This window comes from Ammospiza nelsoni, chromosome 3 (assembly GCF_027579445.1).
Source record: "Ammospiza nelsoni isolate bAmmNel1 chromosome 3, bAmmNel1.pri, whole genome shotgun sequence".
Classification (NCBI taxonomy): domain Eukaryota; kingdom Metazoa; phylum Chordata; class Aves; order Passeriformes; family Passerellidae; genus Ammospiza; species Ammospiza nelsoni.
The window spans coordinates 91,476,283-91,548,371 of NC_080635.1; the positions used below are offsets into that span (position 1 = coordinate 91,476,283).

General features: G+C 42.5%; 1 protein-coding gene across 1 annotated transcript; it reads left to right on the top strand.

Moving 5' to 3' along the window:
• The first annotated feature begins 20,514 nt into the window (after positions 1-20,514).
• On the top strand, positions 20,515-42,493 carry TBX18 (T-box transcription factor 18). The gene is made up of 8 exons (XM_059468472.1): positions 20,515-21,159; positions 21,906-22,089; positions 23,604-23,705; positions 26,714-26,885; positions 33,203-33,370; positions 34,554-34,618; positions 38,222-38,316; positions 40,817-42,493. Exons 1-8 carry the CDS (start codon positions 20,889-20,891, stop codon positions 41,539-41,541), a joined length of 1,782 nt encoding a protein of 593 aa, XP_059324455.1. The 5' UTR covers positions 20,515-20,888; the 3' UTR covers positions 41,542-42,493.
• The last annotated feature ends 29,596 nt before the right edge of the window (positions 42,494-72,089 follow it).

The following is a 72,089-nucleotide window of genomic DNA, read 5'->3' on the forward strand; positions in this document are numbered from 1 at the left end:
CCTTCCTTGGGGACAGCTCAAAATTCATATTTAATATCCACAGAAGGCACCCTCTTGCAGGTGCATCCAGGTTCTTTTAAAGAGGGGAAGTGAAATGCTCTTAATAGTTTTGTCCCAATGAAGTTTTTTGAGTGGGGAGAGAGAAGTGAGAGGAAAAAAATGACAAGGGGTTACTCATCTGCCTGAGAATAAACCAGAAATTAGTTTGACCCGACAGCTTCTATTTTGGATGCCACTAAATGCAGCCTTCTCCAGCTGCTCTGCACAGTGCAGCCCATTTCCCCCTTAATGTCCTCACATGTACCAAAACACACTTTTTTTCCCAGCACACATCTGAAAGCAGAGTTGTAAATGCTAATCCTGTGATGGATTTTGGAGCACAGCTATGTTCTTGCTTGATAAAGATTCCATTTCAACGGTAGCTGTTTCGTAAGAAATACGTGTAATGCACTGCTGTCTGAATCTGATCTATCACGTTTCTGCAAATACAAAACTTTCTAGAAGCCAGACACAAAAGACTTATTAAGCATCAGTAGCTTTTCCAGAGACTCGCCACTGCTGCTAATTAAGTGCATGTTAATGAGGACAGCATGCTTTCTAAATCCAAATCTAGCAATTTGGACAGAACTCGGCAATAAACCCACCATCCTGATAGGACTGGACAAACTACTAAAATGCCTGTTTGTGGTCATCGTTGGATAATATAATGAATAAAGCTACCTGGTGGTATTTCCACATCTCCCAGAGTCCTGTGTTGTGCGATGCATTGAGAGCAATGAGTGCAGTGTCTGTGGAGTGACAGTGGAGATGGATCCAACCGTGCCTTGTCGGTGGAAGTCGCCGAGGCACAGAGCAAGAGCTCATGTAGCACGGACAGCTAAGCTTTGGGAATAGGTGCAGGGCTGAATATGTTCCTAGTTTTGGTTCCATGGGAGACAAATAACTGAAAAACTCACATTTCCTCATAAATGTCACAACTTGAGCTATTTCTCCAAGATCTTCATATTGCAGAGAATGCTTTTGGGCTGACAGTCTTGCACAATGTTTAATACTTGACTCTCAGGAGAGTATTTAATTACATTTTGTCTTCTCCAAGCTTGACCCAAGCTTCTGCTAAGTCATCCTGTGACTGAGAAAGACCTTTGGGGTGCAGCAGTGGATGTCCTACTACCCTCAGCTGAGCATTCTTCTCCTTGCAGAGATCATGGGAATACTTTTGGAGCACCTACCATGCTCTGCTATGTGCAAGCACATTTTGATGACAGCATCTGAGCCAGATTCCCAGCCTTCCTGGGGAGTTTCTAGGAGTCGGATGTGCACTTTGAGATTGCTCCCATCTTGGTGCACATGAGGCATACAGCCATTCACGTACAACAGGCCATTGCAGTAAACAAGCACACTGGGGTCTTGTGACCATGGATAAAAAGCAATTCTTACTGGGGGAAAAGGGTTTTTACCTCACTTGCCCTTTTTCACTCTCATAGGACAATAGCTTGAGTAAATCTGCACAACAATAGAATCAGATTTCTAATCACAAACTAATGTTTCCATTCACAGCACATTATTGGCCTCTGACCAAGTTCCATGTGGGTCCAATACTGCAATATTCATTCAAATAAGAAGAGATTTATCAAAGTGAGGATCGGGACTTTTGTCTATAAAATCAGCTGGTTCCTGTTAGAAAATTCATTCAATCATGATGACGTTTGTAATATCTCCACCAAAATCAGTTAAACTCATTCCTTTTGCTTTGCAAGATTTGTCTCATAGTACATTATCAAAGTCTTTTTGTTACTCAGACCAGTGACTGTAAAGAATTATCAGGAAAAAAATCTGAAACTGCTTAGAAATACTGATTTCATGAGGTGGGTGCGATGACTGTACAGAAATCCCCTTCCAAATTAATAGCATTTGAATCCTGAAGCAAATGTAACGCGATAAAATTTTCTTCAATATCACAATGATTTTAATGAGTCTTAGAACATTTCAGTCACAACAATAAAACACAGAATTACAATTAACAATAATAGTAACAGACAAATCTGAAAAATAAGTATTGCATCTATCTGGTAATAACAATGGTAAGAAAATGAGAAATTAAATCAAACCAGAAAATGAACTTTCAGTTGAAAGCTTGCTGTCCAGGCATTTTATAACTTAAAGTATGTCTAAACCAAAAGTAATAAGAAAATGTTAAATATACCACCATAATATTAATATTCCAAATTTTTTCCAGTTTCATAACTTCCATCTTTGTTTTTCAGTATTTAGGGTAAGATTCCTAGGAATGCTTTTCATAGTTAGCTTCCCATTTATAGTGTCTCTTCTGTTATTTGTTCCTTGGAGGTAAGAAATTACAGTAAAGGAAAAATAATGGGTCAGTGAAAGAAAATTAAAGAGAAATTATCTTGCTTTATTCTCATTTTCTATGACATTATAGGTAGTCTTCTTTTGTTAAAAATGAGAAATGACACATTATAATTTCTAGATATTGTTAAATGCTGAATCTACCTGTCCACCAGACTTATAGTTCACAGACTATTTGTGAATCCAGCGTTGGACTGTAGCTCGTGTTATTCATGAATCCAACTGGCTCTTTTGCAGTGACCCAACCTGTAGTTTATAAACCATTTGTGCATCCAGTGTTGGACCTGTAGTTATAGTTTTGCAACACCAGCAACATTTTTGAGAGGGCTGCTGCCAAAGAACAAATAATATCTACACTACAAGAAACAGAATTCATGTCCTAACGCTTCCTCCAAGAAAAAGGAGAACATTACTTCCCGTCTTTATGTGTTTCTGAAGAAACATTTAATCCATGAGCTAATTGGTTTATTTTGGCAGGACAGTTGCCCTTTCCTCTTTCTCTTTTTTCATATTTTCTCTATTTTTCCATTTTCTTTTCTCTTCCCCCACCCTGGTGAAAAAAGGATGCTATCAGGACAGCTTTTTAAAATGTGAAGATCTGCTTAATAAACTTCTTTGAGACTATTTGGGACAGAGATAGTTCTTACAATTATTAGTTATAGCTAAAGATAAAATTATAAAGGCAAATTAGAAGGCTGAGTATTTTACTGTGCTACTAAATCTCTATTAATGACTTTATCTAGCTGTATGCAACAAACATTACTGTAAAGCATGCATTTAATATACAGTGCACATGTATCCAGATAGTTGAAGGACATTACAAATAATGCAAATATTTGCATTCTTTTTCCATGGGGATGCATTTATTGCTGTAACATAAAGCAGTCCATGTTCATCTAATACAAGAATCGGTGTTTTTTTCATGGCAAATACATAAATCTTTCCCCCTGGATGTTTTCCTGTAAAACTTATGTGGCTCAGCCGTCTCATGCAGAACTAGGATAGCACTCGCTGTTGATCAGGTCAATGTGGCCATGTTAGACCTGGACTTAGAAAACAGGTATTCAGTATTAGCTGTCCTGCTGATGCTTAGAGGTCTTTGTTAGTGATCGGGACCTGCCTCTTCTAGGAACCTCACATACATGTAAGAGCAAAATTTTTGCTTCCCTGAAGAGGTCAGAGGCTTGAGAAAGTAATTTGCTCCTCAGCCAGGCAGCTGTGGCTGCTACAAGCTCCTCACCAAAGGCAAGTGGGCATTTGCCAGCTGAGAGCAAGGGTACAAAGACTTTGGTGCCCCTCCAGGCTATGTTCTGAACTGCTGACTGCAAAAAATCCTGTTTTCTCCATTTTTGACATGTCATAGCTGTGCTTGCTTTCTCCTTGTTTGTGGGGCTTTTTTGTTGGTTTTTTTTTTTTTTTTTTTTGTCATTGGGGAGCATTTTCCTTTTTCCCTCTCTCTCATCCCCTTTCAAATCCATCACTGTGTTGCCACAGAACTCATTTAAGCCATCAAGGATTTAAATTTAGCTCTGGCAGAAGTCAGAGGGTAGGCTTATGCACCCACCTCCGGTGATGTAAGGCTAACCTCAAGGTCCACACTTCCAGCTGAGCCCAGTGCTCAGCCCAGGAAAGCCAAACACACTGATTTTCCCATGCCCTCAGAGAGGCCTGAAAGCCTCTCTGGGCTGCCTGGCGGCAACCACTGGGGTAAACAAAATGAAAATTCAGCACAGTCCGTTCTTGTTTAATCCTCATGCACCAGGACTGACCTGATCAACCCATCAAGGCTGTGCCAGGTTCTGTCACCTGAGGGACCTGGCCCCGGTCTGAGGAGCCTGCCTTGAAGTACACTGGGCAACTTTCAGCCAAAAATCTTTGTGCTCCCTTTCCAACACTGACTGCTTTTTCCCACCCTCTGGAAATTCTCGTAAAACATGTACTCCTGTTATTATTGTGGGACAGTAATTCTAATATTATAGTGGCGCCCAGGGGCCTGGAATGAGGTGCACACCAGCCATGCCTGTCTTCAAATACCCAATCTTCTGTGCTCAGGGCAGGTTTTCACCCTCCTTTCCACACCCTCAAGAAGCCTGGTGGAAAGAAAAGTTACAGTATGTAACATAAAGCAGAGGGTAAGATAGAGAGGTCATAGTGCCCCTCTCAGAAGAAGTAAGAGAATATCTGCTCTGTGCATCAGCATCAGTCTGTTTTTCAACAGGAATAAGAGAGTCATAATTTTTCTGAAAGAGAGACTTTTAATGGCTTAGGGTAACCAACAACTGGCTTGTGTTCCCTTCCAGGATTCCAAGATTACCCTTTCACATCCAAAAGGAAGAGAAGATGTACATGCTTCCAACTTCTGGCTCTCAGACACACCTTTAAAAATTGTACAGTGCCCTGAAAAAGTATTACAGAGGAGATGTCACCAAAGAGAGCCTGTCTGAAAGAAGTTTTCCATGGTTCAGACAAGTGATCTGCTGGAGAGACATGGGAGCCCACAGCTCATTTGTTCATCAACTTATATCAAGAATGAAAAAAAAAAAGTGTTCAATTAGCATTCATGGACTTGGTTAAATATTTAACTATTTTAGCATGAGAAAACTCTAGTCATTGTGCCAGGTTTTTAATGGACAAGCAATTATTGATTGACACATGCTATTTATTGGTACTCTTTGAAGAGATTTAATATTCCTCAGTCCTAGTGCTGCCATTTATTCTCTGTCCTAGGGCACCTAGAGACTGACCCCACGCTTTGTCATTCTGCAAGGTGCTCTGTGGCCACGTAATGTTTTGGAAACTGTTTTGAAGACTTTTAAAATCACGTTCATGGTTTTTTGGACTGGTTTCTCTGTTAGTTTAAATTGGCAGCCCTGCACTGACTTCACTGAAAAGTCTGGCAATTTACACCAACTGTGAATTTTGATCTTTCTTTCTTCTTCTTTTAATTTCTGAGGACAGATTGGTTTATTTTAAAACCTGGCTGCTGATTCAAAATGTGTGAAATAGCTTTTTCTTTGCTGCATAAATATTTTCAAACAGTATTTTCAAGGATTTTGCAATGAGCTACATGAAGCTGGCAAAGCTCTGGTACCCCCTTCATCTTGTGCAAACAGAATTATGTAAAGAATAGGCCTCTGGGACGTTAACATGTTCAAGCAAAAAGGACATTAAAAAGCAACTTTTTTCTCAGAGACCCTTAACCTTTCCCCATCCTGGCCCTGGAGTGACATTCCATCATCTAGATATTTTACCTGATTTATCCTGACTAGATTTTCTTTACACCCCTGATAGAACCAGCTGGCCAGTTCACTGCTTGCATTTGCCATCACTGCAGTGAACAATTTATCTCATGCTGTGAGTCCCTCAGTCTATAAAGCTTATTCCAGATTCAATTAAATTTCTAAGTGTAGGCACAAGGCCATTTGAAAGTTGTTTTTCTCTTGAATTTAATGGGGTTTGGCCTAGAAAGTTGATCCTCTGGCCTGGTAGTCTTTCCCACATAAGGGACGCCTTTCTTCCTTACTCAGAATTACCTCAAGATCTTCTTAGCAGTGAGTATTTGCTTAGCTATACACCTTCCTAAAATGCTTTAATGTGATGAAGCTGTTGAACATTTCCAAACATAGATGCAAATTTGAGACTGTACTGTAAATGGTTTCTGCATCCCTTTGAGCATTGTCTGAGGCCAAAACTCATAGCCAAGGAAGCAAGTCTAAAACCTTGCCATGAAAATCAAGGCTCAGTGTCTGGCTGTCGAAGGAGGGCTACACCTCCTCTGAGGCTGCAGGGATGTTCTTCCTCCCCCAGCGCTGGCGTTTGCCCAGCTCCCTGCACGTGCCTCAGCATCCTCTCCCTCATCTGAGGTTTTCTTTCCCTTCTCAGCAGTGTTTTGGGGAAGAAATATCAACTTCATGCAACATCCGCTCTCTTCCTGATGAAGAAGAAATTTTCCTCTCAGCTCTAACCACTCTTATTCCAGGCTTACAGTCAGTTGTACACTGGCGTTGCCAGAGGAAAAAGTTAACAAATTGGATAACAGCAAGACACAGACACTGCCAGATACCTATATGCATGTGGGGTGACTTTGATCCCTCCTTTGAGCCTGAATTCCTTTCACTTTCTCATCTCCAAAGGCTGTGGTGTGCATGGTGGTGCAAGGCCGTGTACAGGTGAGTGAAAGCTGCACAACCAGTGCAGCTTTCCAATCCCAATCCCAATCCCAATCCCGATCCCGACATGAATATTTGTCACAGGTCTTTGGGTCATTAGATGTTGATGGATTCTCCTGGCTTTTGCTTCATTTGACAACCTGCATGCCTTGCACCGGAGCACTTCTCCATCTAACAAGAGATGCTGCTTCCTGCCCCTTTCCACCTGCCCCAGGTGTGCCCCCTGCCTGCCCCTGCTGCCCAGCTCTGTCTCTCTTTGCATTTCCAGCCCCGAGGAGCTGCTTGCCTAGCTGCACTGTGCTTCCTCACTCTCGTACTCCCATCACACATACACAAATGCACTACTGGTTCATCTGCTCCTGCAGGGATTTCCACTGCTCTGTGCCCATCCTCCTGCTCCCAGTTTTCCCATTCACAGCATGGCAGCAGGGGCTGCCCAGGAAGAAAGCCCGGGGATGTGCATCCACCTGAGCTGCTCCCTTCTCCTGAAGGTGTAGGGGCACGGCACAGGGGGCCCGGCAAGGAGGGCTTCCTCCCAAAGGCGAAACTGCAATTTATTAGAGGGCTGGAGTTGTGTCTTTAGATCTTTCCTGGCTCTGCTCCCGAGGAAATCATGTCAGCGAGAGGAGCCGGCAGCGCTGCTGGCGGCTGCCCCGGCCCCGCAGCCCTGGAGCACAGGCTCAGCTCGGCCCCGCGGCTTCTGAATCGCGGCTGAGCCGCACGGGGAGCTGGCTGCCGCCCCAGCCGCTCCGTGCGCCCTTCTATGAATCACAGGTGTTGTGCATTTCCCTCCACGGACTGAAAGGAGTTTTCAAGAGCTCCAAAATCACTCCAAGTTAATGGGAGCCGGGAGCCCAAAGTGCCCCTGAGGAGCTGCGCTGCCCCAGCGCCGCTCAAACCCCGGTGTGTGCTGGAACTGGGATTCCTAAGTCACAGGATGCTCTTAAAATTGTGTTTCGCTCTCTCACACAAGTAGGAGCCAAGAGCTTGAGAGTTCTGGTCTGGCTTCTGCAATTAAACTGTTCTAAGTTTTTTTAGGCAAGTCACAATCCTACTGAGCCTCTTTCACCATCTGTAAACAGGAGATAACAATACTTAACATCCTTCCAAAGTAAATGTTAATGAGACTTCAGCAGCTTACGTCTGCATTGGGTCTTGGAGATACAAGGCACTGGGAGAGCATTATGTGCTGTTGTTACTAATTGTGAATATCCTTCACTTTAGTTTGTTGTCAATTATTATTAAAAGTGAGAATTTGTGATCCAGTGTAATATTACTCAGAAAAGATTTAGTATCTTTCACAGCCTGTAAATAACTTGGTTGTATTTGTCTGATGCAGAGATGGTAATAAGAAACAGATTTCAAAAGTGGTGCAAAAAGGAATGCGTGGTTGTTCTGACAATATAGTTTTCTTAAATTTAAACCTGATAAATCAACTTTGGACTTATATTTTCTGTGAGGAGAATATTTTTAAGTGAGGCAACATAAATTAATTCCTTAACTGAAACATAATCATTAGCACTATGTTCCTACCCTTCTGTTGAATTCTAATGAATAAACAGACACATGTTGGGGCTTTAAAGAACATTTGGCAAAGTACTATAGTGAATTTGTTCACAAATTGCAGAGGGAATCTGAGGTGGCTCTTCCTTTTACCAACTTTTTAACCCCAAGAAGTGAAAAGTGATGCACGCATTGCAAGTTCAGACACATCCGTGTCATGAAGGGCATTGGGACATTTCAGCTGTTTACCAATACTCTGTTACCATGAAATACCTATCTGAAGCCATATGAAATTTTGTAAATTAAAGTTAATGAGGCTGCAGTGAAGACATTAGATCAACTAAGCTGCTCACAGGAGGGCTCTGCTCAGCTTCCTTCATCTTTTTCCTTTTCTTTTTTCCCTCTAGAACCACAGGACACTAGATGCATCCACTCAAACTTTGTATCTCCAGCATGAATGTCTGGTTTTCCTCCCCCATCCTGTTCATTCCTATGGATTCACACTACCACAGGCCTCCCTGAAGTGCAGGCCATCCCTAAAAATCAGCCTTACTGTAAAGGGTGGAGTAGCTTTTGGCTGTTGTGTCATGAAGAAGTCAGTTTAGGAAATGCAGACATTTTCCCAGGGATATGGGATTGCTTGTTAGGGTTTTCCCTCTTAGACACTTCCATCCCCAGCTGACTGAGTCTACACTCCCCAAGACCAAAGGGCTCCCAGCCCTCCTGGGCTGTGGTGCTGCAGCTGGAGGATTTCTGCTGCTGCTATAGTGCTTTGCACAGGAGCAGGTACGCACCCAGGAACGGGTCACTGACGAGAAGCAGCCGATTTGTCTGCGGAAAATGAAGTCTGGGCTCCTTCTTTCATGGCTGAGGGGTTTTTTATGTTCTCAAGCCTCATAACGCCACCGTGTAGCTCCAGGTGTATGCATGGTTTTGTGTGTTTTTAATTTGGCTTCTTAAATGCTCTAGATTAAAATCCATAATATTTTTCTAATATAATAGAAAATTTGGAAGAGTCAGCTCTAATTATTTTTATTATTGTTGGTAGCAGCTCTTGGCATACATGGATCTTTAATGGACTCTTGACTTCTGTGGAGCTGGAGCAGATAGGAATTTCTTACAAGGACAGAAAGGAGTGAAAATTCTAGTCTTTTCCATATTCCTAAACAGCCAGTTATTTTGGAATGTGTTGCAGATGTATCCCATTAACTGTCAAGTTACTTAGTAAACCCACCAAATTACTGCACACTCACTCAATAAAAGTGCTAGATATATAAACTATCAAGGAAGTTTTCAAAGTTTTGTTTAAACTTCAACAGGAAAAAAATAACTGGTTTTGATTTGATGTTTTTTGTTTTGTTGATTTTTTGGGGATTTTTTTTTTTTTTTTTGGTTTGGTTTGGTTTGGATTGATTTTTTTTTTTTTTTTTTAAGCAAGGAGTACAGCCAGGGAAAATGAATGTTAGAAAACTAGCAGCACAAAATGAGGGCTTACATTTCCAAACCTCGACATACCACATGTGCCTATAAAATACAGGAAATGGGTACAAATGTGAAGCTGCACACAGGATTAGAGGCACATGAACACATTTAAAGCAGGTGGAAATAATGTCAGCTGCAGCTGTGATGTTAGGTTTGTACCAGGGGGCAAAGAGTAGATGTGGCTCTACTGCTATGAAAGTACTCTTGATACAATTTTCTGAGAAGAAAGCATAAACACAAAAAACTTCTGGCATCCTCAAACAAATGTACAGATGTTAGTTGCATCTCTTCCCATTGCTTTTAAAATAGGAAACCCTCCAGGCCTTCAGTTCAACTGCAAAGACGTCCAAATCCAGAGAGCTACTTTGTCAACAAAAGAAGCCTTGGGGAACAACACAAAAGTGACCTTTTTTTTTTGGTCAACTGGCATTACACCATCATGCAAGGCCAACACATGACATCAAGCTATTGGGAAATCTGTGGTCTGGTGCTTATCCTTGCATAGGTGTGTCATGCATTAAAACAATGATGGGATGTACAGAGAACAAATAATAAAATGGCCTCTACTGCCCCCACAGACTCATCCCTAAAAGTTCATCACAGGCAGGGGTAATCCTCTGTAAAACTTCTATTTTCCTTCACATTTACCAATTAGGACCCTTTGGGGTATTCTATACCAGAAAGAGCCTGCCAGGATCAGTGTAATGTCTACAGAGGAAACAAGCTTTTCTTCTCTTTTCAGATTACCCTACCATCAGGGAGGGCAAAAGTAATTTGTCATTAGCTATGCCCAGTGCTACAATCTCCTCCCACAAGATCCTGGGGGCAGCTTGAGCTGTGAACCCACCAGCCAGGTGCAAGGGCTGTGGGATGGCACAGAGGCACAGCACAGGATGGCCCTGGCCCTGTCTGCATCCTCTGGGATATGAGCTGCTCTCTGTGCACAGTTGGTAAAGTTTACTGCATCCTGTGCCTCTCCTGCCAAACTCTTGCTCACAGTGAGGATCCAAATCAAAGGCTCTTCTACTTCTGCAGCCCTGCCTCCTCATAGCAGCTTAGATTACACATTTTCCATGGACTAGAGGAGCACCCATATCCTACGGCTTAAAAGCAAAACCTGAAGAATTGCCTGGTCCAAAGAAATTTGTGTTTCCAAAAAAGACAAAATGAGAACGATTTCAGAGTCTGGAATCCCTTCAATCAGTGCCTTCCAAAAACAACCCTAGCCCTGCATCCAAAATCTACTGAGGGAGAGAAAACAAGCAAACCTTTCCCACTTCTGAAGATACGGCATACTTGCTTCAGTGCCCGTTAAATGAGATAGTAAGTTTTCCTCCTCCTTGCCAGGTTAAACTACAGATATTCCTTTCCATTCTCTTCTACTGTGCTCTTCCAGAGCACAAATAAAGCACCATCTGGCCCTTCATTAACTCTATTTGATTTCTTTTGATCTCATGTAAACGATGAGAAAAAGATCTAAGACTCCCTTCTCCTCTTTAGACGTGCATAACTCACATCAGTGTCAATGAGAGTTAAACATGCCTACGGAGAGGAAGAAATAGAAACCACTGTGTGTTTCACTGTAGCATCTTCGCATTTGCAAAATGGAAACAAAATGGTCTAAAACCTAATTCCCAGATCACATTCCTCCAAGTTTCAAAGTGAACCTCAGAGAGGATGTAGAAATACCAGGATACTGTGACAGGACACAATGGGGTTGTTGATGTTCTTATTCATACAGAAAATCCTCTCGATTGTCATGAATTCAAGTGTCTGCAGCCCAAAGGAAGAGAAAAATAATAAAATTTAAAATGCATTTTTAAGTTTTTCACAATATACTTAATCTTTTGTTTATATACAAGACAAAATTTGCTGTAAATTAAAGCCCAAGGTCACGGTGCTTTCCAAAGCTCCTCTTTTATTTGCCGTCCACAACCCCCCTCCCTAAACAGCACCATCGCTCTCCAGATGAATGGAGCACGTTCAGCATTATCTTTTATCACTGCTGGTCAATTTGTATTGACAAAAGATGCTCTCTCTGATTTTCATTGGAAAAAGAAGCAGCGGTTCTGGAGCGCTTGCAGTGGCCAGTCAATCCCTCACCCTTTCCAAGGCACGGGGGGAAGTTTGCACCCATCTCGGGCAGTAAAGGCCGGGGGTACCCACAGCCCCGGCTGGGAGAACCCCAGTCACGCACGCAGCTGTGGTCAGGCGGGGGAGGGATGTGGCGAAGCCCCGCACATCCCCGGGAGCGGAGTGCTTGCCGCGGGATGCTGAGGCGTTCACTCCGTCCTGCACCACACCTGGCACTGCGGCTCCCGCTGCGCTCTCCTGCCAGCGAGCTTCTCAGCCTCCGCCCCACACCTCAGCATTCCCTTCAGCGATGGAACAGGTAATGGATCTCAAGCTACCTGAGAGCGGCAAGAACAGCTAAGCATCTCCAAGAGCTCATCGCTCTAAATATACGGCCCCTTGCAGCCAGCGGAAGCCCTCTCTATGCGTGTGTGCACATTTGTACACTCACACTTACACATCTCGGGCCTGTCTCTGCGGTCCGGCACTCCCAGCCTGACCGCCGGCGGTACAGCCGGACTGACGGACACCACGGGTGCTTTGCCGCCCGACCTGGGCCGGAGGGAACGGCGAGCGCGGGGCTGGGGAGAGCGGAGCGGCTGCGCGGGGCTCCGCGGGTGCGCACGGGGCTCGGAGCCGTTTGGCGGCACCGCGGCCCGTCCCGTCCCCCGCGGGTGCGGAGCGCGGCCCCGCGCAGCCCCGGCCCGGCGAGCCGCGGGTACCGGCCCTCCCCGCCGGTCCGTTCCGTTCCCCTGGCGCTTCACGCGGGCTCTGATCTAATGCAATAATCAATAATCATCCTTTAGTCTTTGAACACCAGGGGGCTGAGAGGACTTTTCAAGACAAATTCCTCTGGCGATGATGTATATTTCACACTTACTGTGCACTTTCCACTGAGAAAAGAGAAAGAAGGAGAAAGGAAGAAAAAGAAAAAAGGAGGGAAAAAAAGAGAAAAAAACAATAAAGTGAAAGAAGAAAATACTAAAGGAAATAATTCTATTTATCTACAGACATGAACGACTGAAAGAATGTGAACCGCAAGGACATGTCTATATTTAATATAGAACAGTGCAATCGATATACATGAATGTGTGTATATGTGTTTGGACATGCCTATAGATTTATGTCACTCTGTATATGTGACTGAATATACACACAGGCATTTGTTTGTTACTAAAAAGGCGCCAAGGGGTTTACCCACGCAAACTTTAAAGGATAGCGATTTTAAAGCCCCGCTTTTCTTGAGTCCCCCACTAGCGCCGCGTTCTCGCCCCGCTCCCCGGGTAATTACGAGCGGAGTGCTCGCACAGTTTTAAAAATTTTCTTCTTTTCAGCTCATCATCGAAAAAACCAATATATTTAAAAGATATATCTTGTATGCAATGCTTAATAGATAACTCGGGGGAAATGATCTCCTGGATGTTACTCTGAAAGCATTTTGGTCTGACTGATTGCAGAGGAATTTAATTTTGAGGAGCCAGATCCCTTCATTCGGTGGCAGGCTGCGCCGGGCCGTGCTCAGGGCTCGGCCGGCACCTCGCTGCAGCCGGGGCGGCGAGGGGAGCCGGCGTGCGTGGGCTGCGCGGCAGAGAAGCGTGTTTGATGCCTTCTTCAAAAATCGCTGCCCATATGGAGCTCAGTTTTTCCCTTCATCGATGCCTTTCTAACCCTACAGCCTACCCGCCTGCATCTTTTTCCGCCGGCTCCCCGCAAACGCGTTCGCCCGCCACTTCTTTGGTGTCCCCATCCCGGCCGGGAGCGTTTCCCGGCAGACTGCCCCCAAAAAGCGAGCAGGCGGAGCCGGGCCGTGGTGATGTTCCGGTACCGACACGGGACGGCGGGACCTGCGGCGGGTCCCGGAGTGCGTGGTGCCCCCATCCCATCACCGTCCCCAGATGTGGGCCGCCGCCAGCCCGCCGCTCGCCCGGGCTTCGGGAGCGTTTGTAAGGGAAGGCAAAAAAAGCAGAAAGCGAGCGCTGCCCCAGAATGAGCGCGTTTGCTCTCCTCGGCAGCCAGAGACGCGCGGGGCTGATCCGAAAATCCGGGCGTGAGGCTGCGAGGCGAAGCCTTGGCTCCCAGCACCCCGTCCCACTGCTCGGGTAAAGAGCAGTCGGCCAAGGTGCGCTTCAGTCAGCGAGACAGCGCAATTCCCCTCGCATATAAACACAGGAACGGCCTTTCATGAAATTCAGACAACTTTGTAAAACACCATCTACTCACACGTTCACACCGAGAAGAGCAGTAAAAGGATATGAGTGCAGGGTCTGGATTTTATATTTTCCTGTCCTCTGGGGTCTGGTTTTAGACGGAGGGGATTGTGTCTTTTTTATTTTAGGGATTTTTTTTTTCTTTTTCTGTGTGGAGAAAGATTAACCTTTCGAGCTGAGAAATACAGGTGCTTCCAGGAATTTCTTTCTCCCCGCCCGCCCCCCGACTCACACATCTAGGACAGAAGGGCCAAACTGGGTTTTGCGGCACTGGGAAGAGAGATTACAACGTTAAAAGTTAAAACAAAGGTTTCTCGTGTTTCCCACCGAGCAGTAGTGGGCCAGTCCTGGCAGGGGAAAAGCCGAGTCCTTAGCAAGTGAAGGGAAGAAGGAAGAAGGAAGAAAGCCAGTTCGAGACGGAGACAGGGACTTTCGTTCACAAATTGGTCTACGCTTGGAACGGGAAAAATTTACTCTTCCCTTCACATGTGCCCGATCATTTCGGTTTATTTATATCTGATGGAGAAAATATCTTCTCCCTCGCCTTCCTGGAAGCAGGAAAAGCACTGGTAGCTCTCTCCTACGGGATAAGTTTTCTGCCGGCGAGAGCAAGCGCTGCCCGCGGGATGCGCAGGGCGGGGGCTGCTCCGCGCCCTCCTGCCCCGCCGCTGTCCCTCCGCGTCCCACGGAGCCCTGGAGCCCCTGGCTGGTCAGGCCCGCGTTTGGGGGAGCCCTGCGAGGCGCGGAACGGAGGCCCGAACCCGCGGTCACCCCCGCACAGCGCTCGGACTGAGCACAGACCGTAAGGTCAGCTCCCGCAGCAGCCCGCTGGGCCGATTCCTGGCCGTAAAGTCCTTAGGTAACCTTGCATTGAAAACACAGGGGGGGAAACAAAATAAGGAAAAAAAAAAAAAAAAAGCCTTCTTTGATACGGTTCAGTAATAAAATAATCGGAAAAGTTAAATCTCTCCTACTCGGGCGCTCCAAGAAGGGAGTTCGCAATTAGCTGCAAAATCCCCTGTGAGTTAAGGACCTAATTTGTGAAGTATAAATTCACGGACTGTCTTGCTTTCTTCCTTTTTTTTCTCCTTCTTCTTCTTTTAATTTTTTTTTTTTTTTTTAATTCCCTGGACCTCCTTGGACATGTCTTTATTTATTTGTTAAAATACACGGAAGCTACAATTGGGACACTCCACAACATTGAAAGAACAGAAAATACTCGCTAGGGTACCCTTGGCTTTGTAAATAACTGCTTTGCCAATAGATGGCATAGTGTCCTTTCCATTGTGAGGAAGCTCCGCTTCCCCATTTATTTACCTGCCTTGTTTGTTTTGCATGCAGCATTTTTTTAAACGTGTAAACGTCGCTTTGCATTTCCTCCCCCAGAGTACAGAAAACATAGATATCTTTAAAAAGGTATATTGCAAAAATTAAAATTACAGATGTAATACATACTGTGAAACCTATAAAAATGCGTTTACAATGGTTACTTAAAAAAGAAATTTATAACTTTCATATGTACCTTACTCGTGCAATATGCAACTGCCATATGTTTCCTAGTTCCATAATTCAGTTTTTCCTGGACAGCTGGAGCAGGTAGTACTTCTTAAAGTACATTTCATGTAATATGAGAACTAGCCCTGACTAAAGACCGAGGGTTGCCATAAAAAGACACAAACCCTGCTTAAAAAAGGTTGTTTAACCACGCATCATTTCTTGCAATGGTATGATATAAATGTTCTCGTAGACCCACGTTATGATAAAAATGGGATATACCATATCTTTTTACCGCTGAAACCCCGGCTTCGCAAACATAAATATTTCCAATTAGCGACTCTACCGCAAACTACAGTGATTTAAAGCTACCTGATTTAATTTTATTCCATGCACGTTTTCATTTTTTTTCCTGAGACAATAATGAAAATATGAGTTAAATTTATAAGAAAGCAATAAAATGTAAAGCCAGAGGTTTCTTCAACCCTCATTTAGCGTTTGTAAATGCTTATTTTGTGACTGAAGTAATGAAAAGGCTATTTTTAAAAATCGTTTGTCTGAAACGAACAATAAATATAAGTGGGAGCGGCGTATTAAAGGCTGGAGATTTCCTTAAAAACTATTCATACTCGTGGCTGTGTAATTAGGAATTAAGATAGTAATAGAAGCGCTATAAAACGCAGTCACCAGAATGCTTATAATTTTAACACGGATGCCTTTAAACTGTGTTTTCAATGTTTTAATGTCGTTCCTCAGCATTTCCATCCGTCCGGAAAGCCGGTCGGTAGGCTGAGCGTTTATTTCCGTACGCTGATCTTATTTATACACCGCAGCAGGGGAGCGACTGGTTTTCCCCCCTAAGTTTTAAGACGAGACCTGAGGCTGCGGGGGCAGCGCGCGGTGCGGACGGGCGGCCCGGGGCGCTCGGCGGGCGCGCGGGGAAAGGCCGGTGCCCACCGCGCGGGGGACGCCCCGCGCCGCCCGCCGGACCGCGCGCCCCGCCGGCGGCTGCGCCGGGCTGGCCCGGAGCCCTTGGCCTCCCTCGGTGCGCGGCCGTCCCGCGGTGCTACAGCGGGAGCAAATCTCGCCACGCCGTATCTAAGAGCCCTCCCCAGCCCCACTCGCGGCGGCTGTTTGAGGGCCGCCGTGGCCACGCTCCTGGCAGGTTGGGCTTGGCTTCGGCGCCACCGGCGACAGCCGCAACGAGGCTCCCCGCCGTTCAGGCTAAAGCTGGGTCACTCCAGGCGACAAAGGGCTCTGAGCGCGATGAAAGCGCGGGGGGCTCCCCCTCTTCACCAGCCCTGTTCCCTTTCCTCGGCTCCTGCGCTAGGAGCACCGAACGGGATGCTGCATGCTCTGCGGTCCTAGAGGCTGGGTAGAGAGCGGCCGCGTCGTCCGCTCGTTTTGGGACCCGGCAGTCGAGTTATGTAGTTTGAACCCGGGGAGTCGCAAGCGTCGGGAAACCGACCCGGCTCCCTCTCGCTCCGGCTCGGCCGCAAAGCTAAAGCCCGGGCGGGTGCACCAGGCGGTGTGTTCGGGACAGACCGCGGGGCGAACATCACCGGGTTGCCCTCGGCCGTCGGGCACCGTCAGCCTGGGCCCGGCGCGGGATCAGCCGGGATCGCCTGCGCCCCGCGCTGAGAGCCGCGCTCGTTTCGCGCCCGAGGAAGGTGACACACGCAAGTGGGAGCAGGGGCCCGGCCGCTCTCATCGGAAACCAATAAAGAGCCCCGCCGTCGCTCCGGACGAGCGTTCCTGCCGGCTCCCTAGTGCCACCTCTTCCTTCGGGCTGCAGCCCACCTGGCAGCGGGGAAAGCAGCCCGGCCGGAGGATCCCCGGTGGAGAGGGACGTGAGGGCTCCACGGAACTTTCCTGCCTCTTTTAAATTTAAGCCATGATTAACCTTGTCTCAACCCTTTTGGGGGTCATCTGTGTCGCTGGGACAGTCGCTCTAGGCTTGCTGTTCACCCTGTTATAAAAGCTGAAAGTGCTAATTGGCCCTCGACACACGCTCAGCCTCAAGCAAGGGCAAGGGAGAGGGACGAGGGCGAAGGTGCGCTTGGGACGTACAGAAAAAGGGTTTACAGACCAGTTTCTAACCTGCGCCTGTAATTTTTTCTGGGGTTGATAATGTTTGGCTGACCAGTCCCCGGTCAGCTCCTTGCTGTCAGTTTTACACGCCACATCTCCTTAGGGTGAAGCGATTAGGCTCACTTGGGGGGTGGAGGGAAGAAGAGGCTAATGATATAAATATGTTTTCCTTAGTGACCGCTTCTATGGATCCCTGCTGGGTAGTTACAGAAAATCATGTCTTTGAAGGGAAAAGGACCCTGTGGGTATTTTACTCTCTGGTGGCGTCCGGCTTCACTGTTCGCAAAGATTTGCAAAAATCCCATGTGAATGGAGAACATGGCCATAACCTTCCTGTAAATGCCCCTCAAGATTTTCGAAGGAAGGACAGGAGAATATCTTTCTTGTGGAAAACAATACATTTTTTCCCCTCAAGTCTAAATATGTTACTCTCCTACATCCAATAAGCATTGCCTCACCAATTGCCTAAAAACCCAGACTGCATTTTAAAGTCCGGAAATAAAAGTAACCCCAGAAAGGTGATTTGGATATATATATTATTCCATTAGCAGATCACTATATATATAGATTCTTCTCTCTTTCATCATCCCATAAAAAATTAATCGGACAGACATATGGATAACAGGTTGTTCGATAAATTTAAATCCAAATAGTTATTTCAAAAAGTCAAGAAATGAAAACAACATGCCACATAGCAACCTACAGAAATCTAGGAAGGAGTGAAAAAAAAAAAATCAACAACAAGGGGCATTCATCTAAAAACAAAAACAATCCGGGCGATCTGTCCATCCGCCGTAGAGCGGGCGGGCTGCGCGGCGCGGAGGGGTGCGGAGCGGTGCGGAGCAAGGGCTCATGGTCTCCTCGGCGGGAACGCGCGGCGGCTGGGTCTGGAGGGAGGGAAAAGAGTAAAAACCGGGCAGGATCAACAACCCCGTGCCCAGAGGCTTCTGCGGGACCTCCGCGGCACCACGGCCGCTCCGTCCCGGTCCCTGCCTGCGCTCCGCAGCCGCGCTGGCCGGAGGGGCGCAGGGAGAGCCCGGCCGAGGAGCGGAGCGAGTCGCCCCTATGCCGGCAGGTCCCGGCGCCGGCCCGCGCTCCGCGCCCGGCCGCGTCTCTCCAGCAGCTCAGCCTCGCCCCAAAGCCCCCGCGCCCCCGGAGCTCGCACACGGCCCGCGCCGCCGCGGAGCTCGCCCTCCTCCTCCTCCTCCTCCTCCTGCGCTCCTCCGCGCCCGTCCCGGGCCGCGGCGGCGGAGGTGCGGTCGGTACCTGCTCCCGCGGGCCTCGCCGGGGCCGCGGCACCGGTGGCGGTGGCGTGTGTGGCCCGGCGGCCGCGGGCGGCGGAAGGCACCGTCGGAGATGGGCGGGCGGGAGAGGAGGCTGCGGGAGCGCCCTCGGACAGATAGCATCCATTTCCTTCCTTCCTTCCTTCCTCTATCGATCTCATCTCCACCGCGACGGCGTTTAAACTCCTGCAAGATCCTCTATCTTAGCACGTTTCGATCACTCCCGCACATCTGATTTCCTTCAGATTCAATCACGGCTGGAAAGGCAGAGCAGACTGACTTTAGACCACGGAACAGTTAATATGTCCCAGATTTAATGTAAAGATAAACTCCACAGCACTGTGCGTCGGTGACAGGCATTAAGCTTTTTCTGCTCTCCTATCAATTCAGAGCGGCAGCAACTGCAGGGCAATTTTTTTCGTAGTGACGAATTTTTCTCAGACAAGTTGCCATCTCTTCCAATGTGGAAAGAGTTAGTGCTCCTACGGCGGTTTCGTTTCTGTTTTATTTTTTCCTTTAATTAATTATCTTTTTGTCACATACCTAATTTTTCACGTCTGGAAAGTACTTTTACAATTTTAACGCTGATAACCTTATTCGAAGGGATAATTTATCTCTAGGGTATATTTATTAATCAGCCCATTCCTCACAGTCTCTGATGAAACAGCTATTGAAATTAGCGATAAATTTGCATTTTACGGGTAGGTAAAACGCGATAGTGGAAACGGTTACGTCTCCTAAATGGCAGCTATTTCCGTTTCAGATTAGGATCAGAAATCTCAGCTGTGCCACTCGACGGCCCGAACAGGACCTCCAAGATTCTGACACATCACGAATTTCCTTCTCTCCGTTCCCAAAACAGAATGAGTTTGAGATCCTAGTCCCCTAAACAGTGAAATATTCCCCAGTGATATTTTTTTACAGCTGGACGGTTTCTATTCTGTTTCTTTCAAGGGAGCAAATCACTCCATTTAGTTCTGAGGATTAAAAACAAAAAAAACCGAAAAAAAAAACAAAAAAAAAAAAAAAAGGGAAAAATGTCCCAACAAGAGAGGAAAAAAAAAAAAAAAAGAGAAAAAAAAAAAAAAAGAAAAAAGAAAAGACAACAAAAATCTCACTAGCTTTTTCATTTCCCTGGATATGCAAAGAAAAGAATATCTGGTTCCAAAACTTCAGTAGTTTTTACTCACTGGAAAGATACGAAAGAGGATTTTCCCTGTGACTATTTCATGCACCTGAATATGATTATTACTAAAGTTGCTGTGGCTGGATGCCTTGATGTTCATACAAGGTTCGGTTTAAACCTGATTTTATTGCAGCTTCAGCGCTAATGGGTTGGGTTTAGCGGAGGTTGTGGATGCTACGCTCGAAACTCACTGCAGCCAGAGCTTGAATAACAACGCGATGAATCTCCAAGCGCAACAATAACAGCAATAATTCCTGATTCCTTACAGCAAAACAGGGCACAACGTCATTTTTTAACGTCCGAACGGTTTTCCCGGCCGAAGCGCCGCGCTGCAGGGGAGCCCCCCTTCCCTCTGCGTTCCGGGGGAGGCAGGGCTGGGGGCGGGGGTGTCCCCTTGGCGTTCATTGCGGGCGCATCTGCCGCGGGCCGGGGCCGCGGGGCTCTCGGGGCGGGCGCGGGTCGCGGGGCGCTCCCCCGGCCGCGGCGGCGGGGCCCCCTGGAAGGGCGGCGGGGCCGGGGCGGCGGGGCCGGGGCGGCGCTGATTGGGCTGCGGGCGGCCGAGCCGCGCCGCCCCCGCCCCGCGGCTCCGCCCGGCCCCCGCCGCCGCAGTGACACTAATGAGCGAGTTCTTCCCACAGGTCTCCTGCCTGGAAGTGCTGACAGATCAAGGCAACAAATTTCAATTACAAGCCCTAATTTGTGTCCGCAGAGCGTTTGTTACCCATGTCAGCCCTGCCTGGCCCATCAGACGGGGCAGAACGTGGAGGAGGAGGGGAAGAGAAGGAACGCATCTGCAGAAAGGAATAGAATTTTTTTCCACTGAAAAAAAACCCAAAACAATCTCCCCCCCCCCACCACCAAAAAAAAAAAAAAAAACTTGGCTGATAACTCGGATTTAAAAAGAAAGGCGAGGAAAAGCCCCAGCCCCTTGCCTGCGCGGTCGGGAGGACGGGAGGGCGGCCGGCGCGGCGGGCCGGGCGCGGGTGCCGGCGGCCGCGGGGCGCCTGGATGCGCGGGCTCTAGGGTGGCGGGCATGGCCGACAAGCGGCGGTCCTCGCCAGGCACCACCATGAGCCTCAAGGCTCACGCCTTCTCCGTGGAGGCTCTCATCGGGGCCGAGAAGCAGCAGCAGCAGCAGCAGCCGCCGCCGCGGCAGCCCAAGCGGAGGAAGCTGGGCGGAGAGGACGAGGCGGCGGAGGACGAAGGCGGCAGCGGCTGCTGCGCCAAGAGCTCTCCCGCCGCCGCCGCCGCCGGCAGGACCTGCGGGGACATGGACCTGGGCTGCGCCGCCCGCGGCCCCGCCGGTGAGTGCCGCCCCGCTCCCGCTCCCGCCGCTGCCCGGCCCCGCTCCTCGGCCGGGCTCGGCATCCCCGCTCCCCGCCGCGACCGGCGCTTTCATTCCCCGTTATCCCTTCTGTGTCTCCACGCTGCGTGGGCACCCACCGCCCTTCCCGCCGGCCTGGCGGGGAGATCCGCGGCGCCCCTCGGCCCCGGCACGGGCAGGGCGGCTGCCGGCGGGGCTGTCGGGGCCGCGGCGCGGTGCAGCGACGGCGGGGGCTCTCCCGAGCCCTGTTTCCGAGGAAAGGCAAAAGCTTATATGACATATATGTGTATGTGCGCTGCTGAAAGTGCATATGCAACTATGTATATAATTATGTGTGCATATATACATACATTGATATATATATATGTAGATGTATGTATACGCATAGACACATACACAGCGCCTACATATATGTGTGTGTGTAATTTGCTGTGTGTGGAGGGGAGCGCAGTTTCACGCTGCAGAGCAGAAGCCCGTAGCCAAAAGAAATGCGCCGCCGTCCTCGCACCCCGCACGGGCTGCGCCCGCCTCGGCCCGGGCCCGGCGTGGTGGCGATGGGGGCAGCTGGTCCCTGGCAGCCCGGCCGTGCTGCCGCGGTCCCGGCGCTCGGGTTGCCCAATCCCCGGACCGAGGCTGCGGCCTGGCCGCTCGGCCGGGGCTGAGGGACACCCCGATGGCGAAGTCGGCGCTGCCCCGGCCGCTACCGCTGCCCCGCTCTCTCCGCAGGCGGCTGCGAGGAGGGATTCCTGGCGGGCTCCCCGGCCGCCTCCCCCGGCGGCTCCCCCAAGGGCTCCCGGCCCGGCTCGCCGCTGCCCACGCCGCAGGCACCGCGCGTGGACCTGCAGGGCGCCGAGCTCTGGAAGCGCTTCCACGAGATCGGCACCGAGATGATCATCACCAAGGCGGGAAGGTAACGGGCACGGCGGGGCCGCCACCCGCGCGCTCCCGGGCGGGCGGGCACATCAAAGCGGGCCCGAACCGAGGGAACCCTCCAGATTTACGAGGCAGGTAGATGGCGATAATGTCAGATGGGCACGGGAGCATGTGGCGTTTCGGGTTTCCTGTTCATTAGGGCGAGGTCTGGGAGCGCCGTGCCCTTCTGGGGGGAAGCTTTTCCCCTTTCCAGGGGATACACATGGTAAAAACCTGGGAAGTATAAAAGTATTTGAACTTATTAGAAATTACAAAAACATATTTTATTGAATCCATATGCTACCGTCTGCATTTTCAGAGAGGCTTTATTAATGATTGAAACGCAGTCTTAAACAGGACAAAGCTGCATTTGTCTTAAAGAGAGTCCAGTCGGGGAATTTCTGTTTTATCTTACAGGTGCACTGAAATAACAGCAAAAACTAGTTAGCCGTAGTCAGGTTTTAGCTTCCTGCTTATTCAGAAATGGCGGAGATAGGATTTTTGTTTACAGTAACTACTCTTAATGGATTGGTTTTTAATATATATATTTATTAGCACAGCAGCAAATACTGAGTAAGCTGGAATAACTTTTCAGGTTTATAAAATACAGAAGAGTATTTTATTAGCGTGCAGCTAGGACTTTTTTTTTTTTTTTTTTTTGGTGCTTCAAGAATGAAATTTTCTGTTAAAAAGCATGCCAAGCTAAGAGCTAAGGGCAGTTTTATGTTCAAACCACCTAATTGGTTAATTAATCCGTTTCTCCACAGAAGGATCTAAATCTTGAACGTTTGGTTTTTTGTCGTTTTTGTTTTATTTTTTTTTTCAGAAATTTGCTCGTAGGTTCGTTTCTGCTTTCAATAAAGAAGTTTTACTATACCTTTCAAAGACAGGGTAGCTCTCGCACTTCACCTTTAGTAAGTTGCAGACAGGAAGTCCCGTGTCAATAAAGACCATATTGTTGGTTTAGAGCATGGCACACTGGCGTTTATAACTGCATCCTCGCGGTGTTATAATTGTATCACCGCAGATTTAGCTTTCTAATTCGCTGCTACAGCACTGATACACCATTTTTCTGCTGTCACTTGAACCTTAATGGCAATTTGCCTTTCTGTAAGCCTCGGGCTTCCTGGGTGGAGGTGGTGTTTGCACATCTCCAGGAATACATTTCTTACTAATATCTCAAATGGGTTTTAAATGTGTGTACTGCTAAAGTAAAGTCTCAAACCCAAATGATTTACTGTCTAACAATAAAGTTGAAATGATGTGGTAATAGCTGTACTCCCAAAGCGTATCCCCAAACATACAAAGCATTGTTCGAGTAAATGCACTTTAGAAATCTGTTTTGACATATCGAATGGGCCATTTCATGGCTATGTAACTATAATCGTCCAAAAGGACTCTGTAGGCTAAAAGGAAGAACGAGGAAAATCCCACGAAGCGGTTACTTTTCCTAAACAACCATTCCCGAGTCTGTTTCGTATTAAAAATGACCTCTCTCTTTCCAATGTTCAGGCGGATGTTTCCTGCAATGAGAGTGAAGATCTCAGGTTTAGACCCACATCAGCAGTATTACATTGCTATGGATATTGTGCCAGTGGATAACAAAAGATACAGGTATGGTGACTTTAAGGCAAAAAACATATGATGTAAGCCATAGGCTGCTTGGCTGTTGGAGGAAAATATTAACACAACATAAATTAGCAGAAGATCATGTTTAACTCTCCTTGAAGGTTCTTATTTTCATCCCAGTGTATTTTAGAAGACCATATTGTACCAAGTATGCAAAGGCAACTAAAATTTGTGTTGAAGCTCTTTATGATACATTTGCCTCACACTGTGTATGTACTGTGGGCAGATGCTCAGGTTGGGCTTTCAGAGTGCAGTTCTAGTGCAGTCAGGAAATGTTATAATATTTTATTCCTGCTCCTGTCAGTAGGAATTATTTCCTATTAACCAATAAATATGAAAATGTACATTTTTTAGTGCCAAATGGTATTACCATTAACTGATAACATTATTAGCATGGATATGTGATTTAAATAACTTACAAGCTATGTAATGTGACTTAATAAGTAAGTCATGCTTCAAATAGCTTATAGAATTTAATTTAAAAAGTGCGATATTTGGTTGCTTAAAGTAAAAAAAGGTAATGTTTCTAATTACTGTTATTTAAAGAATTAATGGCATTATTATCTGGAGAATGATGTGAGGAACAAAAGAGGTTGTTCTCTGAACATTTAGGAGTAGTAATGTTGTGCTAAGCTCTCACTGTTTCGAGGGTAGTTGTGTTTTGAGGGAGCTGGTTGGGCTCTGCAGAAGCCACTTGTCCTGTGGAAACCTTTGCAGGATTGGGCCCGCAGCAGCTCCTGTTGTGAGCTGAAGCCGTTTCCAAGGTCCTGCTTTCCAGATGCAATCCCTTGCTCCAGAGTAGCCAGGGGGGAAGCCTGGCCAGAGTAGCTCAGAGGAGACAGGATCAGGTCTTTACCAATTGCGGGTTTGATTGTTTTAACCTATACTTAGCATAATGTAGGGAAAACCGCTGCAGATTTAATTCTAGAACTAGGAATATTTCAGACCATGATTAAAAGGTTGGTTCTGCAGGAATGCTGCCTTGTTTCCTAAGCAAATGCTGTCCTGTATTTTTCCTGTACTTACCTCATTGACTGCTATTTTGCCATTTTCTTGTGTGGTGTATTAGACCTTTCTTAGGACCATTTTTGATTTTGAGTTTTTCTACAAGGGGCACCAGACACCAGGGCTGACGATGCTCAGCATATACAGTCAGGGGATTATTTCCTGTATCTGCCATAGAAGGAAAAAAAGCTTCTTTTTCCTCGTACCAGTGCAGCACAGTTCAAATGGAAGCTTTTATGTTTTTTGCTTTGTGTTACATGTGTGCATTTGCTTAACAATCTAAACGTATAATTCCTAGAAGGTCTGAACAATTCATAAATCCATAGAAAAAACAAGGTAATAATTCCAAATTTATTAAAATATTAATACTAAAAATTAAAAGCAGTTATACCGAGTATGAATTGTTTAAACCTCATTTCATTTAAAATAATTACAGTCATACTGACTTACACTGTCTTCACAGTGTGCTACATGGTGCCCAGATAACTGAAGTAACTTAATGAGAGTTGTAGGAAGGATGGTATTTTCTTAGTTGGCAAACTAAAATTTTTTAATTCATGTATTAGTATGTATTAGCTTTTATCATGTATTCATGCCTTTAAGCTTTCCACTAAATGTTAATGTTTTACATGTTTTACTTGGTGCCTATTCTCTTTCTATTCTGTGCTTTTTATTGCTGTCTGTTATTTCAGCTCTGGCTGTTTGTGCAGCTTCACACACTGTCTTGCAGATCTTTAAATTTCATAGAAATGACAGCAGTCACATGGAGCCTAGTCTTTAGACTGCTGACAGAGCAGATAGCAAAACTAATGGAAATGAAGAAAATGACATATAGGTCTGAACTTCCAGCAAAATTTGACCTTATAAATATTTGGAAGCTTACGCTGCAGCTCGAAATGTATATTTATCACTGAATTTTTTATTTATGTGCATTTATAAGTTTATTTACTTTTCCAGGAAAAGCATATATTTAGTATAAACCAAGAAATATAAAATAAATGAAAAAATGTTACAACAGTGCTCTGGGGTGGAGAATTTGTCTGCAGGAGAGAATTTCTCCACCATTCTAGATCTTAGCTATGCAACTTGATCTGAATTGTATGGAGTGACACCTGCATTGGATCATTTTGTTTTCTGTTCTGACTGTGTTGCTTGTCTTTTTCTAATAAGGAACTGAATTGTGCAAATATATGATTTGATGAAGTCTTTCATGTTTTCATTTAAAAATACAGCTGAATTACTGGATTTTTACTGTACTTGAAAAAGATAACTTTCAATTAATGCTTTTTAAACTGCTTTGTGAAGTGCCTGCCTTCAAAATAAGTTTTTAACCAAAGCAGGCAAAATTTTTGTTATAAAATCTTGTCAGCACTGGCCTATCAAATGAAATAGAGACTCCATGTTTTCATTTTTTTAGCCTTTTTGCAATACTATTTAAGCCTTTTAATATGGTCTACCGAAATATCAAGAGCATAGTTTCTCATGCTTTCATTGTTTTTCTCTATCATAGTGTTCTTTCCCTTCAATAGGTTTATTTATAGAGTCTTTTATTAGACTCAACATGATAAATCTTCCAAATATGGAATTACTACTCAATTTGATAAAAGAAGGACCAGATTCTTCCCTATTTGCTGATGCCTTTTCAGAGCAGAGCTGTAGCAGTCAATGAACTGACACCAGATTTAAAGCTCATTTTGAAATCTAGTGTTGAGACTGTGACTGATTTTAGAAAGAGCAAGGTCAGGTCAGAGCATGGATTTTAACTTTAGTTTTGCAGGTGCCAGGACTATGTTTTGAAACAAACAAACAAACAAACAAACAAACAAACAAACAAGATTTCTTTTTATTTATGCAAAATTGTGCTTTTTCATGTTTTGTTAATTGATGGGCTTTTGCTATAAGCACGGGCCCTAATTTATTCATGCTGAATGGGTCTAATAGATTGTTTTGGTGCTAGTGGTTAGAGGTATTTGTTTTCTTTTTTACAGGTATGTCTATCATAGTTCCAAGTGGATGGTGGCTGGTAATGCTGACTCCCCGGTGCCGCCTCGCGTTTATATTCACCCTGACTCACCCGCCTCGGGGGAGACGTGGATGAGACAAGTGATCAGCTTCGACAAACTGAAGCTTACCAATAACGAGCTGGATGATCAGGGGCATGTGAGTACTTGCTCTTTCTCGGTGGCATTATGTGTAGGCACGTTGCTCAGCCCTGAGAGGCTCTGACGTGCAGCTGCGGGGTGCCAGAAATAGGCTTGACTTTTCAGAGTTGTTTTGGAACTTCACTGTCCACATCTAAAAGCTTCTTACTTTCTGCTCCGATAATTAACTGCTTATTAGAGCCTGCTGTTTTACTCCCCCCTCAAATCGAGAGCTCCTTCTGCAAAGTAAGACTTTACAAGGCTAAATTGCCTAATAGAGAGGGGCAGAATTGCTCTCAGTATTTCCCACCAAGCGTGTTACTCACAACTTCTCCTCCGATCGAAAAGGACTCTAATTCACAAGTGGCTAGGAGAAACATTAATAGTGTGTAATAACTTCACGTGAATAAAAATACACTTAAGTATTTTCTTAACCTAAACGTTTGTGTGAAATCCCGTGAGGTGTTAATAATTGCAGTCAAAAACGAACAACATGGGAGCTGGGTTTGCTCCGATGATGATTTATTGCATACCTTATGAAGCAAGACCCTTTCACAGCTGAGGCTCATTACTTCTGGAAAAGCTGGCGAAGACGTATGCAGTATGAGTGTTCTGTTTGCAAGTTCTAAATTGTTTAGTTATGACATTATCTAATGTGACAAAATGTGTTATGTTAATATTTCCTTTTCTCTTCAAAACTGTTGAAACATGACAGATGTAAGCCAGTATCATTCCAGCAATCCCTAAAATAGTTTTACTTGACACCTTAAGAAATAATTAAAAAATGAGGATTGTTTTTAGTCGGGGGGAAGTCTTTGATTTTACAAACCCCTGTAATAAATGACAAATGTTGGCATCCTTTCAGAAGAAGCATCGAGTTCCAAATGGTAGAGTTTTAAGATGTTAGAGGAAAGTTTTGAGACAGAATGTGGATTCCATTGTCCTTAGCGTAACCCAATTTATTAACCAGGATACTTTCTCCTTCAAGGAAAGGAGTGAAAGAAAATATACCTGGCACGGAGCACAAAGATACCACACTCATCTTTCGGTATGGTTGTAGCTCTGTGACATTGAGCCAGGTATTTTGCTAATACATAGTCAGAGATTTTTCTCCCTAATTTGTGTTTGAAAATGCAATGATCAGAGGCAGGAATACAGGCGCATGGCTGACCTAAAAAATGTGATAACAAGGATAAAAAGACTTCCATTTGTGCAATATTTTTCATTATTTTATTTTGTTCTTCCTTAAAAGAAATGGGGGGGTATTCATGCCTCTTAAGTTAGCAGTGCTTTTCTTAGGATAGTACAAAAGAAGTTTTATATTGCTTCTTTCCAGAATTACAATTATGGGGTCTTATTTGGCCGTGTCCATTTGAGTTAAGGTTAGCACAAGAAGTTCCTTTAGTTTCCCCAGCATTTGTGTATTTGTGATTCCTCTCAAGTGGGACTTATTTTTCCCGAATCCTGAGTCTGTTGTAAGGGATTTGAAAGTGAAGCAGATGCAAATGGATAAAATGCTGCTTTTCCAGCAGTGAGCTGGTTTTTGTACTCAGTGGGTGCAGAGGGACGATCTGCGGGTACTGTGTGGTCCATCCATGCACTTGCAGTTGCAAACTGCCCTGTGATAAAATCTCAGCTATGCAGAGAATTGTGTTATTCTTTTTTTTCCATCCCAGATTTTAGCTTTGTGTTTATTCTGAACTGAAACCTGTGTAGTATACACAGCACACCATTATTTGTAATACGGGGGGATATAAATTTTCTGGTCTTTAGTTAAGTATTTTGGCTTGGAAACAAGTGAAGCAAAGCTCAAGTACAGTGATTTGAGACACATTGAACTGATTCAGAGTTATGGCAGTGCCCCTCCTCCCCAAAATGGAAATTTAAGTATTAAAATAAAAGGACAAAAGAAGGATGACTGTAAAATAATTTCATATTTCTCAAATCTGGAAAATTGCAAACATGTCATTCATAATTACCAGAAAAGGCAAAGGCAGAAAGCAGAAAAGTGTCTCTTCCAATGGGTACATTTTTTCTTTTAAAGCTATGGTAGTGTGGAATGCTGTATTGAAAAAGCTATGTAGCCTCTGAATGCCTCTAGCAATAATGGAAAACGAATAATCATATTTTGTGATGAATATAAAAAAAACCAATTGTTTCTCATAAGCAAGAAGAAACCATTTTTCTCAGGAGGGTACCAGGGGATGGTTGGTGAATTAGAAGAGTTAGGAGTCAAGGCTGTAGAGTCCCTCCAATATTTACTCTTATATCAGAAGTTCTGACTCTCCCACCCCTGTATGGGACATGGGGTATATTTTAGATTATTAGAAAGTAGTTTTTTCCTCTTGTGCGTAGGCAGAGTGGTTCAGAGAAACCTCAGCGGGGTTTCCACCAAGCAGCATTGGCCTTTAGCTGTTGTTCTTTGGGAACGCTTTCCCTGCTTTCTGCTTCTGGCAATTTAATCCTTGTTGAACTTGTTCCTTTATGCTTCCTGTGCTTGTTGGAGGTGTAAGCTTTTGCAGAGATTTTGTGTTAAAGTTCTGGGGGTCGGTTTTGATCTTGAAGGCTTTGAGGTAGGGAGCTTGCATTATGTCAGTCTAGAGCCTTTTTACCTATTCTAGAGTATTAACTCTCAGGATCTCTGAGGGAAGTGGTTCATGTCAGTGGGAATAGAGACAGTATTTGCAAACAGGCTCTAAGGTAGAATTTGTGTGCAGTATTTATGTTGTGGCAGTAGTTGGTGGCAGCCAGTTCATTCCCCTTGCATCGTGTTGCCCTGGGATTAGCATTCTGTGGAAGGAGATCAGCCATCTCTAAGAGCCTCACTGCTCGAGCACTTTCCAGGTTCCATGCTGCCTGCTGCTGTTTTCATCAGCATTTCAAGTGGGACTTTGTGACTGTGCAGTTTTATAGTGCTGCTGAGCTCAGAGGTTTTTGAAGTACATATCTGCACACAGGACACTCTCTGATACATAGGTTCCACTTGTCATCTGCGGACATGAAGCAAAATTTGTACAGACATGTTTTTCTTGTGTGTTTCTGATCTCAAAAGAAGTTTCCTGCTTTGGAAATACTATAGAGTCATTAAGACACACACTATAGCTTTTATGTGTTTCATCTAAGTTGTGATACTAAGGAAAAGTAAACCTGGATTTTGCAGTTGTCACTGAAAAGTGCATGGTCTGGATGCTCTCTGTTAACGTCTCTCATCCCTCTCTCATCTGTGGAGTGAGTGCTGCATTGTAAAAGCAGTCTCTCCCACTGGCTGGTTAGAGCTGGCTAATTTTTCTATTTCAATTCAGTTTTTAAACTGAATTTCAGTGGAGGGGAAAAGTCAACATTTTTTATGCTATTTTCCATGCTTTTCAACTGAGTATTTTTTGATGCAGAGGAACATCTTTTAACTTTTAGTGAAAATGAGGCTGTTAGTGTGTTTATTGTTCCTTGGTGGTTGGGGTGGGTTTTTTCCCCATTTGAAAGTGGGGCGAGGCTGGAAGCAGAGGCGGACTGTAACTCTGCCCACACTTGGCTCCAAGTATCGAACTCTGCTTACAGTCAATGGGCACTTATATGTTCTTGTCACAATGAAAAGCTGTGAAAAATCAGTATTTGCACTTGCAGTTTTCATCTTAGTACAGAGGGAATCTGTGCTCCTCAGCTCCACACACTTCCCTAACTGCAGAGAGCCTGCGGGCTTGTGCTTTGGAGGGAGGATAAAGGAGGATTTTCAGCAAAAGCAGCAGCAAGGAGTGTGTCGGTAGTGGGGAGGTGACCGTGTAGTCTTGGCACAGCCAAGTGGCTGGAGGAATGGTGTCTCCCCTGTGAAGGAGTTTCTGGCTCTCATTTGTTCTGGCTGAGGTGGTTGTGCCATGGTGGTGCTCATGCTGACGGTCAGCTCTGAGGCCTCATCGTGGCAGCAGCTCTCAAAAGCCATTGCAGAGGTAATCCCAGCTTTGTGTGGCTGCAGGAGTTCTGGTGGCCTTTGCTCTGCCTCCTACTTGCCCTGTCTGATCATGATTTCTTGACAGCTGCTGTGGCCAAAGTTTAATTTTACTTTTTGTGAGAGGTTTATTCCTGCATGAAGTGTTTTCATCTTGTTCTGTGAGGACTTTGTAGAGAGAGGCAGGCTCTTCAGCTGTGAGTTGAATGTAATGCCAGTTCATATTTGGGAGCACAGTGAGATTTCTGATTTTTGTGTTGGATTTTAAGGGCATGAAGGGAAAGTTGCTGTTACTGCAGATAAACTGTTAGATCCCATTGGTGCTTTTAAATGTGAAAGCCCTGTGAAATGAAATGCCAAAGTCTCCTTTCCCTTAGCTTTTTCTTTACAGTAGCTTTAGGTGATGCTTTGAATAATAGAGCTAGATTGTTTTTGGAGTGGAGATGTTGCATCTCCCTCTCCTTTTATGTCCTGTCTTCGTATGTTGCATTTTAATTCACAAGGGCTTTGCAGTTATGCATTATTTAGAGTTTGGAGTCCTTCAGATGATGAACAAAGATCCCATTGTTAGAAGACATGGTACAAAATCAAGAAAAATAATATTGCTGTGGAGTTGCTAATTGCCAAAACAGCACGTCAGCACAGAAAATTTCAGTAAAAGACAGAGACCAGGCAGGTTGTTCCTAGGAGATGACATGGATCAGTTTAGCTGTAATAGCCACCCAGATAAGCAGTGGGAGGTGTTCATCCATGCGCTGCTTTGATATCACTTGTTCTGATGTGTGAGCAGAGTTCTTTGTAGCTGCCAGGGTTATCACTGATGTGTGGGCCAGCAGTGGTTTGCACCACAGAGCTGATGGGGTCAAGTAATCCGTGTGGGAGAGAACATGGCATGCTCAGTGGCACCCAGACAAATGGCAAGGCACAGAATTGCAGTGGATATGAACTGTGCAACATCTTTTCTTGATAATTTCTTTTTCTGTTGCACCAGCATCTCCCCTGGTACCACTGGGTGTTCACAGGGAAACGGGGTGAGGAATGTGCTGCCCTCTCTGCATTTTCATTTTGTAGATCTTTGCCATTGGAGAACTGAAAGGAGTGTTGTAAAAGAGAAATCACTTTTGCACAATAAAAAATCTTACTCTGTTCAGAAACTCGAAAAAGACTTCATATGAGAACATCCATAGGACACTCCCTGAGCAAATTAATTGGAGCCTGTGATGTCATTGTCAAAACCTTATTAAGGGCTAATAAAACCTCTGATTATCCAGAAACTGGCCTTACCAAAACAGGGTCATGTAATCTGGCCAGGACCAAGTGTATTAAACTAGCCAAACTCTAGTTTATCCAAACAAATGTAATGTCCTCTATATAATTTGGGTGAATGAACTTCCATGGTGTCTGACATAGGGGCTCTGTTGAGTGCTTGAGCACACGCACATTCTGAGCCTACTCAAGGAGCAGGAAATTAAAAAGCTTCTCCAGAATGTTGATTAGTGGTTCCACAGGCCAATAGCCATAGGACTGTTTATTTATCAAGTTACTAATTTCTTAGGTCTTCCAACAATAATAGCTGAACTTCAATTTTTTTTTTTCTTGAAATTTTTTATTTTAATAGTGGTTAGCTGAAGTGGAGTAAAATAGAGGAAAAATTCTGTATTTTAAATCTCATTTAAAATTGAGGTACAGTACCAAGAGGTATCTGTGTGTTTAATTTATGCAGTATGCATCCACTCCTCTTTTATGATTTATTTTTGATTGAGTTTTTTGAATGCTGGGAAGGCTTTTTAATTGAAATTCACTGTCTGTTTTATGGATCGATTGCTAGTAACACTTTGGAGTTTTGGATTTTGTTACCATTTTACTCTTAATTTTGTGCTTCTTCAGAGTGTGAGAGTCTCAGTTTGTGTTCCAACCAAGATTTGTTTCCAGCCTTTGGGATATAAGAAAAAAATTGCTCTAATAGTACATCCTGAAGATTCCAAAAACAAAAGGCAAATTTCTGCTGCTGTTAATCCTGTTAGGTTAAATCCAGACTTCAGTGGAAAAAAGTGACAAAACTTTCATAATTGTAATGGGACCTAGACTTCATTCCTGAATTCTCTTTTTGTTTTTTGGTTTTTTTTTTCCTTTTTTTGAGCCAGTTTCAAATGAGCCAATCTCTGAATTTGGAGCTCCTGAGTTGTAATTTTTAAAAGCTTAGGGTTGGTAATAACATAAATGCACAGGGATTAGACTACTGTAACAAGAACCTTCAGAGGTTAAGGAAAACATCTGATTTCCAGTAAGTGGCATGGTAAACACATACCATAATCTGTTCCAAAAAGCTATTAGTCCTGAAACAGTAGGGTGTCCTTTCTAACAAATGTTATCTTTTTCCTTGCATGACTGCATAGATTATCCTTCACTCTATGCATAAATATCAGCCTCGTGTCCACGTCATCCGAAAAGACTGTGGCGATGATCTGTCCCCTGTCAAGCCCATCCCTTCGGGAGAGGGGGTGAAAGCCTTCTCCTTCCCCGAGACAGTCTTCACCACTGTCACAGCATACCAAAATCAACAGGTAATTCAGGCTTTCTGGTTAGCACTTTACGGGCTTTTCAGAGCAGACCAGAGATGTAAGAGATAGGAGAAAAGTAGACGCTGTCATTATATCACTTATGAAAATAGAGCTATCTATTTTTTACTAAAAGTAGCTTTCACTACTAGTTAGTATTGCTGTAATGCCTGGAGGATGTACCTGAGCCTTCAGAGATGCTGCATGTAAAAAACATCTTTCTTATTATTAAGATCACACAGTCCAATTAGCATGCTTAATGGTGTCTTGATTATAAAAACAGTATTGAAGAACAAGGCAAAGAGCAGTCTAATTTTTAAAGGTGTTTCTGTACCTTTAAATGTGGATATGTGTCAGGAGAGACTTTTTAAAGCACTTTTGTTCCTGACTCCAGTGCTTTTAATACTCCCAGGACCTTAACAGAGAAACTGAGTTCTGAAGAAAGTTGCAGTTGTTTTTATTAACTGCATTCAGCCTATATTATTAAGGACAATTTATCTGGATTCAAAGTCAAAAGTGAACTGCAGGTTGTATCACTCAGCTCTTTCTACCTCTCGTTTAAGTTTCAGCATACATAGTTATTATTGTCACATTTTATTACTTCGGTATAAATTATTGCAGCTGTGTTTTTTGAAATTTTGAGATACTCATTGATAACTTCACAAAGAGAGGAGCAGGAGAGCTATGTAAACACTGAAATATAAGTTTTTGGTGATTTTCCCATTTATTAAAATAAATTACAGTTATTTGGGGTGTGGTGTGTTTTGCTGGGTTTTTGGTAGATTTGTTTGGTTCAGGTTTTTTTTTTTTTCATGGAGGATAATAACCTAGAGATAATCTCTCTTTTCACATTGCCCTCTTGACCAGTACAGAAATAAAATTTAATTTAAATTTCATTGCAGTTAGACAGTGAACTCTCTTAAATGAAGAATGACATTTGCCTGAAGTTTTTTCTCAGTAATTCCTGCTGCCATTTGGCAGCTTTAAATACCTATTAGCTTCTCCATGGACATGCAAAAATAATGATCAGAAGATTGGTCCTTATTTTGCTATGTTTCAGGACAGCAATCTTAAACCATTCAAATATGAAGATATTTCCTCTGTCAGCTTTTTTTTCTGTCAGTAGAGTTGTTTTCTGTGCTACTTATCTGAATTTACAGGCAATAATTTTTCTTAATAATATTCACAGATAACTCGTCTGAAGATCGATAGGAACCCGTTCGCCAAAGGCTTTAGAGATTCGGGCCGTAACAGGTAGGTGTTGGGGAGGAGCTGGGCGTCTTCCTGCTGACAGGATCAGTTTGTGAAGGCTGTTCAAAGCCAGCACTTGTACTTACAGACAAACTAATTTGAGAACTCAGACTCCTTGAGGGACCACTCAGACTTCCCAGCAATGTTCTCTGTGGGTAATTGCCACTGCTACACCTCTGACCATCTAGGTCGGGAACAGACTGGCACTTGGCTTGGCTCATGCGCTCAAGTTTCCTTTCAGTGGAAGCACTGACACACCATGGAGGCTGCAGATGGACTTAATGTATACTCAGGTCTGTGATTTCAGGCTGTGCTTGAAATCTCCTCTTTCTCCTGGCTGGAAACAAGCTGCAGATGCCATTGTCAAACTACAAGCTCAGGTTCTCTTGCAAGTAAGGGGCACATAGGATGGGTTAATGACTGTTTCCTCGTTAAGGGGGAGAAACTGGTTTGTGCAGTAACCTTATGTTTAGTACACTTGCCTGGGAGGTGGGAGACCTGTATTCAAGGGTCTATTTAGTCTAAAGAGTTTTAAATCCACTTCCTAGGTGAATACCTTTCCTAGCAGGCTATAGAAGACCTTGAAATGAGGCTGGTTTCCACCTCTTCTGTGGTGGATGGACTGATTAATTGCTTGTTCTCTCTTGGTCTGTGAATCTTTCAAAATAGCAGTGGGAAATCTGTGTAGTGCAAAGTGGAGATTTAGGTCTGGTCCAGGCTGCCAGTGCCAATGAGGTATTTTATCCAATGACTGTTTAATGCAAGCTACTTAAGCCTGTTTTGAATTGTATGTTAAACCATTTCAGCTAAAAAAAAAAAAAAAAACCACAAAAAAAACCAAAAAAAACCCCCAGTATTTCATTGTGGTGTATAGTATACATCAGTTCCAGCTACCACATTGTGTTTGGTGTCTGCAGCTGCTATATTTATGACCAGGCCTTGCAGAGAAGGGAGCAAACTGTGCTGCTAGGAATGATCAGAGAGTTTCTTTTTGATAGTTGTTTTATTGAGCTTCTCTGTTAGCAGAAGTTACAGCATTAAAGCCCATTTTACATAAAACCCAAGTTACATAAAACCTGAAGCTGGACAGTAAATGACTCTAGTTTTTGGAAAATGACTACTTATAGAAGGGATGACGTAGTTGCAAAGATTTACAGACATTCACTGTATGAATTCTATTCTTTTTAGTATGTCTGAGATTTTGTCTTCTAGCAAGAAATAAGAATCCATGTTCTGGCCACTCACATAAATAGAGTTTTGCCCTCTTTTGTAGGTTTCTGGTTAGAAATGAAGTGAACAGTAGCTTCCAGGTAAATGCAGTGACTGAAGAAGCAAAACATGCTGTGTGTACTTTGGGAAGAAGAAGGGTTGCCATACGTGCCCTGTTTGAAAGCTCTCTCTCCCCTAGGCAGTGTCTCTGCTGTGCTTGCTGTTTGCAGAACTATAAAATAAGTACTATGGAATCTCCTAAGTGTGAAACCCTGATCCTCTGAAAAGTGCAAATTTAGATGGACCTAGAATTTCTTCCATAAGAAACAAGAGAAGATATCCTTTTAGACAGCAAGGAAAGAATTGTTCAGAAATTAGTTTTGAACAGGTTTTGATGTGGCAGGACAGCTCTGGAATTATCTGAGGAGGATGTAAGAGTGCTGCACACAAATACAGTTATGGGACTGGGTGTATCCAGAGAGGGGGTTTTTGTTTGGCTGCTAGGAATAGTCTGGTTCAGGCACTGGGAAAAAAAGCCAGATATTTTGATTGAAAGTTATTTTAAATGGAAATTGATTAGGGAGGGAAGTTCTGAAGGAAGAGTCAACATCTCTAAAATGTTTTGGACCAGCCTTTAGATGAGGTCTGACTGTTTTCACTCTACAAACACACTCTTTACAGAATTGACTCTGCAAACTCTTGTTTGTTGCAAATTGACATTGTTTTACTGAAGTCAGTATCACTGTTTTTTTTTGTAGTCTGCATTACTGGATAAGTATGTTTGGCAATTCAGCTCAGAATTTTAATTGTCAGGGAAAATTTCTATTGCTATACTCAGCAGATTATTGTTTTACTCTGTTACTAAATACTGAAAAGGTTCTGTTATCCTCATTGTTCTAGCTGGTGTTTTTATCATTGAGGCATTTTAGTCTGCAACAAGATTAAAAAAATACTGTGGTTAAATTATACCAAACTTTTCAATATTGTTTTTATACAGCTATCTCACTCTGCACTGCTGCATGCAGTAATTCAGTTTAATTAAAAATATGCCCTTCTAGGTCATTCCTGTTCAGTCCCATGGGCCATTTTACAGAAATCAGTAGCTTCACCTTTTAAAAACATTCCCAGTGCATTTGCAAAGTGCAACAGACTTTAGGTGCTGAGAATAGTTTCATTCTTCAGTTGGGCCTTAAGTTTGACCCTATAAAACCTTTTACTCAGGAAAGGACCAGAATTTCTCCCTTTAAATACTTTGGGAAAAACATGACTGTTTTGTTAAATAAACTTGGGCATTTGATAGCACAAATTAGGGTGGTGATAAAATGTGGAAATTGTTCAAAGGCATCTTGTATAAATTATCACCTTGGCTACACTCCTCCAGGAGGTGGCTTTTATCTCCGCTTTAACTAGAAATGAAAATTCACCATTACTGCAGAAAATTAAGGCTATCTTTTTAGGCCGGGTTCAGCTAATAAACGCTTTATAAATGTTTCCTGACAGGCATTTGTGTTCCTGCGGGAAGGAGTAGTACCGGAACATGCCGGTTGCTTCAGACTGGGCTATTTGCATAATTCAAGTTTACAAATACTGCTGCTCAAAGGCAAGCACTTGTATTTGGTGTGTGCCTGATGCTGACACTCAACAGGCCTCTGGGGCCCAGCAGCCAAAAATAACACCAAAATTATACCTCTAATTTTGTATACCTCTGAGGTGTATTATTCACAAATAATTGTCAGAAAACAAATGGGCCTTTATCTTCAGGAAGCAGAGAGTTTTCTGAATAGTGTCTGACACCGTTGTCTACACAGTTCTGATGTCTCAGCACACTTGCAAGAAAAGAGCTAAAACTTTTAGTTTCTAAAGGTATTTTGCTCAGCAAAACAACACTGGTTTTTTTTAGACATGATTTTGGTAGCAAAATAGCTGTACATCCTTGCCTTGCTCATGTTCTAAGTGCAATTTTCCAGCTCATCAGTAATGACTGGGAATCCTGTTTTAATAGAAGTTGCCAGTGGATCACCTTTATTCTAGAAAGAAATAGCAGATTATTCCTCTGGCAGTTAAAACTAACTGCCAGAGCAATGATCTCTTTAAGAAGTATACTAGCAAAACATTTAAAATCATTTTAGCCAAATCTTCCCACTCAAACAGCCCTCCCAAAAGGCACAAATATTGAAATAGAGAGCCAGGCCTGTGGAATTGGAAAACACTTTGTGCAGCCCAGTGGTTGCAGGTCCCTGTGGTCTCATGGATGGGCTGTAAGGCTCTTTTCTAAAAAGTAAAATCAACTTGAAAATAATCCTGAAATATTTATATGTTTCTGAGGTGGAGTATTCAGAGATGTGTGGCAAAATACAGCTTGCTTTCATGACACTGTGATTCTTTTGTTCTAAATAGAATGGGACTGGAAGCTCTGGTAGAGTCTTATGCCTTCTGGAGACCTTCTCTGAGGACACTTACATTTGAAGACATACCTGGGATACCCAAACAAGGTAACAAGTGTCTTTGTGCTCTTTCAAAACAAAAATGAAAGATGAAACTTTGCGCATCATACCTTACAAAGCTTTAGGTAAATGGTTTTGCCTCACAAGGCAAAACCAACTAACTAACCACAGTACAGCCATCCCCTCTCATCAGAGTTATTCTAAGTTAGAAAAGTAATGCTAACTCAACCCCAATGACAATAAAAATGTTAGATTGTAAAGAAAAATCAGATGACATGTGGAGGAGAATACCAGTTATTTAAGGATTGAATGACCTATTCCTTAGTGTTATGCCCTGGCTAGATACAAAAGGTAGAGATTACTTAGAGATGAATTCTGTTGTACACATCCAAACTGCAGCATAGGAATTACTTGTGTTTTTAAGAAAAAAAAATTAAAACGGAATGAGAGAAGAAATGTTCTTTTAAGTAATGAATAAATAGGAGGAAGCCTAATTTTTTTTCTTCTTAGAACCTCTTTATGATTCTTAAAGACCTGAAAATTGTTCAGTAAACGGGCCAACAACTTTTTCTGCATCCTAGAGCTTAAAGAAATGCATCACCTCTCTGTTTTGATTTTTGCTGCTCTTCACTCTTTGCTGAAAAACTTTGTTTCCACTTTTCCCACTGTGCTGGTAGTGTCATGAACGAGAAAAATATTTCAATGGTCCATTTGGACAGAAAGTGTAAGCTCTGTACTCTTTTCTGAGTTCTTTTATTTCCTGATTATACGCCAACGCACACAGAAAACCTCTTGGCCTTTTCCCAGCTAAATCAGACATTTTGCTCCCAATTCTTTGCATTTTCTGCTACCAAATTTACTGACATCCAGTCTGGTTTCTTGATAATGTATTGATTGCAAAGCTGTTAAACATCTTCAGAGCAAAAACTCAGAACATAGAGAAATTCAGAAAAATTGCTTTTGCCAGCTTTTTGGTTCACTCCTTTGAGAAATCTTGTGTATCAGTGCTTGATGTGGGCAACTGAAAGGAAGGTTTGTGCCAAGTCATTGGATGAGTGTTGGCAGAGTTTTTGGGGTGAAGGATGGCCTCATCAAAAAGGCCTTTAATGAGAAGATAGAATGAGACCTGAAATACCTTGTCAGACTGTGTAAGACTGAAAGGCAACTGATGATGCAGTTAATCCATTTAGGAGACTGAGCTGCTTTATTGGCTGTTTGTGTGTAGGAGCATTGTTTGGGAGCAGGGGAACTGCTGCCCTGAGCTTCTCACTTCCTTTTCTGCTGGTGCCTGAGGTTAAGAAGATTGTTGAAGTTACTCTTGATATTCTGGGAATGGAAACTTGCGAAATCTTTAGCCATCTATACCTTGGACATAGAGACTTTGTGAAAGACCCCATTAGAAATGTGTCCTGGTTGTTAATGCTGAAAGTGCCCATCCTCAGGAGCGGAGGCATTGATGGAGATTAAAAGAAAAATGTGTTCTTATAATTTCTGTAATGTGGCAGTGCCTAATGACACCTTGTGATTGTGGTGTCCTGTTAACAGAGAAGCAGCAGCAGGCAGTGTTCTTTAATAATGCATTTTTCTTTTTACTAGCTCATCTATTATGATAATCTGTTAACTTATTGACAGAACTTCTCTCTTTGCAGCATCAAGCTGTTTGATTGTTAGTGTGATTCATAAACAGAACATCTTCCTTGTTAAGTGTCTTCTGCCTGGGAGACTCTAAAAGGCCCCAGTTTTCAGGAAGATGCAATCTTTTAAGAAAAGGAGGTCTTCCTTGCAGCTGGGAAACTTTCAGTCCTGAGAAAAGGCTTCACCTGTGGCAAGCATTGTGCTTTCAGGAGCATTCAGCACTGGTATTTGTAACATAAAGTTCTGATATCAGTAAATGAACAATTTGCAAACAGTTTGCTGCAAACCTACCCATTCCAGAAATGAAGCAGCTATGTGCAGTGTTCAGCCCTCACTTTTCCTTCAGAAGTTATTCTGAATTTTTTGGTTGTTCTCAGAATTTTTTTGGTTTGAAGTCAGAAGTTTTTTTGTTCTGAAGTTGGGAATTTTCCCGAAGCTGTTATCTGTGAGAGCCTCTGAGCTAAGTATCTGGTTCCTCAGCTGGTGCTCTGACAGTCACAGGCACAGAGCACTTGTAACACATTCTGCACTGTAGCAAGAGCATAGACAAGCCAAAACTCATAATATTGAAGAAGGCTTCCTGTGATGGGGTACTCACTTGGCTACATCTTAACTGCCATGAAATTTCCTTCCACGTCATAGAAGAAGCAGTTAACCTTTTGGACAGGAGCTCTAATTACTGAGCGATGGTTGTAAAAACATAACTTCAATTCTCTTTCTTGGTCAAGTTGTTTCTTTAGAAACATGCATGTAGTTCACTCACATATTTTCCTGTGCATGTATGTAAAAGTTTTTAATTAATATGAGTTGGATTTCATCTCAAGGGTTACTATAAAAGACAAAGGTCTTGATCTTTCGCCTAGGAAGTGGACCTTTCCCAATGTGCTTCTTACACTGTAACATTCTCTTCCAGGAAATGCAGGTTCCTCTACTTTACTCCAGGGATCTGGCAGTGGAGTGCCATCTACCCACCCTCACCTTTTACCGGGCTCCCCTTGCTCCTCTCCAGCCTTCCACCTCAGCCCCAACACCAGCCAGCTGTGCACCCTTGCCCCGGCTGACTACACCGCGTGTGCGCGCTCAGGCCTGGCGCTGAACAGGTACAGCACCTCCCTGGCTGAGACCTACAACCGGCTCACCAGCCAGGGCGGCGAGACCTTCGCTGCCCCCAGGACTCCCTCCTACGTCGGCGTGTCCAGCAGCACAACTGTGAATATGTCCATGAGCGGCAGCGACGGGGATGCCTTCAGCTGCCCGCAGACTGGCTTATCCATGCAGATTTCAGGGATGTCTCCACAGCTCCAGTACATCATGCCCTCCCCATCCAGCAATGCCTTTACCACTAACCAGACCCACCAAGGCTCCTACAACACGTTTAGGCTGCACAGTCCCTGTGCGCTCTATGGATATAACTTTTCCACATCCCCTAAACTGGCTGCCAGTCCTGAGAAAATTGTTTCTTCCCAAGGAAGTTTCTTGGGGTCCTCGCCAAGTGGAACCATGACGGATCGGCAGATGTTGCCCCCCGTGGAAGGAGTGCACTTACTTAGCAGTGGGGGGCAGCAGAATTTCTTTGACTCTAGGACCCTAGGAAGCTTGACACTCTCATCTTCTCAAGTGTCTGCACATATGGTTTGATGAAGCCTTTAAGTAAAAGTACAGTATGTTTGGTGTCTGCAATGTATTTCTTTTGGAATATGAAAGGACACTCGATGTAGCTTGTAAAGTGTGTGTATATATAATATGAGAGGAAGTTTCACTGAAATTTTGACTTGCTTCTGGCCAGATTAGCCTCCTATTTTGAGTTACACAGTTTGCTATGGTGCAGACTGCTTTAGTTTTCTGGTATAATACACTTAGTTGTATAACACGTTGGGACATATGCAACAAATTAAGTAAGACTTCCTCCCTTTTCCCCCTCCTCTGTTCTAACCCCTTTAAAGAATGAAGTGACACTTGGAGTATTAAACAACACAAAAAAGCCCACTTTTATTTCCTATAGTACTAGCGAGTTTCTTTAAAACATACATACAATAAGTTGATGCACCAAAGACATTTTACAGGTTTCTTCTGTTATAAGTGATAAAAAGGGTATTTGGACTTCTTAGTGTTAAGCATCAAGCATCCAGCCTTCAAAGTAAAAGGAAAGATTAGTTTGCCTTCTCATGATATGCTGGTTTTAGCTTATCAATGGCACAGCATTCTCACTAGAATTTGTTTTTTCAGCATTAGTCTAGATTTACGATTATATATCTGAAGATAACGCATATTCAAATTGTGGTGATAGGAATAATTCAAATCAACAGCACTAGAAGCAGCATTCCTTTGTATGAAAGGAACATTGGGGTGCTTGCTTTTTGTCAAAGGTAAGGCTTGATGCATTTTTTCCTCCATAAATATTGCCTATAAGACATTTACTGGACAGTAGGATATTCTAATGTATCTTTGTTTTTTATATTTTTACTTTTTTAAAGGAAAATTCCGTTTGATTTAGGGAAAAAAAAAGTGAGCAGAATGAGAAATTCTGTTATTGGTTTTACCTGTTTTGTGTGTGTGACATGTTTTGGGTTTGGCTTTTTTTCTTTTGTGTTTGCTTGGTTGTTTTTGGGTTTTTGTTTTTTTTTTTTTTTTTGTTTTTTTTTTTTTTTTTTTTTTTTTTTTTTAATAAGGGCAAAAGGTCCTGCATCCTCAGTATAACAACAGTGACCCAGTTTGCCCAAAAGTGTTTCTGGAAGCAGAATGTTGTCATAGCTGCCTTTCTGTTGCTCCGGTTTTGTCTTGGAGTAGGAGAGGTTTCCTTCATTCCCACCTCTGGTTTCTAAATGGCACTTGTAAGAATGTAGATTACCATCTGCTCCTGACCAGACTTCTCCAGAGTCCCAAGGACACAGGGAGACACCATGGTGAAATTTCTGCCCTCGTGCTCCTGCACAGCCCAGTGTGTATCAGTCCTTCTGCAACAGCTGCCCTCAGCTGCCCGTCTGTCAGGGCTGAGCCACAGGGGCTGGAAAACAAACTTTAGTGCTTGACAGAACAGGTCATCTTCAACAGTATGCCAATTCTAATTTATACTGTGCAGGTGATGTAAAGGCGTTCTCAGGTGGGTACAGATGTGCTTGAAAACGCTTCCCCAGTCAGCATTAAAGGAGATTACGGTCTTTCAGGTGTATGTTTGTTGGATCTTTTTGGTGAAGGTGAATTTTTATGTGTCTCACGTGTTCTTATATCTTTTCGGGCAAATAGTGGGCTTACCCACTCTCACTTCAAAAAAGACTCATTTCAGCTAATATTTCTTCAGTGAGATGGAAATAATATATGCAGAAACAGCTCTCTTGCTACCTCCTCTTATCTGGGAATAGGACAGCAATCTTTAGGCCTGTGCCTGAAGAATGCTTTATTTCTATTGGTTATGTATTTGTTTCTGTTCAAGATACATATAAAGTTCTCTTTCAAAGTTAGAAAGAGAAGATGATGCAATTGAGGTGATGTGGGCTTGCTTCTTTGCTGCCTTAAACTTTCTAAGTGACCTTTCTGAGTAAATCTAAGTTCACTCCGTCTCTATCAGATTTTTTTCTTCTGAAAACTGTGATAATAGCACTTCTCTTCCTCTGAGGAGGGGGTGACAGTACATTGAAGATGAAGATCATCTTTACTTTTGCTGTGCTGTGGACAGTATGTTACAGATGAATGGCTGGGTGATGTTCATATATGAGGATAAAAAAGTAAATTCATGTACTTCAGCTCTGTTGCTGGTCTTGGCAGTGCAGTCTCCTTTGAGGCAAACTTCCTAGAAAAGATCTGCAATGCTAAAAATGCTGTTCAAACTCATGCTATTGGTTTGTGAAATGGTTCTAAGGTGTGTAGAAGATGATAGGAAAATTTTCATCTATGCAAATTGTCATAGCTCTATTGGTTTAAATTAAGAAGTAACTTGTGTGTAGTTATTCCCATTCTAGGCAAAACTTCCAAATTTTGCAGTTGGAAAAACACTTAAGTGGAAAGATGGCACAACTAATCCATACTTGAAGAAGCATAAATAGCCATATCAGCTTAAGAGCTGTGACTAGGTATAAATGTGGAAGAGCTAAATCATGCGTGTTCCTATAAGGAGAGAAACAAAAAAAAAGGTTGTGCATGGATATTCATGGTGGTGCTCCTGTCAAGACTATGTACTTTATTGTCTGGGAATTTTTTAGAACTGGTCTCTTATTTTTCCTCAAATTATTTTATCCTATAACCACCCAATATTGTTTTATTTGTTCCTTAAAATTTGAATAATATTGTAAATACTGGTTTGTCATTGTGAAAAAACTAGCTTTTTATCAATACAGTAAATGCTATATATGCATTATATCTATAATTATATATCTGTATTTTACAAAAGTGCCACAGAAAATATATTAAAGTGTGTATTCAAACACTTTTTACTACATTTGGAAAACTGAGAGGCTTGGGCCTATTTTTTTCACTACAGCTTCAGCAAGACCAAAGGCAGTGACTCGAAGGTAAGCTCTGAATTTCAGAGACTTAATACAGCAAGCCCAACAAGTCCACAATTCTTTAACCACCTGCAGTTGAACCTCTCTTGTTATTTCTATGTAACAGAATCGTCCCAACAAATGCTGTGGATAAGGAGATAGTGGGCTGGAAGCAGAGCTGTGGGGTTTTTTGTGGGGAAAAGGGACTGAGCTGCTTGCCAGGATCTTTAGCCAGTGATGGAACATTGGTACTTCTCACAGCCCATGTTATCCCAGCTGCCAAGACCAGTTCAGCTGCCCTGTATCAACTGGATCTGAGAAGTTAGCACTTCCATATGACCAGTTTATTGAGCAGGAGCTTGGTACTCTGAGCTTTTTCTCTCTCTGTATTTCTTTGGTAATTGCCCTTTGGTTCTGCTAGTTCTAAATGCAAAAAGCCATTGATTTTGAAGGCAGAATTTACAACCAATAATCATGTGGGTATACTGTTACTCAGCAATGAGCAGCATTTCTCCCTCCAGGAATACTGTTAGGCACAGTGGCCTTATTTCCTATTGTACTGCAATAAACGATTCCATGTGACGTAGGGCACAGGGCCTGAAAATCTGATTACTTCAGAGCCTACGGTTTCGTAGTCACTTAACACCAGCATTGTTGCAAATGACCAGAATTAGGGCAAGAGAAGTAGGCATGAAATGCTTGATCATAAATATCAGGCCTCCAGGGAGGAAGAAAGCTTCTGTTTTTAATAAGAGAACAGTCCTTTTTTTATTATGATTTTATTTTATTTTTTGCTATAGCACCATCAGATTCTAAGAGGGCTCATTTCTGATTCAGCAGAGAGACAGCTGGAGCAACTTGAAAGTCATGGACATTGTTGTCATTAATGCTAGTAAGCCTGTACCTTAAGCAGTTCAACAGAAAAAAATACAAATAATCCTCAGAAGTTGCTCACAAGTTATATGGGTATATTTTTCTTGTAAAGATAATATATCTAATTAATCTGTATAGAAATATGCTTTAAAATGTTGCAACTCATCATAATGAGTTAGTGCTTTTTTGAGGCTGACTCTGCACTTCAGATGACAAAACTTGTTAATTTGTCAGTTGAGCTCTTCATTAATGTGATCCTCAAGATTCAATATTTTGCCTTGTGTCTAACACAAAGTTGTCGATATGTCAATTTGGTATATGCAAAACTACAGGAAAATTCATTTTTGCCTTATATTCCATCATATTCCTCAACTACTCGGTTGATTCAAAACACTGACTTCAGAAGGTGACACACACTTCTAAGATATGGTGACTTACATCATTAGGAAATAACATTTCTAGAGAATTCAAGTTTCTTTAAATGCTTTTTGTCACTGCTGTTGTGTTCAACCTCTGGGAAGGTGTTTGTTGCCCAAAAAAAGAAGTCCTTTGCAGTCACCACTTATTTTTCAAATCCTATGTATTCACCACTTACTCTTGAAAAGCAGTCTTGAATTAATTGGCCATAAAACCATCTCAGCTGGTGCCCAAACAGAGCAATTACAACAAAATGAGAAGCACCAAATCTGCTCAAGTACTGTGGGCAGATAGAAACACTCAGCTGAATTTCATTTGTGTGTCACTTTCAGAGGTTTATTGGCACTTAAATAGTTAATATCTCACATCTTCCACTACAGCAGAATGAACATGAAGCTTCCATGAGATGGATAAATTTCAATTTTTTTTTCTTTGAAGCCTTTCTAAATGTTGGAGATAGCACCCAGGTTTCAAGACAAGCACCTGGGCTCCATTTTTGCAGCAGGCAGTGGCAGGAGACATGGAGATCACACAAATGGAGCCTGCAGTACCACCACACACTTTTGGAATGTCACAGGTGCTGTGGTGGCACCCACAATGTACAGTTCTATCCAAGCACATGTCAGTGCACCTCTCACAGGAGGCTGTAGCCTAAACTGAAAACTCACATCAAAGGCTAGCCAGGAAGGATGAAGTGTGATGTGAAAATCCTTGCTCCACCAGAAAGCTGGGCCATGGCAGTGAGTGTTAAGCATAACCCAGCACAGACTTGGCCTTCGTCAATGCCGCTGCCACTTTGACTAATCCACACCCTTATATTCATTTGCACACCACTGGTTTCATTTAGATGCTATAATAGAGAGCCAAGAATAAATTTAGAGCATATTGAAGGAAACCTGGACCCACTGTGGCCAGTGGTAATGTTGCCACTGACTTGAGCTTTATGGATACCACATTTCCAGACCCTAAGACATCCCCCTTTCTGTTCCAGAGTGCTTTACCCACACAGCAGCTGTAGTCATAATGGTCTTGGCCATTTTTCTGTCCATTTGTGATGTTTTTCAGATGCATAACTGGCTTTTTGCATTTCACATTCTCGGATTTTGTTTTTTAATTTGTGATTCTGCAGTTTTTGAGACATAGACTGAAAGACAAGACAAAGTTGCAACTCGCTGCTCCGTCCCCCAGAAGCCCTGCCAATGGATGGTGTATCCTTTCCACTGCAGATAATTGACTATATACTTCCCCACAATGTTTTTATTGTATTTTACAGAAAAAAGTAATAAAAATAGAGGTTGTATCACAATCAAAGCAGTGTTTCCATTCCTCAGGCAATGTTTTTCAGTAACCCAAAGGAAAACACCTCCCCACCCTTTCCTGGTTGCTATACTTGGTATATGGCTCTCAGTAAGAAGAAAACCAGATGCCATATTTAAATATAAGATGGCTGAAACCAGAAAAGCAGAAAAACGGGGTCCCAATTCAGGGAAGTGTTCCCAGATAGTCTTTGTATGCTTTGAGGTGCAATATGGACACTAATGCCTCCATAGACATCTGCAAAGGCCCTTTGATACGTCCCCCAGATGTTTGCTGTTGGTGTGTGATAAAGGCCTCATTGATGGATGTAGTGAGCACCAGGGATTCCCTGCAACACACTCAGGCAGGGTGTTGTCAGTGTCACACAAGGACGTGTAAGCAAATGCCATTTATGTGGTTCTAGTAATTCTGTGCAGAAGTGGAGCCTCGCAAGTGTTAAACAGACCTCAGGTCTGTGTTAAGAGACCAGGTTTTGGGGACAACTCTTTACAGGCCAAGCCCATGCAATCCAGTTGCCCTTGTGGTGGTAACTAAAAAGCATCTTACAGTGACTATGAAAGCAATTATCTAAGCAGACATTTCTTTCACTTTGCTATCATTTGGTGTATTAATTTCCTGAACATTTTGAGGAGGGTGAGAAGCGACCTAAATATCTGTGGGCTATAGCACTGAAGGTTCCAGTCCCACACTAAATTTTTTGTGGAAAGAGAGGAGCCTTGGGAAAAAAAAATTAAATTAAGGAAAATGAAGACTGGTTTATGAGTAAGGACTGTTTAGACATCAAAATATACCATCATGAATGTCTAAAAATGGTCTGTCTGGTGTCACATCCTTGCATTCAGCAGAGAACAGAACAGTTAGATTAAGGAGTGATCTGTGAAGTGTTAGGTAGAGTGAAAACTGTTGGTAAGTTGAACTACTTCTAAGTTTGAATGTCATCCATTTTAAGTATTAACATTCTTGCATTCTTGTATGGTTTGTTTTTTGTTTTTGTTTTTTTTTTTTTTAAAAAGATGCTATTAGCAAAGATGAGATGATGCTTAAAAATTTCCAGCCAGATGTGTCTCCAAACTTTCCCAGAGATGACAGATATTTAGACGTAATTTGAATGAAACCCATTATGTAGATAAGTTTGTTTTATAGCTGGCTGCAGCTGTGAAGTTTGGATTCAGATCTGTAGCTCCCCTCAACTTTGAAGACTGTAGTCAGATCTGTGGTTTTGGATTTGAATCTCCAGTTGCCAGTTGCGTCAGGCTGTCATTCACATCTGTTCCACCACCAGCTTGGTGCAAGACGGTGATACCAGTTTCAGCCTTGGCAGAGCTGAAGCTCAGAAAGGCCCCTTGTCAAGCTCACTGTTACACATGGGCAGAGACAGCAGCACTTTGTAGCTCTGTAGGTTAGCAGCTCTCTATGTTCCATCTAATGGCCATCGATGACCCATCACAGAGCTCTGGCTGGTGGGCCACAGGTTGTTGGCTCCCACCCTGCAAAGTATGCTTTGTATACTTCCTTTGTATTATGTTTCTGTGTAAATGAAAGCTGTAGCTTCCCACAGGGGTATTACATGATCCAGTGTGGAAGAAGAGAGGGTAGGTGTAATTGTAAATAGGACAAAAGCTGCTTGCAGAGTGGTTGCTGAGAAATAAACTAGGAGTGAATTTACAACACCTCAGCTCCACAGGTGGGCACTCTTAACATGCAGTTAGGAGAAGGTGCTCCATGTGAAAAATAAGAGAGGAAATATTCCACACAAGGGATGCTCCTGTGTGGAATACAGTGCTTTGAGGCTGAGGCAGCTTCCCTCTTGTTTGCTCTACAGGCAGACCTTAAGGCTTCAGCCACACTATAAAAATAACAATCCACAAAAGTCTGTCTGGGAGGGTGTCACTGGTTGTCACCATGGCACAGACAGCCTCACCAACTGCAGTGACAGAGCCACCCATGGTAAATGCTGGACAACTCTTCTGACCTGTTAATAGCTGGCAGACTATTTGATGACAGTTGCAAGAATCTGATGCACAGCAGTATCCTTTACAGCAGTTTAATCTTTGTCATCAAATCCCCCAGCAGCCATGATTAATAGCAGCACTTGAGCTTGTTTTGAAAGTTGTATATTTGGCAGCTATGAACTTTGATCTATGGTTTCACTTTAAAGAATCATTATGACACAAACTTTTCCTGTAATCCTTCCATCTAATTAAACCACACACAAATACTGTGTGGGGAAATATGATGCTATTGATATAAGCGGTGTGTTTATTACATTATTTTAGGCACTTTATTAAAGTGGATAGTTGTTCCCATCAAGATAGTAGATAAGCTCCCCAAAAACAATAACATCACCCAGAAAGAATATATAAGAAAATTTCCCAAGGCCAAATTCGATTAGAAACTTTCTTTGTTGATTAATACTGTGCCCTTGAACCCATTGAGGGCTCAGATGTTTTAACCTGGGCTAAAATTACTAGCATTTAATGAATTCGGCCTACTAATGTGTACTTTTCCAAAAAATGTTTGCCTTTTTTCCAGATAGTCAAAGGACTTCAATACCTGGATGTGATAGTGTCTGTCTTCCTGAAGTAGTTCTTTCAGTATTTGGGTACAATTTAATCAGGGAGATTTCAAAAATCCAAGAAAATTTATTTTCATGTAAATATTTAAAACAATAGATCATTCATCTTTTTGTAGATGAATCAACCATAAAGCAGCATTTCTTTCTCGTCTCTGTCCTGCTGCATATTTTGTAGAGAAATTCCCATAAGGCAGTTTTCAAGATGAGGCAGTTTTCAAGATGAGAATATGAATTGTGAATCAGTCTGATAATTTTTTTTTTAGGGCCAAAGTACAGGGCTACAGAGTCTGGTCTCAGTTGACTTGCTCATGCATTTCATCTTCATGACCCCAGCATTTGTGCAGAAGTGGTTTCTTTTCTCTAGAGCCACTACGGAGTCTCTGAGCAGCAGTTTTATGGAGCTGCCTGGGATCCCCAGAGTTTCTCCTGATTGGTCTACGTGGATCTCCTAATCTGGGTGCCACCAGACTGAGAGATAACAGAGGTATAAATCACCACCTTGAAGGTTCTACTGCTGCCAGGGCCAACAGTGTTTATATTTGTCGATCACCGTCTTGTCCATATTTTTGGGGTAGACTTTCTGCCAGCTGGCTTTTGGCTAAAACATTACTTCTGTTAGTACTGGTTAAGCCCAGTGACCATGCTTTCTGAGTCAGCTGGAGACCAGACAAAGTACCAAGTATAATAATTTTCCCAAATTGTCTCACAAATTTGCAGAGACTTCATATAAATGCAGAACAGCTGAAGCAACATGAGTGATCCTTTAGAGAATTCACAGCTGAGCACCCTCAAGCAGAGGAATAGCTGCCCATCACCACTCTCTGGACAGGATCAGAAAAGAGTGAAAGGGAACAGCTCTAATGCAATTCTTTTCCTGTGCCAGGTTTTCTAGTCTTGGTATTAATACTCTGTGATGATCTGTGTCCAAGACTACCACAAAACTAAGCAGAATTAGCTGGTACATTTGTCATGTGTCTGGTGTCATGAGGGAGGCTGGATCAGTGGCCAAAAGTGGCCTTGACCTAACCTGCTCCTGAATAGCTGGACATGAGCTACTTGAGCTGTCATCCTCTCTTTAGTGGCTCTTCTCTGAAAAGCAAAACTTGCTTAGGTAACCTGGAATCCCTCAGACATCTGCACAGCCAGGGCTTGAGTGACAGTCACAGCCTGGGCACAGTGGAGGTGTCACATTATTCTCAACCAGCCACACAAACTTGTGAGTGGATATGGGGTCAAAATGTATTTCATATACAACTCGAATAAAGTTTTGTATAAAGAGCTTATAAAACCTCATGAGGACTTTTACTAGTTCAAGGGCTGCCTCTTGTTCTTATTGAACTCAATGAGAATTTTGCTACTGACTTCAAAGGAAGTTGAAAGCAGCCATGAGGGGTTGATTTGCACTCCTACATGTGTGCTTCTGCACACCAAATTTGCAGCTGGAAGGGCTGTGTTTTAGTTGTTTTTGTTGCTGTACTTGTTGGGCTTTTGGTGCTTGAGAGTTTGTATAATCACAAGATCCAGCACATGCAGATGGTCTACACACATGCAAAATGCATGTAATGCAAAAAGGATTCATTAAGCTACCTCATCTGAGTGGCTTCATTCTCCAGAGAGGCAAAAATCTCTTCTAAGCACATAATGGCTGGTGAAGAAGGTTCCCAACTTACCACTGTAGGATGCATAAAACCAAATCAAATATAAATCACTCCCTTTGCAGGTATTTTCCAAGGCTCCAAAATGGAAAACTTCAGCTTCTATTCTATAAGCAGGCCCCAAGAGCAGATTCAAGAATCCAAACCTGTGAAAATGGTTTGGAACTTACTTTAACCACTTCTGAGTGCATCCTTTTCCATTCCTTCTCTGCAGCAATTTGCAGAGAATGAGACTCACCAACTACATCCAAATACACTCCATTAGGCAAGAGGACCCCTTGCACGGGAGTATGAGTTAAGGCTTTGATGGTTCAATAAGAGGAAGAAAGTTGTTTAGAGTGGGAGCACAATTTAAAACTAGTGATTCACTATGAACAGGGGAGTGATTTTCCAAATATCTGTCAGTTCTGTACAAACCATGTGAACACTGGAGGCTCCTGGGGGCCAAGGCAAAATCAGACAGAAGTAATCTCTGTGTCAGTAATAACATACTCTGTTTGCTTTACAGTTGACTGAGACCTGGCTGCTGCTAACTTTCTCTGAGAGATGATTTCATGAGCCATAGATCTTCCTGCTAGGAAATGCTCCTGTATTGTGTGCTTCAATAATTGCCATCCCATTCTTGATAGTTACACATTCAACGTGAGTCTAAATAGCATTACTCTTCCATAGATTTTTAATGTACTTCATATACTAGCAGGCATTATCTATCATAACCTTCTTCAGTGATCCTATAGCCAAGCAATATGCATTTAGGTCTTTCAACATTCCTTTGTGAAAACATTCCAGGGAGACCAGAAGAAAATTTGAGGCAGCTCGCTCAGAATCTCTGAGCAAGTGTGTAGCAGAAAGCAGAGTGGTTGGGCCCTCAGCCTCTCAAGGGAAAACTGCTTTGCTGGGTCTCCCATCCTACATGACTCTTTTCTGAATTACTCAGACCATGGGCACAGAGTAGAAGATTGCAGAAGCTTCATAGAGGATGACTGCTGCAAAACCAGAGGGAATTGAGTGACCAGTATGATGTGTGTAGGAAGATTCTGACTCTGGAGATAGAGAGTATTGGTGAAAGCTTAAACAACCATGTGGTAAAGAGTTTGGGTAGTCCCATAAAGCACCAGCACCTGGTTGCTGATAAGAAACAAATCCAGTTTTCTGGCTAACTGTTGTTTCTTTCCTCCTCATGAAAAATATGTACTTAAGATCTCACACTCTGAAGCCATCCCAGTCAACTTTTCAGAACAGGTTTAATATCTTTCCTTGTATTTGAGGTCAAAGGGCTTTGCTGCAGCTGCAGCTCAGTCAAATAATCTGGACCTGTTGCAGGAATTACTAGTCAGGGCTCTGATTTGTGTCAGCTATAGGTTTAAACCAGCTGTGACAGGGATACTTTCTGGTGTTGAAAGCTAGAGAAGGTGTCCCACACTTCCTGGGAGCTTAGCCTTGGGCAATAGATACTTAAAATATATTTAAAAGGCAGACAATAAAAAAGTGGCATTGGAAACAGAGTTATAACTCATGTAATAAACAGAAACATCCTATACCATGGTTGTGGTGGTGCCTAGTGTTGATTTTTTTATGCTTTATATAAGGCTTGCTTTATGTCCAGGATTAGCTTTTCAACATCCAATAGTGATAAGGGCTTTTGAAGGACTATAGGTAGTTAGCTATAAGATAAAGCCATAGAGAAGCTAATAGCTTTCTTTCTGTTTTAGTAAATATAGATACCAAACCTAAAAGTAAGTGTTCTGGAGACAGGTACCAATACAGAAGCCTGTCTTTTAAAAGGTGGAGTTTGGACTAAGAAGGCTTCATGGTTGAGAGGGAATGAGGAGACTGAAGGGACATTTGCACATATAAATCATCAATACATGCAAACTGGAGTTCCTGGTAGCACAGCTTGGCTAGGCTCGACTTTCAGCTCTGGCAGCCCTCAGTGTGAACAGGCAAGGACACAGCACAGATGCTCATCATCCCTTTTGACCTGACAGCTGTTTCAACCAGAGCATTTGACACTATTTTGTCACCAGGTTTTATTCCTGTAAGTCCTGATGGGATCTCATGGATCCTCACTTTGCATTGACAACAGTGCTTCCGAATATAGTCAGTGACTAAGAATACTTGGATGGACAGTTTCATTTGGATAATTAGGAAGAATTTTCTCACATTAAGATATTAGACTTTCTAAAAAACTGTTCATGTCACTTGCTGTCTGCTAAGGGTCTAATACTGCACCCTGCTTCCCTGAATGTCAACAAAAAGGAGGAAATGTGTGAAATACCTATATGTAGCTGCCTGTGTCTTAGAAACCCAGGATACACCCTGCATATGTAAAAGCACAGCACAGATCTCTTCAATAAGCAAAACAACAACACATGTATTTAAATATCAGAGTCTGCTTCTTTTCCCACACCTCTGTAAAATCAAAGTTTGAAACCCTGTAGGAGCTCTTTTAAAATATCCTGGCTGCCTTGCTGCAGACCATATGTTTTTTCAAAAACCAGGACTGCAAACTCGAATAATTGCATGACTTGCATTCTATCACTGTAGACTGTGCTCCACTGGCTTCAACTGGCACGGTTTGGTAGCTGTTACAGATGCCACAATTCATTGCTTTGAAGTCTGCACATTAAAAAAATGGGGGGGAGGGAAAAGAAAAAAAGCTTTCAAAAGATTGCCTGACTTTCTGTTATGAATAAGTCGATGTTTTGCAACATCTGTCATAGTCCCTGCCACTGCAGCTTCCTTCCTCTGCTCAGGCTTACAGGCTTTATGTTAATACTGGAGCAGCTGGGAATTCACACTCCAAGTGAGGTGCAGCAGAGTGGTAAGGGCAGGTAACTGCTTTCCCTGAGCATCAGGGCTGTAGGTGCTGCCTTGCTCCTGCTGACACGGGGTGGGGGCAGAGACAGGATGTGTATTGCAGTGGCACTTCTCTGGAAGCACATTGTCATTGCAAAACCTGTCCTTGTGAAAGAGCCTCAGATCACCCCTGAGGAGCCTATGGGTACCCCAACCACCTCTCAGCGCTGCTCAGGCATTTACTCCTTCTTTACTGCTCTGCACAAGGTGTTATGGACAGCTGTGGCTTGGATCACTGGCTAACCTGTTTCTTTTCTTGCAGTTTGGAGGCTCAGGGCAGGGAATCCACGCTCTGCTCAGTCCATCATCACTACTAGCTCAAGTGTTGCTATTGGAGGAAATAAGCCTTCCCTGTGCTGTTTCTTTGGTTATTTTCATACTCCTAGATGCAATCTGTATAACCTCATTCAGCTGTTAAATGACAGGACTCTGAGGCAAAAACATGTCCCAGGTGGACTCGCTATCAGTTTGTTTTAATTAGTTTTCGGAAAATACTGCCAACAAGACAGAGCAGCACTATTAGTGGTAAGATTAAGCTTTGACTATTGGAGTGCTTGAACTCTAAGAAAAAACACATTCACTTTGGCACCTTCAGCTGGAGAATTTGCAACGTGATAGCATTTTGCATGCAGTACAATTTCCCCAGTGGAAAAGTGACGCCAAGCTGTCCTTGGCGTGCACCAGCAGGGTTCCTCACATGGTGCTCATGCCCGGGGAGGTGCCATGGCCGTCAGCAGGCTCCTGGCTGTGTTGAACTTTGGCTCTTCCATTCACACTCCAAATGGAATAATTCCACCCAGGCTGTTTTCAGGTTTGAATCTGGGGGCTGGAATTCATCACCTCAGAGGGCGCTTCCCCTGATTCAGCGGTGTGTTCGAGCACAAGCATCTGTAATCCCTGTAATCCATTTCACCCTGCTTGCCTTTTGCATGGAGGATGGGAAGAGTAACAGTCTGACTCCATAAAATCATGAAACACTGCCTGTGACCCTGCTTAAAAGCCAGAGGAAGGTGTCCTTGAAGCAATTAAGAAGAACTATGTGACAGCTCTTTACACAATTATTTTGAGTATCAGCTCCTTGTTAATTTCCAATATATTTTTTGTTTTGCTTCTATTTGCTAATAGTACTCTGAACTCTATATGCTAATAGTATTCTGAACATAGTGCTCATCTGTTTTAGCTGAGGTGGTGCTGCTGAGGTGGGTTCTTCCATCCCCCATTCTGTTGGTCTGCTTTATAGAACATGGGAAAAGGGTCAGGGCAAGCACAATTAAAATGCCAGCACATGAGCAGATTTTGTCCACATGTTCTTAAGATCTTGTTGTTCTCGGGTTGGCTATTTCTATACACCAGGTGTTAAGACCAAGCTATGTTATAAGGGTTTCCTATTAAAAAAAAAGTATATTTGATGTGGTATATTATTAGCTGCCAGCCCTGCTGTCTTATCCCAAAAGGTAAAATGGCAAGTTTTTGCATAACACTGCACTCTGCAATCTTTTGAAATGTGAAGCATCTAAGTTTTGGGAAAGTGAATGCATTTCAGCAGATACTGCTTTGTCTCTCCCTGTCAGCTATGACTGGGGAGGGTTTCTAAGTCTTCGCCACTTGAAATCACATCGAGCTGAAACTTGCCCAAAAAACTGTCAGCCTTGTTGCTTTTCTTTTCTCTAACATACTGTTCATTACTTCCATATACCTTCCCCCACAAATAAAAAGTGGAAAAAAGGAAACAAAGGACATTTTAAAAACCCAGATTTCTAACTGGTGGTGATTTACAATCTTTGCAAACAATTAGACTTCAGTGAACACAGAGATTTTTTTTATATATTGATGATTAGCATTTCTAAAGAAAAATATTTTGAAGCCTTGAGATACTGATGTTTGAAAAAACTAATTAGAACCATGCTGTGTTTTTCATAAGGATATGATTGTCTACCATGATGCTTGCAAAAGTTCAGATTTAAAATGCAGAAACATTTATCTGTGTTTAGGAATCAAAAAAGAGGCAAGCGTGAAAGGAGAAGTAGTTAGAGTGGAAGGGAACATTTTCTTAAGTAAAATCCATGAGCAGAAACCACCTTTGCTCCTGCTGCTCCTGCCCCTTTTAGTTAACAGGATGCCTAAGCTGCAGATCAAAGTGACACACGAAAGTGATTCTCTGAACAAGCAAGGTTAAGGATCAGCTCACCACTGCCATTATCTTTCCTGCATCATTTAGGATATGTCCAGGGGCAGAATTCGAGGTGTGGGGAGGGGCAAGGCTGGAATAAGAAAAGAACAATATTGAAATAGAGTGAAATGTGAATATATCATGTGTGCATGAATATGCCATGGCAGGGTCATGTAATTTTGTATCATGGAAGCTTTATCAGCAGCTGGAGAAACACAAACTGAGCAGCCACCATTTGAAAAGGTCTGTTCATGCACACAGGTTTTATACTTTTTTTTCATACACAGCTATAACACATGGATGGTTGTCTAGTTACTTCTTTATAGCCCACAGCAGAAAGTTGAAACTTCTAGGTTTTGGTTCCTCCTTTTCCCCCAAAGAAGATATATAAAGCAGGTCAGATAAACTACTTTCTACAAGCACTGCTAACTCTCACAGAATTATAAAAGACAATTGCAGAAACCCAGCTCAGATGTAACAAGATGTCTGTAATCAGGTGGGATGAACTTTATCTAAAATCTCTGTGCTAATGATTCTGACTTCCTCTGGATCTCCTTAACACAGAGCAGCCCAGGCCTTGCACACAGCAACTGCTTGTCGTTTGTCTAAGATTTGCTCATTCCAATCCTGTGGTTTCTTTGGAAAAGGAAGTGCTTTTCTATCAATGCTTTGCAAGGTGCTATCCATTAGGCAGAGTGACATTTATACCTGTGCCTGGAGCAACACCCTCTAAACTTTGCTGGGCTGAACATGAGCTACTTCTATTTCTCCTCCTGAAGTGGCACTTGGGAACATTTTGCACTTGGTGCTGGACATGCACAACTGTCTGTTCAGAAACCTAAAACCTTAGTGTTTTGAACATCAGGTGTGGCCTAATTCCTCCAGCACTGTAAAACAGCACTGGCAACACAACTCAGCTGCCTCTTCTTAAACCAAGCTTTACTAGAGTTTCTACACTGTGCCTTTTACAGAATCTTGAGAGCAGAGATCAGTAATGTCATGAAGTTAAAATCCCTTTCCTTTGTCAAAGACCTCAAAGAGGCTTACTATAACTAAGAATTGGGTGTGACTGTCCCTCTCTTTCCTGCTTTTTTAGCAAAAAATTGAACTTTATCAATAAAAAGTTCTGTAGTTTTGTAAATAATGGTAGTGTCCATAGAGTGGACAGTTGTTACTTTATTCAGTGTAATTCATTAGCAGTAAAGTAGCCCTGTATATTTACTTATCTGTGCTGAAATAACTACATTGCTGCTGTTGTGACTGTTACAGTTAAGACTGAAGTCAAACTTCCAGTTACAGCTCCCACTTATATATCTAATTATAATGTTCTTAATCTTAATCTTAATCTTAATCTTGTACCAGTTTTGCTTGGCTGAAACCTTGTACTTGCACTCATCTGAGAAAAGCATTCTTGGTTTTACCAGTCATGAGTAATGTTGTCATTTCTATTTCATACCACACAATAGCCACACAATCTTGCCTTCAAATTCTATATATATAAAGTTTACATATATAACTGTTATTTTATATGAGTACTTATGAGTATGTACACGTACATACACAGACACATAAACTGATCAGGAAAAATATTTCAGCATTAGGCTTTCAAGGAATTGTGAAGTTAGAACAGAGTGAAAGGTTCACAATGAAACTTAAAACTTTACGGGCTATAAGATTTCATTACTAACACAAAACTCAGTCCAATACTTTGCTCAGGCTGGAGTCAACTTATTTTTAGCAGGCAGGACAGTCTTATAGTTGAAATACAGGGGAGAATAAGGTTTGAATTTCCACACAAAAACTTCCCATGGCTGAGTAGCCCCTAAAACAAAAAAAAAAAGAAAAAAAAAGAATGAGGTCTTTATATTGGCAAAAATTAAATCTTGCTCAATTCAGTGCAACAACTTTGGTTTTGCCTTGATCTATGTATTTGGGAAGGATCTATATGTTTGTTTCTTTATGTGTTTTTGTCCACTGCACAACATCACTACTTTATCCTTCTATTGAAATTGCAGGGCAGAGATTGGTGTGCAATAACTCATCCATGCACTAGCAGAAGCATCTCTTTAGACACAGAGGTTGGCATGGTTTCCTTCTGTGCCCTCCCTCCTTTCCCATGTGAGTGTATCTGTGAGAAGGAGGGGTGCTAATGCACACATAGCTGCCCCAAGTTCCTGAACAGTTATCTTGGAAACAGCTCTGCACTTTCAGGAGTCATCTCCTCAGGCAGGAGGCAGTGACGCTTCCTGTTTCAGTCAGCCACAGACCCCAAGGTTTCAGTGAAGAGAAAACAGCTCTTGCAATAGTAGTCACAGCACATGGTCAGCATGAGCAAGTCTCACAACATAGTTCATTTACATTTGGTGAAGGGATCAGTACTGAATTAAAAATTAATTTCTAAACTTTACTTATAATTGGGATGTACTCTCTAAATATCTAGAAACCTAAAGTGTGTATTAACAAAGTTGTTCTTAGAAAGATGAAAAACAGAAAAAGTGGCTGGATTTTCTCCTGTTAATTGCTTAACACTCCTCACTAAAGAATTTATTGTTATAAAAAAAAGATACCTTGAGCTAATAAAACAACACAAAAGTTGACAACTTTGTTGGTAGATTTATATGTGAGAATTCTAAGCTGAGAAGGGAGAATGAGTCAGTATTTCTGTCATGCAATAAGGTTTCAGAACATTCATCATCAGGAATTAGATTCTTGCATCTCTGAAGCTATGACACAAGCTGTGACATTTTCCTCAAAGGATTTTGGGAAAATACATAAACACACTGAAATTTTACACCTGCCATTGGTTCCCTCCCTTGCTTACTGTGGAAAACAATATGTTGTGAGCAGAGACATTTTACAGCATTTCTACGGAAAGACTGTTGTGCCCAGTGTTGTGCTAATATTTTCTTAATTTAAGCAGATGTTTAAACAAAGTTGTAAGACTGCAGCATCTGTGGCTGCTGGGACCGGCCCTGTTCCAAGTCAGAATCATGGAAAATTGCCATAAGGAATTATTCCTCCATGGCAATGAAGCATAGGTTTGGAGGTGACAGACTACCCCTGAGGAGAAACAAGGAACCCCTGAGGAAGTTCTTTTCTTTGGCACTTGGCTTTATACAAGCTAGAAGCCCCCCTGGGTCTTCTGCAATTTTTCCAATGGGTGGGAAACACAGTTAACATTTAGGAAAAGCAATTTTCGACTGCCAAAACTGCAGAGCCTGACAGTTTTTCATCCAAGCAGAACTGATGAAAATCCAAATATTGGTGGATTTTGCTTCAGATGCAAATATTTTGTATATCTTCAATCCCAAATTGAAGTCCCAATGGAATTTTGATTAAAACTCCTGATATCCATACCTCAGTGTTTCCCTCATTTCAAATAATATCAAGCTGAATATTTTTTAATAACCTTCTGAGTGTATATACATGTCAAAAATATTTTAGCCTAGTACATGCTTGTAATGTGGTATGTGTGTTTTTCAAAGCAGACTTCAGTGAGGATTTTTATCCAGGGTGTGTTTTAGGTCCAAAATAACGAGCAGAAAAGATGATTATTTTCCAGGAGGTATCATTCAAACAACCAAACCACACACTTCTTGGCCTTGGGTCAATTGTACTATCAATTGCCTTATACAAAATCAAACTCTGGAGCAAAAAATGTCACAGCTTAAAACAACAGTCAGTCTTGTAATGCTGTATGGATTAGGAGAAAGGATATTGCTGAGGCTGAATAAGCATCACTGCCTTCTGTCAGCTAAGTAGATACGGCAGACATGGCAGAGCTGATTGCTGCAAGCAAGGAAAAGTATGTGTAGAGTGATCTCAATTTTAAAAAAATGTCTAAGGTTTTGCTCCATGTATTCAGTGCTTGCAGTTACAAGCTTTCATATTAGTTCTTTGAAGCACACAGATCAGGGAAGGTGAAGCTGTATTCTCCTTCATGAAAATTCAGAAATCTTTCAGCAAAGTTTCCTCACCAATGCCTGCTACAAACACTAAGCTGCCATGGGATGAGAACCAAAACTCTGACATGTCTCATCTGATTAAAAGACAGGAAAGAAAAGGTTAGGAATGAAAGGTGGAGAGAAGTCAAGAGTGAAATCCTGCAGGATCTGTGTACTGGCCTGTGCTGTTCAACATGTTCATAAGTGATATGGAAAAAGAGTGAATAATGAGGTGACAAGGTACACTGATGATAGTCAGTTATTTAGGGTGGTAAGGACAAGGGCCTCTTCATGGCTGAAGAAGGACCTGACAAGATAAAGTAACCGAGTAAACAGAAGATATTTGATGTAGGTAAATGTAAAATAATGTATTAAAGAAAAAGCAATTCTAGTTTTACCTGTTCAGTGGTGGGTCTCAAGGTCTGTTGCCACAGCCTTGCACAAATGATATTTTTGTGTTACAATACACACTTCCATAGAGACACGATCTCAATTTGCAGAAACCGTGAAAAAATAAATATTTGTTAGGCACTGGCTACAAAGAGGGCAGAAACTACTTATGATTATGCTGCCAAAGAGCCTTGGTGGTGCTGTCTGGAGCAGAGCATACAGTTCTGACCTCTGCATTCACAAGGGTGTAACAAAGCTGGGAAAAAGCTGGCAAAGAAGAGCTGTCAAAGCAGGGCACAACTTCTGTAAGGAGTAACTGAGGAGAGCATAAGACACATCTGACAAGAGATACAGTACTGCTCTCTAAAATCATGCTTCTGCTATAGAAGACAAATAGGAAATAGACATCCACTGTCTCTTGCAACACAAAAGCAGTCAAAATAGAACAATGAGACCTTCGATAGAACTAATGGGTGTGAAAGAAAAAAAGGTCTATTTCTTCCATAAGTCAGTGGTAAGCTGTGGAACACCTTGTGGCTGAATGATTTGGATGCTAACTGGTGGTTGACTTGAAAACAATAGACAAAAAAGCACTAGAACAGACTAGAACACTCCCTAAGCTACAAGTACTGTGAGACTGAGGTTGTGTTTTCAGGAAATATTGCTGCAGACGTGCGCAACTCTTTCTGCCCTCCCTAGACATCTGCTACTGACACTCTTGGAGACAAGACACACATCTGGATGGACCTCTGGTATGGACTAGCCAAACTAGACTGAGATTCCTGTATTTATGACTCAAGATCTGTGTTAGTTTGTTTACACTTTGGTGGAAAAATGAACTTGTAATTAGGAAAAGTAAAAATGCTCCCCGTCTCCCAAAGACAAAAAACCCCCAAGTGTTTTGGTCAATTCTTCTATAACTTCAGCTGAATAATCATTTGCAATCAGAAAATAGTTTGATGGTCACAAATGTTTCCTTGGCCATTTGAATTTTATGTGGAAAACCACAGGTGACTGATGTGAATCCTTCCCTCCATGCTCAACAAACTCACCTTCATATTTCTCTTCTGCATCAAATCACCACAATGTTTCCAATGCTGCTATTGGAAAAGCCACAGGAATACTTCCATGAGCCACTGTAGAAACTTCTGTTTCTTTCCATTTGCTCATTTTTTTACTCAAATAAGATAATCTTATATGTCAAACTTTTGAGATATACTGTTCAGTCACATAATGGAAAGCTAAATTATTAGGGCATTAGTTGGGCAATATTCCTTATCCAATCTCTCTACAAGCCTCTCCCCTGCATGAAAAGAACTTGACCTGGCAATCACAGAGCACACCAGAATGAGTCATTATGTCAGTCCCACATAGGGGGACTGTACAACCAACAGGAATAGCAGCACTGCCATCCATCCCAACAAAAATAAGAAATTCAGAGTCGTTGAAATGACAGATGTGCATACTGCTCTTGCAGAGGAGATAACAATGCTGCCAACCAGAAGGAAGGGCAGCAAGAGCAATTGCTGCTAAACACAAGTGGATCTTTGACAGGCTGTGATGATAAGGAGTCCTCAGCTGGCAGGCAGACAGAACACATCTCTGCAGAACTTCTTTGAGTCAGGGGATGCCTGTGGCCAAAGTGCCTGCAAAGGAAGAGTGTGATGCAAAACAGGAGTGAAAGACAGAACTCGTGGCAGAAATCAGCATCACGGGTGGAAACTTTAAAAAGTAGCACAGCCTTGTGCCACTGTCATGCCTGTACTTGAACTTGCCCTGGTCAAAGTTGCCTGTTGCAGCAGAATGTCTGTCCAACATTTCTGAATGTGCTGTCAATCACAGAAAAACTCAAAAGTTTTTAGGAAATCTTAGTTTATGAAACTTTTCTTGACCATTTATTAATTTCACTTTAATCAATGTGAGACATTTGTATTTTTTTTGTTTTTGTTTTTCAGCTGCAAATGTCTTTTGTTGTAGCAAAAACTAATCCAATGCCATTTTCTTTGAGTTGTTGCTTGGAGAAAAAAGTTATTTTGCTTTTTCCTTCTGTCTTAAGTAGAGAAAGTAATTTGAAGATTTCAGTATTTTTCATTATAAGAGAAAGAGACAGAGAGAAGGAAAATAAAGACTTTACCACCCGTAATTACTTCCTCCTTAGTTCTAACAATAATTATTTAAGATCCAGAAAATGTGCCAACTCAGACTTCCCTACAACTCTGCCTCTCTAGCTTGTCAGAAAGAATTTACAGGGCCCCTAATTACAACTTATAGGGAATATAACTCTGGTAAGAGATATAAATATGCAATATCCTTCAATTACTCAAAAAACCCCCAAAAACAATCTGGAAGACAGAAACCTAATGGATAACCGAGGTGATACAGGTTTTCTTCCGGGAAATTTTAATTGAAGGCTGGTTATTTATATAGAACACTTCTGATTCAATGTCAGCTTTTGACTTGCAAGTAAGGATTCCATCAGGAAAGTCCTGTATTACTGAGGGCCTCAAGAGCAATGTGTCCCCTTTATAGGTAAAGGTGGGGCCCCCTAAAGTAAATCTCACTTGTGACTGAGGATTGGCAGCCAGTCTGGCAGAATCAGCTATTACATGGGCTCTTTGGGGAGGGATCCCTTTGACCTCAGGGGTCTCAGGCTGTGTGAACAGCAATCTGAAGCCCACGCTTCCAAAAGCCCTTGGTGGCAGCTCGAGTATTCTCATTGCAAATAAGGAATTCCAGGTTTGTGGAAATTCTTTTCCATTTTGGAGAACAGCTCACCCTGACAGCACCTGATCTCTTGCTCAGACACCACAAAGGCAGCCTTCTCTGCACACCCAGACATCAGCTTAATCAAACTGAAATGAAGAACTTCCTGAAGTCATAGGAAATGCGAGCTCTGATCCTCCTTTCTGAAGAAGGCAGGGTCTCTGTAAGACAATCAAGGTGATGAGATGGGATTTGTAATAAGTCTGAGCTCGTTCTCCTTGAGGGCTTCTTCTTATTCCACCAGCAACATGTTCTTGGGTTCTTTCTTACATTCCAGCTGTTGATGCTTTTAGTCAGTTCCTAATCTAACAGAGAAAGGACAATGTCTTGTGTGAAAGGATGCATTTAGCAAGATACCAATGTGGGTCTTATTTATTTTATTTTTAATTTTTCCCTAAAAGCTTCTGGCTTACAGGTTCCAAGAACCTACTTTGGCTCCTGGAAGGTCTCTGTTTTTCTGCACAGCAACATCAGAGAATAATATGTAATAGATTCACCATGATCATAATTTCAAATTTTGCATTGCAAGACCAAATGGGGGACAATAGCGGTTTATATATGGCCCTAAACACCTGATTAGAATAAACCCCTGCAATTTCTTTTAGATACCTCATCTCCTTGAATCTTTGTAAAGAAATCTTGATGATAAGGTAATCGGGAATATTTTGGAAAATTCTTGTCTTGAAAGGCAAAACATTGAAAGCAAATTTATCTGAGCGCAATAGGAGATGCCATAAAGCTTTTCTGATGTGAGGTCATGGATTTCCAGACACTAACTCTTTTTACTTCAGCGTTTATCAGTAGCTGAGTCCTCCATAACTCTTTGGACACTCTTCCACTTACCATCTAAAAACACAATAATAAAATAGAAGCTGTTCAGAAGAAGATTATGACACAGACTTCCTGCCACCACAGCTATGTGCCAGCTTCTCCTGCCATCACAGCTATGTGCTAGCTTCAGCAGGGCTGCTGGCTGTTGCACTCAAAGCACGCTGACATTTGCTGGTGCCTCTGTGAACAACTGGCATGATTTGTGATCTGCTCTTTGGGCAGGAGAACGGCAGGAAAATGCAGGCAGTGCACTCAGCTGGCAGGCGCCTGCCCTCGCAATCCAAATCCCTGGCTGATATAAGAGAGACAGAGTATTGCCATTTCTGCCCTCTTGGCTGCTGCCACCCCCACCTTCTTACTTATTTATTTTTAGCAGGGACTGAGAAGAAAGTGGCAAAGCAAGTGACACAGCAGATTCAGATATAGTTTGCTACCAGACTCTTTCTTGGAGTTTGTCATGCTCAGTATCACTTGTGGATTGCTACTTTGCAGCAAAAGGAAGGAAGGAAGGAAGGAAGGAAGGAAGGAAGGAAGGAAGGAAGGAAGGAAGGAAGGAAGGAAGGAAGGAAGGAAGGAAGGAAGGAAGGAAGGAAGGAAGGAAGGAAGGAAGGAAGGAAGGAAGGAAGGAAGGAAGGAAGGAAGGAAGGAAGGAAGGAAGGAAGGAAGGAAGGAAGGAAGGAAGGAAGGAAGGAAGGAAGGAAGGAAGGAAGGAAGGAAGGAAGGAAGGAAGGAAGGAAGGAAGGAAGGAAGGAAGGAAGGAAGGAAGGAAGGAAGGAAGGAAGGAAGGAAGGAAGGAAGGAAGGAAGGAAGGAAGGAAGGAAGGAAGGAAGGAAGGAAGGAAGGAAGGAAGGAAGGAAGGAAGTGTCGGAAGGAAGGAAGGAAGTGTCGGAAGGAAGTGTCGGAAGGAAGTGTCGGAAGGAAGTGTCGGAAGGAAGGAAGGAAGGAAGGAAGGAAGGAAGGAAGGAAGGAAGGAAGGAAGGAAGGAAGGAAGGAAGGAAGGAAGGAAGGAAGGAAGTGTCGGAAGGAAGGAAGGAAGTGTCGGAAGGAAGGAAGGAAGTGTCGGAAGGAAGTGTCGGAAGGAAGTGTTGGAAGGAAGTGTCGGAAGGAAGTGTCGGAAGGAAGTGTCGGAAGGAAGTGTCGGAAGGAAGGAAGGAAGGAAGGAAGGAAGGAAGGAAGGAAGGAAGGAAGGAAGGAAGGAAGGAAGGAAGGAAATGAAGGGAAGTCAGAGGATATCAGAAGCATCATCACCAGTATTTGATTCTCTGCAGTGCTACACTAATGGATAAGCAAAATGCATTTAAATTTCATTCACCTTCAATGTGCGGGGCTGGAGAATGCAGTCATTTGTTTACAAGGTTATTTTGCATGTAACTGCCATTCTTGGACAGAACTTTTCATGTGTGGAAATCAAAAACCAAAACCAAGGAAAGAGAGAAGAAACAAAAAAGATATTAACATGTGCAATGCCCAGCTTTTTTAACTTGTGCTTTCTTTAGCACTCATCAAGGAAAGGGCTGACGTTGAGTCGTGTTCCTGCAAATCTGCAAAATGTTGTTGAATTCACTGAATCTGCATCAAAATTTGGGATTCTATGGGTCATGAGACGACTGAAGCTCACAGACATTGGCTCAGTTTCAGAGTCTCAGAGAGTGAAATATAGAAGTGTACCTGGTCCTATCAGGAACGAGCCTCTAAAGACAAACTGAAAGTTTGTCCCAACAGCAGAATTCTTGCTGGGGAGGGAGTCACTATTTCCCCCTTAATGTGGTGAGAGCCCTGAAATGGCTGAAGTCTCCGGGAGAAGGAAGCTTGCTATTGACATCTATTGATGAAGAAGAGAAAAGCAGCTCTGACTGGCCTGAGAGCACCACACATCAGAGGATGGATAGGGCTGGGAGCCCTTTGTGAGCATCAGCTGGGGAAGAAAGGGAAAAACATTAACTCACCCTAAACTTCTTTTTTATTTTAACCTCATTTTCTAAAAGAGCTTCTGGGTAGGGATCTATACTAAAATTAGTTTTACTTTGTAAGAATTAAACTCAAAGGTTAGACCATAAAAATCTGCAATTTACAGTTAGCTATGTGAGTAGATGTCCTGTGAACCATTCAGTTTTTATCCTCTTTAGGTCATCAGCTGCTGTCCTAAAAAGTTATACAACATGGTGGCACTACTTTGCTTTTTTTTACCAGAAATTAAAATAACTTAATAACCATCTTAGTGATTCCCCAGCACTTACAGTGTTATCATTTAACAGCTACACATATACATAAATGCCAGCTTTCATTGTACATGCACATGCATGACCAGGGGATCATTTTCACATGTAATTATTTGCTATAGTTCCCTCATTACTAAGTGTGGGTTTAGTCAATTTGCCAAATCTTCAGCTTTTGAAGAAGAAATATAGAAAGGAATTGCCATCAGGTTTCCATTTCGAGTGTTTCAGTTTGCCTTATGTCATAAAACCCTTTGATACACATAAATATGTTTTCACATGCATGCAAAGAATTGTTTTCAAAGTACAGCACAGCCCCTCAGACAAGAAAAACTGCCTGAACATACTTCCAAACACGGTCCCAACACTGCCCCAATATGTTTGTCTGCAGCTCTTCACAAAGTTAGAGTTCACTCTTCTGAAAGTTAGTCCTAGCTTTTTTGAAAAGACCAAACAGATCCCAACAACAACGGCAAAACCAAGCTTGAATGTATTAAACAGCTATTTAAACCCTCAAACAATATGGGCTTTCTTGTGCATCAGCAGGGAGCTAAGCTTTCCCCAACAGCACTCTGTGATGGATGGCCGTGCATTTGTGTCAGCTCAGATGGCAGGTCCAGCACCTTTAAGGAGGGCCAGGCATTTTCCCGTTTGCACTAGGCTTGGAAAAGTTGGAAGGAAGAAAGAAAGAAAGCAAGCTTCTCAGACCATAGGAAAGGAGGCTTAGTGCACTGCCCTGCTACCTCAGGATCTGCCCAATTAAAGGACAAAACCCTGTCACCTGAACTCAGGAAGAGCTCAGATAAAAGACAAAATAAGAGGTGCAGGGGGATATGTGCAATTAGCAAATCCACGGAGCAGCCAAAAGCCCAGGTTGTTCCCTGACACCCACTCCCAGTCTTTTGGATTTTTTTTCTGCATCTAATGAAGTTTCACCAGTTTTGCAGTGCTAAATAAAAAGGAGCAAGCACCAACTGCTCAACAGAACCCTTTGCTTGAAACTGTTGCAGCAGATTTTGGGAAGACTCTTAAATCTGCACAAATCCCAGCATGAAAACAATGGTAAGCCCCACTCATCATATTCATCCCAGGTTTTTTCCACATGTCAGCCTTCCACCTCACATAGAGCCATGTGATTGCTTAAGTCAGCAAAGCAAACTGCATGGAAAAGTTAGGATGTTCAAAGTACTAATTAATTGACCCACATCACCTCTTCTGTACTGGCAAAGTAGGGATATTCAAATACAAAATCATTTTGTTTAGTATGAGACAAAATACAAATTTGATAAGCACAAGCATCAAGTTATGTTTTGATTTGCTGTTAAATCTTCAGACCTCCTTGAAATAATGAGGAACTGTCAACTCTGAGACGTAGACTTATTTCTTGATAGCTACTCTGAAAAGGTGTTGCACTCTAATGTGGACAGAAGTTAATAAACTCTTTACCTCCTCCTGATCCCCTCTGTGAACACCAGCAGTTTTATGTATGGACAGAAATGTGTTTCTGTCTATGTGGTGTTATAACTGGACATGGAAATAGGACAAAAACACTTGGGCCACCTATGTTCTTGGATTAAACACTGAAATTCAAATGTCCTGTGTTTAATCCACTAGAAAAAGAAGATAACTGCCTTTTTATTAAAACTTGGCAATCTGTTTCATATTAATATAAAGAGGAGTATAAATTCTTAGTGAGAAATGCTCCAAATATACTTTTGATTAAAATGATGCCTCTTCAGAGAAGTAGACTGTATTTATATATATTGGATGGAACACTTATATTTTTTGGCAGACCCACATATAGAATTTGCATGTTAATATGCCAGTATGGATACACTCTTTTTAAGTAGCACACATCAGAACTCATATTGTTTTCCTTTGGGTTCCTACCACAACATCACTGACTGTAGGGGGTAGATGAGGCTTTTAAGAGAACCTAGGAATACAACACTGTTGAGCTTCACAACTTCTAAAATTCATTAACCACCAGTCTGTGTAAAATTTCATAACATTTGAAACATTTAACACCCATGCCCATGAGGATGGAAACCTAGGAAAGGATAAGAAAAAAAGACTCAGGCATGTTTATCAGCTGAATCTACAGATCATAAATTCACAATGCATTTCATTGTCATTCATGCTACCAGCCAAGAAAAAAAACCAACTGACATGGAGTCTGACAGACTTCATCCTATGGCATGTTTATGAGGCATCACTCTTTTAGTTCTATTGATCCTTTAATCCTTCTCCTTAAAATCCTGAAATCTTACACTTGGAGTTCATCTGCTGTTTCTGAAGACAAGAGGACTCCAGAAACTGGAAAACACCGGCTATACCATATTACACCTTTCTCTACTGCAATGCTGTGTTTTAATTTTCTGTTTTATTTTCTCAGATTTTCAGTAATGATAATCATAATAATAGTAAGAACAGAAACACTTCTAGCTACCTACAGATTATTTCCATGTAGTCTTGGCCAAAAGAGAGGGGTTTTTTAAAAATTTTTCTCTTTAAAAAAGTAACACCTAAAACTCAAAATGTTCCCCATCTGCTTCAAACTGGAAATGACTAGCCTTAAAAACAGTTGAGCAAGATTTACTTTGCACGATACTATTTTTTCATCAAGAGAGATCTGAAGAAAAGTGAGTTAGATATATTCAGAAATAAGTTAGGAAGTTTGCTACATCATGCAGGTTCCTCTGAAATTGTCAGCTTTGGAAGCATCACCCATGCCTATGGAAATTGTGATCATATGAGGCTCAGGTGCTCTGGCAGGAGCGTGTGCTCCATGGCCTGGGTCCAGGCACCCACCCCGAGTGCTGCACTGCAAGAGTCAGCACTGGGCACTTCTTACAGGCACAGGGCACCTTCCACTGCAGGACAGGAGCTGTGTTTGAGAGACATAGCCTGGAGGGTAGAGTTTGTTAGAGAAAAGCAGTAAAACTTCCTGGTAGTAGGTGAGGAGAAGGAAAGGAATTCCTGAATATATTTAAGAGATAAATAGAATGGATTTTTTTTGCAATTTATGCTCGCACTTTGCAATAACTTCAGTCAATCCTGAAAAAGTTCTATTCCATTTGGTTGGATGGGGGTCTGAGCAATTTGATCTAGTTGAAGAAGTTCCTGCTCGTTGGAGAGGTGTTGGACTAGATGACCTTTAAAGGTCCCTTCAGACTCAAATCCATCTATGATTCTATGATTCTATTTAAGAACTAGATGAGACAAAGTATTTAGATACTTATGGATTAGGTGTCAGACTTGAGAGAGGAATTCAGTCTCCATAGTCAGGTACAGAAATTTCCAGCATTGTGCAGTGGGAGAGAGGGGCTGCAGTGCTCAGTGGTTACACCTGGCTGGGCTGCAAGGAGTCACTGATGGCCACCTGCACACCTGGCAGCCACTCACACAGACAGTCCCCCAAACCCAGGACCTGAGAAAACAGGCAGCTTCTGCCAGCCCTGCCTGTCTTTTGGTAGTGTTCCAGTATTGCAGCCCTTGGCCAGGAGGCAGAGAATTGAATGGGGGGTATCAGTGCCCTGCTCAGTCTTGATGAGCTCAAATTTCCATTTCCCAGGAAAGCATCTTAATCACAAATAGGGAGGTGCTGTATAAATGTGAACAGCTTCTGAATGACAGGAATGGAGATTTTGGACCTTAATCTGCTTGACTCTGGTCACAATTCATAAATCTTTGAAGGAGAAGGGAGAGAAGAACCTGGAGTCCGCTACCCAGCAAGGGCCCATGAACATTGCTGGCCATATGGGGATGCTGCTTGAGTATCTGGGGTCAGATTGAGGCAAGAAGGACAGACAGAGCGTTCTTCAGGGACCTCCCACAAAATTACTTCTGTCCCTGTGAGATGTCAGGATGAATTGCCGCTCACAGTAGATTCTGCAGCTGTTCAAACTCTGATTGTGATGCCCTCTGGGTGCCTGGAGCTTGGCTCTCTCTCACACTGAACATGCCTCTGAGCAAGAAATTCCCAGATAATAGTGGTTAGATAACATGCCAAAGTAGCTGATACTATTTTTTTAAAAGGTTTTATCCCTCTTCCCCTCCCTTAATCTAGGGGTTGACATCTTAGATATTGAGCTGCTTGGGGCAAGGCCCATGTGGTCCTATTTTTAGAACATACCCAGCACATTATAGGTCTGATGCAAGCCAACGATGTTATTTTAAGTCAGTATTGGAAAAAGGTTGTTAAGGGCAATGCACTTCTGAGGTTGCCAAGCAGGCTGTGGGGACTGCTGCATGGTACACAGTGGATCTGCTTCCTCCTGTCCAAATGCCCCCTTCTCATTTCAGTTGTTGGGAAAGTGGCCGCTCCACTGAAGATACTTGCTGCATGATTTCATGCCTGTGACACTTTATCAGAGTGTTTATCTGCTCCCGTCTCCTGAAGATTGGAAGAAAAAGGGAGTACTGGCTTCTTCCTAGTGATTCTTCCTTATTCTGAACATCCTGGCAATGGCAGATTAATTTTCTGTGTGCTCTTTATGTAGTTCCAGGCTGTGGTTAATACACAAGCATGTATGTATGTAGCACATTCTATTCTGCTTGGTTTTGTTTGCAGGAGTCTTATCTACTTTCGCCATTCAGATCTGGGATCCATTTCATTTTATAAGTTATTGTGTGAAATTTTTTTTAAAAATATTGTAAAAAGCCAGTGAAACACCCTCAAATTAGTTCTCATTACTCTGTAGTTGATTGCTGTTGTTGTTGCTCATCAAGAATGAGCTACTTCTCGAGTAAAGAACTAGGAACTGACCATAAAGCTGCATAGGAATGTTCTGTGAAGTGTTGAGCTGGTATCTCAAACTCACCCTAGTTAAAAAAAAAACACACCCCAAAACCAAACCAAACCAAACCAAACCAAACCAAACCAAACCAAACCAAACCAAAACACAACAAAACAAAACAAATCAAAAAACCCCAAAGAAAATAAGAAAAGAATGTTTTTAAACCATTTATGTCCAAGAAATACAGAGTAATCCATGGAATTATTCAGGTATTTATTACACTCTTTCCACAGATCTGTTGAATATGATGGCCACAGCCACTGGAATATGTATGAGCTTCTCAAAGAATGGTATATAAGCCTAGTTTATTTCTGTAGCTGGAGCTTAATAGATATATTTCTCTGAAACCATTTTAAAAAAAAAATATAGAAGATATCCCAAGGCAAAGTCAATGCTGCACTGTGTATACTGGAATAGATCACTGAGTAAATAGAGAAAAAATGAAAATAAAATTCCAGCTGAAATTCTTGTCCAGGAATAGTCTACCCAGATTTAAAGGTTATAAAATGCCAAAACCAAAGACGTCTTTTCAACACTAATCTTATTTTCAAATTATTAATGTCTTTCCAATAATAACATTGGTTTAAAAATAATAATAATATTTACCATCTACTAAGTGCCAGGAATCAAACTCTTTGGGATATTCATTTTTAGTTCCTAAGTGACACATGGCAAGATAATATTACTTTCCTGGATTTTCTGTGCTTGGGCTGGGGTCTCAAACGGGGCTGCATTCTTCAAATCTTTAAGAGCTGTCCCAGGAATGTGCCAAAAGCTTGTAACTCGCTGTTGTTTCTACTAGATGCTGCTACTAATTGCCACTGTTTAAATTGGTCATTAGCTTATAATAGGAGCAAAATAGGAGAAAAAGGCAGCCTAGATGTGGGGTCAGGAGTAAA

Excerpts from the sequence above, each read along its gene's own strand:
- TBX18 (XM_059468472.1), top strand. The coding sequence starts at position 20,889 with ATGGCCGACAAGCGGCGGTCCTCGCCAGGCACCACCATGAGCCTCAAG. Across the intron at positions 34,619-38,221 it reads AGAGATTCGGGCCGTAACAG|AATGGGACTGGAAGCTCTGG; the intron begins GTAGGTGTTGGG and ends TGTTCTAAATAG. Across the intron at positions 38,317-40,816 it reads ACCTGGGATACCCAAACAAG|GAAATGCAGGTTCCTCTACT; the intron begins GTAACAAGTGTC and ends ATTCTCTTCCAG.